The following is a 72,089-nucleotide window of genomic DNA, read 5'->3' on the forward strand; positions in this document are numbered from 1 at the left end:
ATTGAGAATGACTACTACCCACTAGCCATAGATCAGTTTTCTATCACTGCATCGACCTTGATGGACCGACTCAGAGAGTTGTTAGAGAGGTTGGACCAGCTTCTCACATTGAGAGAGGACGAGCAAGCCATAGGTATCAACCATGTGAGACCACTCTTGCATTATCCTTCATATGGAGCAGCTCTGAACAGATTGCCGTAGAGACGAGTGAGGATCCGGAATGACAATATGGAAACCGTTGATTATATAGCCCAGCTCAGCATAGACAATGAGCAGGAACCTAGAGACCACAAAGAGAGCTGCACTTTTGCCCTAAACCAGAGTCCATGTGTGGGCCAAAGGATGGATAGATCTGCCTAAACCGTTGATCTCTATTAAGTACAAGGACACTAATGTACGTTCCATGTGGCAGCCTGTGTGCTGCTCACATGGCAGCCACTTCATCCCTCTTCCTTCCCTCTATTTCTCTCTGAAGACGTTAATAAACTTTCTTTCTTTCTTTCCCTAGGTGTCACTCCCCCACGCTCTCCTTACTTGGCGGCTTACAAGTGGGGAGTTGACCCATCCATTTGCTAGAAAAGAGGGATCTCTATTAAATACAAGGACACTAATGTACGGTGCATGTGGCAGCATGTGTGCTGCCCACATGGCTGCTTCTTCATCCCTCTTCTCCCTCTATTTCTCTCTAGGTGTCACTCCCACACGCTCTCCTTATTTGGCGGCTTACAAGCGCGGAGTAGAAAAGTGGGATGGAGGTTGCTTGCTACAACAAACGCTCCCCACAGCAAAAGATAATCAAGATAGTCCACAGGAATCACAGATTGTACCAGAAAACCTGTACCATGAGCTCCAGATGAGCTCTCAACTAGGTAATCTTCTGATGATAGCGTACTTCTTTCACCTATAAATGTCCCCATCTCCACCACCAAGGCATCAATAGGCCCATCAAGTCCACCTTCCAGCAACCTGCAACTGAGCTTCGAAGAAGCACCAAGTCTTACGTCTCTGCCTTCTAGGAAGGCTTTTACCTTCCAATCTCTCCTTAACTATGCTTCATTTTTGGGAGGCTAGTTGATATCAGAGCATATCATGTTTTCGAACATGGTATTAGATCCTGGGTGCAACATGGTCTTAGAGACAAGGCTGAAAGATTTCCATTTCTACATCAATGCTGAAGGGGTTCCTCGAGTTGAGAAAGCTTAGTGTGCAATTAAGTTTTGAAGTTCCTCAACTAACGAAAGGCTTACCTCAAGGTGGGTAGCTGGATGCCATCCCCAACCTTAGGAAGGCTGGCAAGCTTGATGGATTCAACTATCCACTATGGAAGCCGAAGATGAATGATCACTTGGTTGCTAGCAAATTACTACCAAAGTGGAGTTGTTACTTGAGGACATCGAGAACACATATCAAAGCGGTTGACTATTGCAATAAATTCTATTGCAGTTCAAGATTTGCTAGTGCGAGATGCAGACGCCTTGGCGATCATCACATCGGCACTACTCTCCACATTGTCTTTCCATGCATATAGATGGCCAAAACATCAGCAAAGGCATAGAAGGTGCTCAAGGAGACGTTTGAGGTGAGCCATGAAGCGCTTGAAAGTACAAGGTGTAGCTAGTATTTAGAGGGTTTGGAGATTGTCCTATTGACAGAGGATGAGCCATCCATAGGCATCATCGCAGGCACAACAATGCCAGACCACTCTCATATTCTGGAGCAGCTTCGACATTTCGCTAGGTGACATCTCTATCCAGCTTCACTCATCTCCACACCTCTTCATTCAGCTAAAGAAAGTCCCGTTGCCAGCTTCATATCCTCTAAAAAGGTGCCACCTCTCTTCTACAAGCTGCTGCTCTGGTTATTTCTGCTCCTCAGATGCATTTAGAGCTCCAAAGGTGTCACCCAGGCGGATCATACAACTTATATGCTTTGCTTTCTTCACTGTAGCCAACCATGATGTATTTACGTGACTTTGCATCCAATTTCCTGCGACTTTGCATTTATGTGGCTTGTGTCCAGTGAATGCTTCATAAGGTGTCATACCATGAATCGGTTGAGTTGGAAGCCGATTAAGCAACTAGTTTGCAGTGGCTATTGCTTTTACTCAATACTTATTCAGAAGCTTCTTCTCATTGAGCATTGCTCTAGCACTATCTTGCTAAAGTACCATTCTTCCTTTTAGCTCTTGCATTTTGTCGAGCAGTATCTGCACACGTGATTTGTCTTTGAATGCCATGACTTTTACAAAAGTTCATGAATGTTGAAGACATGTATTCACCTCCTCTGTCTGATCTCATGACTTTGATCTTTTAGCCTGTCTAGTTTTCTACCATGGATTTGAATTCTTTTTATTCGGAAAGACTTCAGATTTCTCTTTCAGAAAGTAGACCGACATGTATTCACCTCCTTTGTCTAATCTCACGACTTTGATCTTTTTGCCTGTCTGATTTTCTACCATGGATTTGAATTCTTGAAATTTGGAAAGACTTCAGATTTCTCTTTCAGAAAGTAGACCCAAAAATATTGTTAACTCTGTTGCAACAAGGTCCAGAAGTGCAGTCTAGGACAATAGCAATGAGAATATTATGTGTATAGAGTAGCGGCGGCAAAGCTCCGCTTGTAATATATTGAGCTTGAAAGATGGTATGATGAATATTAAAGGATGAGGATAGCCAAATTCCTCTCTAGAAGAGATCCAATCATACTTGCAAAATCAAGATCTAAAGAGAGAAATACTAAATCTAGAGAGAGAAAGACTAAAAGCCTACACTTTTTGAGGTTCCCCCACTTTGTGTAGAGACCCAAAAGGTCCCCCCACTTTGTGTAGAGACTCAAAGGTCCCCCCACGTTGTGTAGAGACCCAAAAGGTTTCCCCCAAAAGTGGAGGGACTCCTATCCAAAAGGTCTCGTACAAAAGAGGTCCCACCACCACGGAGGTACCTACGGATTGTGTAGAGACCAACATGTATATATCTCTCTCAATGGAATGAATCTCTCGCTCTTTGGGATTCAGTTTTCAAGCTTACTATTGTGTTCATGTGATTGATCTCCATTGCGTCCATGCTCTCTTACACTATCGTGTTCTAGCATGCTCTTTCCCTTGCACTCTCGACCTTTGTACTCCCTCCTCCTCCATATCCTTCTCCCTCCTGCTCCCTCTTCCTCCACCCTCCTCCTCCTCCCTCCTCCCTCTTCTTTCTCCTCACTCCTCCCAACTCCCTCTTCCTCCACCCTCGTCCTCCACCCTCGTCCTCCCTCCTCCTCCTCCTCCTCCCCCTCCTCCCCCTTCCTCCTCCTCCCTCCTCCACTCTCCTCCATCTTCCTCCTCCCCCTCCTCCTCCTTCCTCCTCCTCCTCCCTCATCTCTCCTCCTCCACTCTCCTCTCTCTTTCTCCTCCTTTCTTGTCCCTCCTCCTTAATCCTCACCCCTCGGATCCATGAAGGAGACTAGCTCTCCACTCCTTAACCTTGGACTCCTCCTAAACCCTGCAACCCCCTCTGAACCGTGCCCCTTTGACCCCTAGAACTCCTAGTTTGCTCTCTCAACAACCCTGTCCCCCCCTTTCAAGCCCTGAAATCACCTTCTAAACACTTAAACTCCCATGGAGGCGAGAACCTCCATCAATCCTTATGATCAAGCCCTCTTTCTCACCCACGCATACATGAGATTTGCTTTCCACGCTTTAGCCTACACCTCTTACTGGAACACGACCCGAGGATCTATGCTATACTTGTGAACACCTATGCTACAACGAGTGACAACACGATTATACGTGACCAACATCCTCGAAACCTACACTTGGGAGAAACAGTGACAACATTTTGGTGCCACTGTCGGTGGTAAAGCAAAAGTGGAGCACGTGTTTGCATGTGTGAGAAAGAACCCCCTTCAAAACACCATTCAAGATACATCCCTCAAGGCAAGGAGTGAAAAAATTCTTCCAAATGGTGCAAAAGGATAATGTTGACTTACATAATCACATTAATACACTAAACACCTAAAATTAATCCTTAATCCCCTCACATCCTATAAAAGCAACACCAATCCCCCTCACTTCTTTCCCCACACTTTTCCAAGCCACTTCCATCTCCAAATTCTGTCAAGCCTCCATATTTTTCGTCTCTCTCTAATTTTCTATCCTCCAACTTCCTTCCACCATTTCCACCACCACTTCTTTCGTCAACCCCCTCCCCCATGCAAAGGTCTTCACCCACTGCAGGTTTCTTGAAAGGCATCGCAAACACATAGAAGAGGTTGCCACTAAAGTTAACGAGGGAAAGAAGAGATTTCTCTTCTTGAGCGCAAGCAGTCAAGGGGTGTTATGAGCAATGCATGGCGAGATAAATGTCTGAGTAGTGAGGAACCACCATGCAGATGAGCTATGCATGATCTTTGTAGAGACTACTATGAAGGAGCCGATCAGAATAGGATAGCCTCTCGAGATAAAAAGAGAGCTTACGAATTACAAGAAAAGGCAATACATAAGCTTAGAACCACACGTGGTATTGAAGACCAGAAGAAAGAGAAGGGTGAAGAAGATGGAAAAGTAATAATCCACAAGAGGAAGTGCAAGATAAGAAGCTACAATCTACCTGGGCTAACTATCGGTGTGAGATGCCTGAGAAGGGCCAAGGAGAATAAAGGTTGTCTACAACCATGACAGCGAGAAAAGGTGCCCGAAAAGAGCATCACGAAGAAAACATATGAAAGAATTACCTCTAAGAGAAGAAGTAGCCAAGCAAGTCTTGCAATCGAAGTAAGCTTGGGAAAAAGTTCTATAAGAGAGAAGGTGCCAGCAGCCTGTGTAAGGAAGAAGCTGACGAGGTTCTAATGAGGGAAGCGATGAGTCAAAGAGGATTGTGAGAAAGGATCCAAAGACCTTGCAAGAGAAGCGTTGGCGACGGAGAAATACCAGAGGAAAGAAGAAGACCTTGAAGATCATGAAGGTTGTAGTGTAGGAGGAAGCTGCGACCTTGAACAAAAAGGCAAAGCAAAGGATAGGCAAAACAAGATGCTAAGGAGACCCACATGGAATGGTAAGAAGGTTGAGAGCAGGGAGGCACAAGAGAGAAAAGTTATAGGGAGCTATAAGGAGTGCATAAGGAAAGCATTAGATAAGAAAAAACTGGGCATTAGACGAGGGAAAAGTGGTCAGGAGGTAGTGTAAGCACATTAGCACGTAGACAAAGGGGGCGATTGGACCATAAATTAGGTAGTTAATTTATGTTAAATATGTGCATGACAGTGGGAGGGCCATGAAGGTGGGAAATTGGGGTTGGGTTAGGCAAGAAAGGATTGGGGTTAGTGGTAAGTTAGAATAAGGGTAAGGTTGTAGGGAGGTTAACCAGGTTAGGGGTGAAAGCTAGTGTGTGTAAGCATGTTGTGTGAGTTTGCATGTGTGTGATTGTGAGTGTACATAATTGTGTGTATGTTATGTGAATGGGTGTGTAGGGGTCATAAGTTTATGTGTGTGTGAACGTATAAGCGTGTATACGAAAGAAAAAAGAAAAATGCTAGGTAAATATTTGTTTATGACTTTCGATGGTTATATCTCTCTCTCTCTCTCTCTCTCTCTATATATATATATATATATATATATATATATATACATATATATATATACATATATATATATGAGAAATTTTTGACCAAGAATATCTTTGAGGATAAGGAGGGGGGAAAGGGTCGAAAGACAAAAAGAAAGGAAGCTCATGAATTGTTTATACATAGTATAAGTATAAATTATATATATATATATATATGCACACATATATACATATCATGCCAATAAATAAATAGAAAGGGGAGGGGTATGGAAGGGGGGGAAATGATAATTAATTTTAAAGAAATTATATATTCTAAATGAAAAGGGAGGGGTAGCGTTAATTAAATTCACATAATTATAAATAGTCTAAGAAACATAATTATAAACTGTTTATAATTTTATAATTATAAACATAATTATGAATAGAAGATAGAGAGGCTCCCCCCAGCACCCAAAATCACAGCCCTGTAGCGAACAACATGCCTTTGGGCTCTTAAATGAGTAGCATCCCTGGTTGCATCCATTTGAGTAGTTGTACGTACTACTAGAGCAGGTTCATGCTCATTACTTACTATTGGTGAAGTATGGGGGTCCATTGTATTTTCAGCAATGCACGCTACATTACTGTGCCCATGCATTTGATTCTGTTGTCTGCATAGGCCAACTTCTACATCCATAGATTCCACTGCCACCCTCATGCTTCTAGCAACTTGTGTTCTCAACCTTGTTCTTTGTATAGCATAAACACGATAGGCCACCCACGTTGAATCCATTTGAGTAGTTGTACCTATTACTGGAGCATGTTCATGCTCATTATCTACAGCTGGTAAAGTATTGATGTCCATTGTATTTTCAGCAATGCACGCTACATTACTGTGCCCATGCATTTGATTCTGTTGTCTGCGAAGGCCGTCTTCTACATCCATAGATTCCACAGCCACCCTCATGCTTCTAACTCCTTGTGTTTTCGACCTTGTTCTTTGTATAGCATAACTATGACGGGTCGCCCGTGTTGAGTCCATTTGAGTAGGTGTACCTATCAGTGAAGCATGTTGATGCACTCTACCTACTGTTACTGAAGTACTGAGGTCCATTATATTTTCAGCTACAATGCACGCTACATTACTGCATCCATGTATCTGATTATGTTGATTGCAAAGTCCTACTTCTACACCCATAGATTCCACAACCACCCTCATGCTTCTAGCACCTTGTGTTTTAGACCTTGTTCTTTGTATAGCATAAGTGCGACGGGCCGCCCGCATTGAATCCAACAATCTTCTCCTATGAGAATGTATTGAATGTAACCTCTCTTCTATTTGTCTTGCCATCTTCTGTATCCACTCAACCAACTACATAAATATCTATTCCTTCTGTATCCACTCAACCAACTACATAAATATCTATTCCTCAAAGGGAAAAATAGCTTAATCAAATAACTTATGCATCATCCCTAACCATGACAAAATTGATGTATCTCAACCAATGTGCCCAAAGGAAGAAAATAATTTAGAAAAGCAAGAAGCAAGGTTAATTAGCAAAGCCATCCTTTTCCCATCTATCTAAAATTGAGAGCAAACCATCCATGCATTGAACTCATAGTGTCCCATGACCAAGTTTCAATGTGTCACTATCTTTGGTATGAGTAATGCTCATATTTTTTCAACATATGAGCAAAATACAATACCATATGTGCAACCATCATTTGAAACATGAAAACCAAAGCTAACATATTTAAAAACTCAAAGTTGACCATCTCAAGAAACGATGTGTGCATGAATGAATATTTTCAAATAAAAAAGTATAAGCATTGCATCAGCATTTATGCGAATACATGATGCAAAAAATTACAAATATTTGAGTATATCTTAAATAAAACGAAAATGGGAAGGAACAATAGGCAATTGAAATATTAAATTAAATTAGCTTCCATTGCCATATATACGTCAAATGAAAGTAAATATAATCATTTGCAAAAAACTTGTCTTGCCAAATAACATAAGGGCAACCCAAGTACAGGAATCCCATAGAAGCATTTGGGGTTCCAATACAAAAAGTGACATAAAAGTCTCAGGAGTTTCTTAATTATCACAGGTTGCGACCTGCTTTAGTCTACGGCTCATCCTGGTCATCAAAGCAGTTAGCCTATTTAAACCAACTTTGAACATTGACACCTCAGTGGACAGTAGCTAAACTTGTTCTTTCAGCTTATCAACTTGTAGTCTACACCCATTCTCACATACAACTGCCCCTTCTCCACCTCTCCCCAAAATCTGCTGCATCCATTGATTAGAGTCCCTAACGCTGTTCTCAATTTGAGAAATCCTTGCAATGAGAGTTCCAGGGAATTCTCCCATGCCGTGTGCTATTATTGCACCACCATCTAAATGGATTTCTCCCCATAAAGAGGCCAAATATCGTGTGTTCATGGCACATGCATCCTTATTATCCTCGCACATGGCTTGAATGGACTTTAAAAGATTGTAATGACTTGAATGCTCAGTTGCATGGGTTGAAGCTCTCCCCCTTCTAAGTCGTTTCATTATATCAACAGTGCGACGTTCATGGCTAGACTTAAAACGCTTTGAAGGCAACTTGGGACCCTGATTTGCTCCATGGGATGAAGTCTCCGCCCTTGCAAAAACTTGATTTGTCACATGAATGCCATGTGGCTTACGAAAAGATGACAACACAATGTCAGAAATTATAGAGCCCTCCACCCTTGCAACTTGCTTCATTGCCCAAAGGCTTTGTCGCCCATGGAGACCCAACTCCCCAAGATTTGCGACAATGGTAGAAGCCATTTCTAGAGCTGCATCCAAAACAAAATACAAAAACCTTTTCAGGTATGTATTGGCTCAATTGTTTAATTGGATCACATAGATTCCATAGAACAAACATGAGCAGAAATCAATTGGCATGATTACCAAATCAAAAGCGAGCATACCAACATATTTAGGAGGTAGATACCCAAAGATTCTAGCCCATCTCCTCTCAGCAAAGAATTTGGAATCAAGTTGGATGGATTGAGATATTTGTGAATGAGCTCTTGCCAAGCACTTGTGCAAATATTTTCCGATTCAAAGGCGGTAAGTTGCTTAGAGTGACCAAGGATATGGTGGTAGGAAGTAGAAATCATACCCAAATCATAGGACATGTTAAAAGGAAAAATCCACATGGAAGGCACATGGCTCTAGCATCTATTTCAAAAATCAAATCCCCCTTTCCTCCCCTTGCCATGCATTAGCTTCCTCTACCCACCCCATGGCATTTGTTACCTATAGGTGTGAGCTTTCTCAACCCTAAATCTGAGACCTTAGTCCTATGATCATCACCAAGCAATATGTTTAATGGCTTTAGATCCTTGTGAATCAAGCTAAGCCAACCTATTAAAACACAATTCTTAGATGCCTTCTGAAGTTCACAGGTGGTAGGTTCCTCATCATCCAATTGGCTTAGAGTACCTAAGGGTGTGGCAGAAGCAGGTAGACATCATGGGGTGTGTCAAAATGGAAAATCCAATTGCAAAGAAAGCCTTTGATTCAAAAGTAGAGGAAACTCTCTCGAGATGTAGCTTCACCTAATATCCAATCTCCTCACCTCTGGAGGTTAGTTCTCATGGCTATAGTGCACATGACATGAAACATACATAATTCTTTACTCTCGTTGAGAGGTTGATTGGATCACTTAGGGCAAGGGTGTAGCCTTGTCTCTAAACTTACTGTCTGCTCATCAAGGTGCTCCTGGCAAAGATACAATTAACTTTGGAGCTTTCATATCCAACCACATCATGGACTCATTTCACTTCTATCCACCATTATATTTTGCTCTCTCTCTCTCTCTCTCTCTCTCTCTCTCTCTTTGTAGCCCCATCTATCATCCAATCGCCTCACCTCTTGAGCTTAGTTCTCATGGCTATAGTGCACATGACATGAAAGACACTTAATCCTTTACTCTGCTTGAGAAGCAAGGCTAACTTCTCAAAGAGGTTAGATTAGATCACTTAGGGTAGAGGATGCTGGCTTATCTGTGGACATATTGCCAGCTCAATGCTCCTAAGAAAAATACAAATACCTTTAATGATTACTAGTCCAAACACATGATGGCCTTGTCTTATTTCACTTCTGGCCTACCATTATATTTTTTCGTCCCCTCTCTCTCTCTCTCTCTCTCTCTCTCTCTCTCTCTCTCTCTCTCTCTCTCTCTCTCTCTCTCTCTCTCTCGGTGTAGCCCCACCTATCATCCAATCGCCTCACGTCTCAAGCTTAGTTCTCATGGCTATATTCCACATGACATGAAACATACTTGATGCTTTACTCTCATTGAGAAGCAAGGCTAGCTTCTCAAAACAAAGGTTAGATTAGATCACTTAGGGTAGAGGGTGTTGGCTTATCTCTAGACATATTGCCAACTCATCAACATGCTCTTAGGAAAGATACAATTACATTTAATGATTACTGGTCCAAGCACATCATGGCCTTGTCTCTAACAAATACACTAACTTATTTCACTTCTGGCTTGCCAGCTCATCAAGATGCTCTTAGGAAAGATACAATTACATTTAATGATTACTGGTCCAAGCACATCATGGCCTTGTCTCTAACTAATACACTAACTTATTTCACTTCTGGCCTACCATTATATTTTTCCGCCCCCCCCCCTCTCTCTCTCTCTCTCTCTCTCTCTCTCTCTATGTGTCTGTGTAGCCCCACCTATCATCCAATCGCCTCACGTCTCGAGCTTAGTTCTCATGGCTATAGTCCACATGACATGAAACATACTTGATGCTTTACTCTCATTGAGAAGCAAGGCTAGCTTCTCAAAACAAAGGTTAGATTAGATCACTTAGGGTAGACGGTGAAAGCTTATCTCTAGACATATTGCCAGGTCATCAAGATGCTCCTAGGAAAGATACAATTACATTTAATGATTACTGGTCCAAGCACATCATGGCCTTGTCTCTAACAAATACACTAACTTATTTCACTTCTGGCTTGCCAGCTCATCAAGATGCTCTTAGGAAAGATACAATTACATTTAATGATTACTGGTCCAAGCACATCATGGCCTTGTCTCTAACTAATACACTAACTTATTTCACTTCTGGCCTACCATTATATTTTTCCGCCCCCCCCTCTCTCTCTCTCTCTCTCTCTATGTGTCTGTGTAGCCCCACCTATCATCCAATCGCCTCACGTCTCGAGCTTAGTTCTCATGGCTATAGTCCACATGACATGAAACATACTTGATGCTTTACTCTCGTTGAGAAGCAAGGCTAGCTTCTCAAATATGAGGTTAGATTAGATCACTTAGGGTAGACGGTGCAAGGTTTGTCTCTAGACATACTGCCAGGTCATCAAGATGCTCCTAGGAAAGATACAATTAACTTCGGTGATTACTGGTCCAACCACATCATCGCCTTGTCTCTAACTAACACACTAACTTAATTCACTTCTGTCCACCATTATATTTTCCCTCTCTCTCTCTCTCTCACCTCCATTATTTTTTAGTTCTTTCATCTCAATAATATAATCATCTACAAACTATAAGATCATAATGGTTTGGATGATTTTAAAAATGTAGCTTGTCTTAAATGATGCAAATATAGCTTTAACATATGGAGAGATAAATCCATCACTACTCTCTCTCTCTCTCTCTCTCTCTCTCTCTCTCTCTCTCTCCCCCCTCCATTACCTTTTTGAAAAAAATTGGTTCTTAGTTCAGTTTTCCCCTCCCAAGAATCTAAGCGTCCATGAATTATAAGATCAGAATGGTTTCAATGAATGTAGCTTGCCTTAAACGATGCAAACTCACACACACACACACAATGTGTCCTAAGGAAGCAAAGAATTCATGAATTATCAGATCGGAATGGTTTCAATGATTTTTGAAAATATAGCTTGTCTTAAATGATGCAAACACACACACACAATGTGTCCTAAGGAAGCAACGAATTCATGAATTATAAAATTGGAATGGTTTCAATGATTTTGAAAATGTAGCTTGTCTTAAACGATGCAAACACACACACACACACACACACAATGTGTCCTAAGGAAGCAAAGAATTCCAAATAGAAAGCAAAGTCAATTGGAAAAAAAGTAATCACCTACCTGGATAAACAAAAGTGTGGAGAGAAGCTAGTGCTAGTCCAACAATAAAATGAAGCACCTGCAAGAAAAACAACCCAAAAAAAAAAGTAAAGCTAAGCGAACTGTACATCTCTCTCTCTCTCTCTCTCTCTCTCTTTCTTGCCTCCATTATCATTTCAAAATATGGTTCCGAAATCAATTTCCCCCTCTCAAAACAGTAGCAGCATCCATGAATTATAAGATCAAAATTATTTCGATGATCATCACAAAGAAATATGTTTAATGGCTTTAGATTCTTGTGAATGAAGCTAAGCCAACCTATTAAAACACAATGCTTAGATGCCTTCTCAAGTTCATAGATGGTAGGTTCATCATCATCCAATTGGCTTAGAGTTCCTAAGGATGTGGCAGAAGGAGGTAGACATCATGGGGTGTGTCAAAATGAAAAATCCAATTGCAAAGCAAATGGCTGTAGCCCTTGATTTAAAAGTAGAGAAAACCCTCTCGAGATGTAGCTTCACCTAATATCCAATCGCCTCACCTCTCGAGGTTAGTTCTCATGGCTATAATGCACATGACATGAAACATACATAATCCTTTACTCTCGTTAAGAGGTTGATTAGATCACTTAGGGCAAGGGTGTAGGCTTGTCTCTAGACATACTGTTTTCTCATCAAGGTGCTCCTAGGAAAGATACAATTAACTTTGGAGCTTACTTATCCAACCACATCATGGACTTGTCTCGAACTAATACACTAACTTATTTCAATTGCTCTCTCTCTCTCTCTCTCTCTCTCGGTCTAGACCCACCTATCACCCAAAAAAACCCATAGCTAGAGGTGTTAACACATACACACACATAATCTCTCTCTCTCTGTCTCTCTCTCTCTCTAAAAATGGCATGTACACTTCTATGGATGCTATAGATAGAGGCTAGAGGCACAAAAATACAAAACTTCAAATGCCACTATCTCCCAAAATGCGCGTAAGACTGGCGCGTAAGACTGTGTGTGTGCGTGTATGTGTGTATGTGTGTTGTGTATGTGTGTGTGTGTGTGTATGTGTGTATGTATGTGTTAACACCTCTAGCTACGGGTTTTTCTATGCGTGTGTATTGAGATGTGCATTTCAACAAATAGTGTCGAAAGTCATTTGCAATAGATAGAGGGTAGAGCTACAAAAGTGCGTGCTTTTCTACCCAAGTAAGAGAAAGATAAGTGGAAGAAGGGGGGGGAGAATCTCTCTCTCTCTCTCTCTCTCTCTCTCTCTCTCTCTCACACACACACACACACACACACACACACACACATAATCTCTCTCTCTCTCTCCAAAAAAAAAAAGAAAAAAGAATACAATGCTTAAAAAACCTCTTGATGTATGATCCAATGCAACTTTGCATAAAACAATGCATTGAAGCTTTACATCCAAGGAAGAGTAGTAGTTGCCAAAAAGTATACACACAAGACGAATCTGCACGAGCCCCTCAGCAAGATCTACGACTACGACAAAAAGTAAAGCAAGGGCCGCATCCACTTCTCAGAGTTCACAATGCCAAAACTTGGCCACCTACACACTATCCCCTCACACAATCCCCCAAACACTTCAGATGCACTTCGACACACTCTGCACACAAAATATCATCTTCCACATTGATCTCACAGTCCCTCTCCCCGTCCAACACCCTCTCGACATCCTTCACCAAAATCTCGACCACTGTCACCCCATTCTATGTCCTACTTCTCCCTAGAGCTTCAGCTCGTGCCAGCCTACTGTCCCTCTGATCTTCAAGCCTTAGCCGCCCACCCCATTCTCTTAAACTTTCAAGCGTGGTGTTGAGTAATCACCAAGTCCACTAATTATCCATTATCCATAGGACAATGATGTGATGCAGCTAGCCAAGCCCAACGAACTGAGCCATGTTAACCTTGAGTCTACGCTCAAATTTCTCTTGGCATTCTCGTACCAAGTTCTAAGCATCTATTAAGTGTTTTTTCTCTAAGAGCTCCCTTATGAGAAGGTGGATGTGAGGCCTTGGGCCCGCACTGGCCTGTTTACATCCGAATATGGGAGCATACTAGGACCATCCAAGGAAGGGGCTCGTCCAAATGTAGAGGAGGTGGCGAGCATGGCTGTCTTCTCATTTGAACCGTCTTGGATAAGCATTTGATTCGTTCCTTCACCCACCCTAGTGACATTCTTGGAATTGGTCTGCGGGGGCTTGGGGGCCTCAAGAAATTGAGACATGGGAATATGATCCATCCTTGCTTGCTTCTTCATTTCTTTTCCTAGAGCCTTTGCCTGCATCCTTGTGATGACCTTCAAGGGCACTACTGCTACTTGGCCTTGTTCAATGCTTAGTAAATTGATGCTAGTGCTCTTGAGCGGCGTGGTCGGAGTTGCTGGCCTCCTCACAGGACAATCCTTGAATAAATTCTCCACTCCGCATCCAGCACACAAGGGCATAGGAATTGTTGTGGGCAAGACCATAGGGGTAAGATCTCTATAAGTATGGACAGTCCTTTAAAAAAAGTGCGGCCCTTGGAATTTAAAGCTTGATACAAGAGGGTTTGCTACACCCTTATATGGGCATTTGCTTGTCTTGTGTGGACCTTGACATGTATAGCATTGGATCGGGGGCCTTCATGCCAAGGAATTCATGTCTCTTGCCTTTGAGGCCACGGGCGCTGTTTGATATACTAGGACATGCTGATCCTCATGTAAAAGGTAGTGACTTATGATACCAGTTCCCTCCTCATAAGGGTGATAGTTGGGATGTCCATGATCATGCTCAGGCTCTTCCCAATCATTAGGTAGTTCTTTCGCCAATACTTGGTTGACTGGAGTTATACGGGGTGGGGGTAGTTGCAGACCTAGTATGGGTGGCAGTAATGGAGCATGTTGTGTCCTAAATTTCCCTTGATTGGCTAGAGGGGCTCCTTGCACATTCATCAGGTTGGGTGGGGTTGTCAAGGCCAAGTGGGGCCTTGGCTGGTAGATTGCTCCTACTCCATCCTTGTCTCCACCCTCTAGCTATGTCCCACCTTCAATTCTTATTCCTAGCTATCTCCAAAGTAGTGGTAGTTCTCTGCCACGATCATAGAGTGGCTGAGATGCTAATGGACCTTAGTTTGATGGGCAAATTGCATGTTTTAGTCCACTTAAGAAACTACATTTGAGTCCTACACCGATCATGTTTATTTGTGGATTCTATGTGGGCCGCATAGCCAAGCCACAAAAATGATCTTGTGGGAGTTTTTGTGATGTCAAGTGCAACCAAAATGAGATGAACATCATTTTTAGAAACATTGGGTAGCTCAACAGTTGAGCAAAGTGTCACGTATGCATTTTTTGGTACCTAGCTCACCATCTGAGCTGAGCTTTCTTCTTACAAACACCTAGCTCAATAGCTCAGCTGAGCTTTTTGTAATAACTTTTTGTATATAATCTGAGCTTTCATTATAATAGGAAATTTGATTTTAAGTTCTCCAGGGGGACATATTAAGCTGAGCTTTCTTGTATTAATAGAATAACAATGGAAATTCAATCAATTACATCCCTCCTCTCCTTCACCAATCAATGAGGTTTTTTGTGGAATTGGAAATGCTTTTTACATATTAGTATAAGAAAAGAAAACAATGAGTCTCATAAGAGACAATTACAATGGAGAGACAATTACAATGAAGAACTGTATCCATCTTACAACTTATCACCTGCATGCTATTTGTTTAAATAGCATTGAGAGCCAGTCTCAAAGAAAATTCCACTTCTCACCCATGAGACTTTTACTTACATTCAAAATTCATCTTGCTACCATTTAAAGAGCATTTGCACTGATCTATTTGCCAACAGTGTTTATGCATCCTCTCAAGTCCCCTTTGTCCAAAAAGACCACATTACTTGGCCACTCATTTATAATTTTTCTTAAGAGATTCTACAAATTTATCATTCTTTGAGAACCTAACAAGCCATACCACCTAGCAATCAAATCCTCTTCCAACCATTAACAACTGCCTGGGTCCCATATGCTCCTAAAGTTAACCAATCCTTTCCACACATGCTCTTTAAGTGATAACAAGCAATTACCATTCGTTTAAATAAGCCTCTATAAGCCCACTCTGAAATGCAAAGTGACCTATTAAGTGAAGCATCCCCTTGTAACTGCCCAACCAAGTGACATCCTTAAAGATGACCTTCCACCTGACAATCATCTTATTACTGATTAGTTCAACTGAGGAATTTTGACTTCATAATTAGAAAGAATTATGTCATGCCAAGGAGCCTTGACCCCTTCAGAACCATTCAGAGCAATTAGTTACCTAGAAATTATTGCCCATGGTTGACTACAATGAAGTTTAAGGAGCCATTTAGCAATCATTTTCCTACACTTCTAGACCATACCTTCTAGCCCATGTCCACCCTCCTTCTTATTGGCCACCATATAATTCCAATCTATGGCATGCCATTGCTCCCTCCATACAAAATTTCTAATATACCTATCCATTTTCTTCAATACATTATCAGAGAAAGGAAAGCAAAAAATCACATACACTGAGATAGACATTAGTACTTCTTTAGCAACAATTACCCTACCTACAAAAGGCGGTTTTGAATTCTCCCATGCAACAAACTTACTCTACATCTTAGACATGCACCACTCAAACTTAACTTTCAAAATAATAGCAAATCCAATAGGGCATCCTAAATATCTGATAACTATGTATTTAATCTCATTCCTTGAGAAAGGTCTTTGAGAGATGGGTGACAAATACCTCCGCAATCTTTTCTTCATGAATCAATAAGATTAAATATTCCCCTAGAGAACTTTTAATGAAAATTCAATTAATCACATCCCTCCCCTCCACAAATCAATGAGGTTAAGCTAAGATAGATTGAATTAACCTAAGTGCATGCAAAATATTAAGGTTGCACTATCGCTTTTGCTAAAAATCTAGCCGGCCTAAAAGTTGAATCCTTCTAGCTCCTTCTAAAACTTGCCTCCATGTGCTTTTTTCTCTCCCTTTTGGGGAAACAAACACTATCCTTTCTGCACTAGTATGAGAAAAGCAAACACAAGAATGTGCAAAAAAATAGTCTAATCAAAAGAGTGGTGCCATGCAAGGCCGTGCTGGGGTGTAAGATGTAACATAAATTTCTACAGGTGTTGTTGCAAGTGTTAAATGAATTTGGGGATACTCTCTCTCAGGCATGAAATAGCTCAGCACTTCAAGCTAGGGCACGCTATATATGATGACCACTCAAAGGACAAAAGCACGATTTCTCTGGGTTGTCTGTTCCACAATGTTGTTGTTGTAGAATTAGGTAATTAACCTGCAAAGGATTGAATTTTGTAATTTAAACTTTGGAGCATGACCTGGTTGTAATTTTGTCAGATATGGGGGGTTCAGGGAAAATATTGGACCCTTCCTCAGACCAAAGAGAACAGAGAGCTAATAGAGAATGACTTCACATGGAACAGAGGTTCTGTCAATGGGATTTCCGATTCTACATGTAGCATTTGAGCCTTTGAATTACAATGAATTTGTATAGTTGTTTCTTATATCTGATCATTTGGAATGAAACGGCATAGGTGTTTGGTCTAACGCAGCTGTTTAATTCTTCCAAATTTGTTGCATTGCTTAGCTGTTTGATTCTCTCTCTCTCTCTCTCTCTCTCTCTCATTTTGCTTGCGATTGAAGAGCTTGCCAGAGACCTTAGTAGTGTTTGTTAGTTGTTTGCGATGCTCATGCATGTCATGGTTTGACCTTTGAATTACAATGCAATAATTCGAATTACAAAGATTTTGTACACTAAACAGGCACTGCCTGGGGGATACAAGTAGTTAGCATAAGGCCCGGTCTAGTGCACGATGTCCAAAAATAAAGATGAAGGGGCAATTTCCCACTTTGACCAATCAAAGTCGTGGGCCCGGATGCTCGAAGGAAAAAAAGTTGTGTGATGTAAGAAGGCCACCCAAGAAATGGATTTCTGAAAATTGGGACCCATGAAAGAACTTTATTGGGTACTAAACCTCCACCATGAGGTCTACACCCATCTCCTTAGCCACAAAGCCAATAAGCTATCCTCGTAGTAATAAAGAGCGCACATGTTTTTTATGAGTTTTCCGTCGAGTGGTGTGAACCACCACACTGGCGGTCGTGTCCTCCTCCTGTAAAACCTTGAGGCCTTCCATCAGCCTAGTATGAACCATGCCAAAGTTAGATTTGCTGTATATGGACTAGCGGGGCCTATACAGGTTGGTCGGGAAAGTAGGCGCGGGCATGGGGACATGTCTCTCCCATAGTGGGAGAGACATATCTCTTTATATATTATGGAGAAGCAACCTTGCAACAACAGCACAGCCTAGGCTGGTGGTGACACATGTCTCTATCATTTGGAAGGTCAAAGGTTCAAATCTGGGCTGGAGCCTGTGGACATTCACAAAACAACATTTTGGATGAGACATTGTGGACATTCCTGAGACATTGAGACATTGTGGACATTCTTGAAATGACATTATGGATTAGACATTGGGACTTAGTGTTTTTTTCTTAGGCCTCGTAGCCTCACATTTCTGGCACCTCAAGAAAAATCTAGTGAGACAAAGGGCCCTATATCCACTAAAGACAAACCTAAGATAACTACTTGTATCCCTAGGCAATAAGGAGGGAGAGTCACAAAAATTATTTACCTCTCATTTGATTTTCAAGCTATATATTTGCACCATTCTTTTCAGATCCTTCCACCTTGAATCCTTTCACATTTGAATCCTTCATATTCATTTATATTGATGCTAAGATGATTCATTCTTGCCAAAAAATTGTGGCAGGTGGTGGATGGATCCAAGTATATTTATAGCAAATGTGGATGGATGCAAGTATATTTGTGGTAGGTGGGTAGATGTATGGGAGCTGGTGGATGGTGGGTAGATGGATGCTATGCAATTGTGAGGGGAGGAGGACACATGGCATCCTATAGTGCTCCAGCTCATGCCTTTGCATTGTTTAAGAGACTCCTAGTAGGCAAGCCTTTGCCATTGGTCTCACCATCACTGCAGTTGTGAAGGCAAGATCTGGACCATTAAAGTAGTTGATCAAAAATCAAACAAATAATCTTGCTCATTCTCTTTCTCTCAAGTCTCTTTTCCCACCCTCCATTTTGAACCTCCATCATGTCAAACTGCGCTTCTAATAAAATACTATGTGCTTTACTATGAGGCATGGAGTGTGGATCTCAAGCTCTTAAGTACATTGTTAGCCTTAGACTACTATGCAACCTTGCTTCCATCTAAATTGCATACAAAATCCACACTACTAATGTGGAGATTGGTCTCATGGGTCTTGAGCTTGTGTATTACATGACTACACATTAGTGCTATAACAACTCGTCTTTTGTGGGGATGTTGACAAAAAAAAATTGCAATGCGTCGTCTTTTGATGGGGATGTTGGGGGATGTTGACCAAAAAAATTGCAATGTGTCGGTAAACTAATAACATGTTGCATAACGTAAAATGGCTTGCATGATGGGGTCTAAGCATGGTTAGGTGACATGCTTTTTGTGCTATATAGTACAAATATCACAATGCTCATAGCACATCTTATCTACCATAATATATGAAATGTTTTCTAAAATTGATGTGGCTTCATGAATTTACATTGCTGTGAATGTTGAAAAAATATTTTGACATTGTAAAATTAACTTTCAAGGTTTGAACTACGTGTGCTATATACTCTACTTAATAGTAGTAATGTCCCAGATAGTGCTTTTCTTATCACCTAACCATGCAAAGACCGGATGACTATTAAAATATTGTAAAACAAAACTATGTTTTTTCCTTGGCCTTTAATCATTTTTATGCCTGGATGCTAGTATCCTAAATAGGCACAAGGGTGGGTGGGTTATTCACATCATCAACATCCTTGGTTAAAGTTCCTTTCATGTAATTCAAATTAGAACATTGGCATACATTCTTAGGTTCAACAAGTTTGTCCAACGTTGATGATACCATATTGAGAGCCACTAGATCAAAGTCAAACCAACCCAATGGAAGGTTTGGAATTAGGTTGTCCAATCTTGATCATAATGATATTTACTCACCAAATTTACTCCTTATGCTTTAGTTTCACTCTTCCACACTCGCTGCTCCCAATCTTGCATCTTGCAAGCCTTTTTTTTTTGCAAGCCATGCACCCCGTTCTTCTTCCTTGCAAGCCTTGTACCTCATTTTTCTTCCTTATACCTCCTTCCCTACAAGCCTTGCATCTCGATTTTCTTTTCACCAATCCTTGCATGTATCCCCCTTAAGCTTACTTCCTACAAAGCCTTGCTATGACTTGCAAGCCCGTGCAGTTGATCTTCTTTCCTATAAGCCTTGCATAGATTCCTCTTGAGCTTAGTTCTTGAAACTTTCATTCTTGGTATCATGGATCTCTTTACACTTTTCAAGCTCCAAACCTTGACATCCGCGTCCTCCACTACGTCTTTAAGATCATGTCATCGAATGTCTCTACTCTCTCTAAATTTACCAAAGCTCTGAACATGAAGGAAGGATACATTGTCTATCAGGATAAGAAATTTTGCATCGATGAAAGCATGATCAGTAGATGGTCAGCATCCTTAGAGGTACTTGTTAGGCTAGTCATATAGAGTGTAACAAAATATGAAGAGGGGAGAGGAGAAGAGTGGAGATGAGGAGAGAGGGCACAGCTAGAGAGCACACCATAAATGACTAACTATACACTAGATTTAGTTGAAAAAATAGAATATATACAAACCCATTTAGGGTTAGGGTTAGGGGTTCTAACCCTTTCCTTTATAGCACTCTATAAGGTTAGTGCTATGCACATATGATCACATGATGGTGCTATGCACATGTGATCACATGATGTTGAGCGTGCACTCTCAACACCTTCCCTCAAGATCAACATCATGAAGTAGGCCTTCCCTCAAGATGATGATTCTGGGGAATCGAAGAAGGACTAAGCATTACATTCCATCACACCCCTTTAATGGGAATGTCCTTCCTTTACGTCAAACCAAGAGCTAGTCAGTGTTTCTTGAATAGCTCTTTATCAAGTGGTTTGGTAAAGATGTCTGCAACATTCTCTTTGCTATCACAATGCTGCAGTGTGATGTCACCAAGTAACACTCTTTCTCTGATGAAGTGCTCTCTGATATCAATGTGCTTTGTCTTGGAGTGATATACTGGATTCTTGGCCAATGCTTGAGCGGATTGATTATCACAATATAGCTGGCTTTGACTCATCAAAGTAATTTGTTTTTGACAATAGTCTTCTGAGCCATATAGTCTCACATGCACGTGTAGTGAGTGCCTTGTATTCTGCTTCAGTCAAAGACAAAGAAACAGTTGGATGTTTGCTTGACAACCATGATATAGCACCTTGACCAAGGAAAAATGCATATCCCTGTGTCGATCTCCTAGTCTCATGATCTCCGACATAGTCACTGTCACAGTATCCATGCAACCGTGGATGACTTCCTCTGCCATAAACTATGCTAGTGAGCTTACTGCATAACAAATATCTGGTCGTGTGATTGTCATATATATAAGAGATCCGATGAGCTGCATGTAGTACCTATCATTAACTGTAGGCTTTTCTAAATCTTTAGTAAGTTTCAAACTCTGATCCATGGGAGTGGCTGCAATCTTGCAATCTGCCATATGAAACTTCTTCAAGAGGCTGTCAACATACTTGAGCTGACTTATGAATGTGCTATCTCTCCAGAACTCAATTCCAAGACAATAGTGCATAAGTCCAAGATCTTTCATGTCGAAATTTTATGATGAAGCTATCCTTGCTTCCTGTCACAAACAATCAGATCATCTATGTATAAAAGTGCAATAGTAATGTCTTCCCCTTGAACTTTGTAGTAGAGAGTATGATATGCATTGGATTTCATGTATCCCAGATCAGCAAAATACTTGTCGATTCTATTGTACCAATTTCTGGGTGCTTGCTTTAAGCCGTAGAGACTTTTCTAGAGATGGCAAACCTTATTCTCCTTTCCTAGTTCAACATAACCTGCTGGTTGTTGTGTGTAGACTTCCTCATCTAGATAACCATTGAGGAATGCATTCTTGAAATCGAGCTGATACACATTCCATTTGCTGAGTGTCGCTAGTGATATCAAGAATTGTATGGAATCCATCTTTGCTACTGGAGCATAAGTCTCATCATAATCTTGACCATATTGTTGTGCAAATCCTTTTACAACAACTAATCTAGCTTTGTATCTTTGAATACTACCATTTGGATTGTACTTCACTTTGTATACCCATTTGTTTGCTGTGGCCTTCTTTCCTGGTATAAGGTCGCATAATTCCCAAGTATTATTCTTGTACAAAGCATCCATTTCTTCATTCATAGCAGTTTGCCATTCTGGCTTGTCTACTACGTCTTCGAAGTACACTGGCTCTCCTGTAGCCATGATGGTAGTCATAAGAGCATAGTTAGTGGTTTCCACATGAATTGCTTTGCCTTTCTGAGCGTATGTTAGTTTGGTTGGAGGTCTGCTTTCCCTAGTAGACCGTCTGAGCTATTGTGGCTCTACTTGGGGTGTTGTTGGCAATTCTTGCTCTTCTTCATCAACATGTTCTGTACATGACTGTGAAGTTGATGCTTCTATCTCCTGTGTAGGTGAGGTTTTCCATTCTGATTCCTCATCAAAGATTACATCTCTAGAGATAATGACCTTGCGGTTGATGGGATCATATAATTTGTATGCTTTGCTTTCTTCATTGTAGCCAACCATAATGCATTTGCATGACTTCGCATCCAATTTCCTGCGAGATCATCATGTATGTGGGCATATGCTATGCAACCAAATATGTGGAGATGCCCAATGTGTGGCTTTTGTCTAGTGAATGCTTCATAAGGAGTCATACCCTGTATCGGTTCGGTAGGAAGCCGATTAAGCAAGTAGTTTGCTATAGCTATTGCTTCTGCCCAATACTAATTCAGAAGATGCTTTTCACCAAGCATTGCTCTAGCACTGTTTGCTAAAGTCCCATTCTTCCTTTCAGCTCTTGCATTCTGCTGAGGAGTATCTACACATGTAAATTGTCTTCAAATGCTGTGACTTTTGCAAAAGTTCATGAGTGCTGAAGACATGTATTCACCTCCTCTATCTAATCTCATGACCTTGATCTTTCGGCCTGTCTAGTTTTCTACCATGGCTTTGAATTCTTGAAATCTAGAAAACACTTCAGATTTCTCTTTCAAAAAGTAGACCCAACAATATCTGCTGTAGTTGTCGATGAAAGTCAAGTAGTAAAGTGAACCATTGATGCTGCGGGTCTAGGCATAACCCCATACATCTGTATGTATCAAATCAAGAATACCTCATGCATGAGAGGTACTTCTGCCAAAGTTGGTTCACTTTTGTTTGCCGAAGCAGCATGCTTCGCAAACTTTTCCAAGAAACTGTAGCTTTGGAATCCCAATTGCCATATTTTGATTCCTGAGATCTAACAAGTACTTGAAGTTGACATGACCATATCTCTTGTGCCATTTTTTAGATAGTGGCATCTGTTGCGGTTGAGCTGAGATGGCATGCTTATCTGGTACTGTAGCTAGCATTCTGTATAAGCGTCTTTCCTTCACACCTTTTGGATTTATCTCTGATAGTGCATTCATCACCGTTGAAGATGACTCTGTTATTGTGTTTTGTCATTTGATCTACTGAGCTTCGGAACATAGAGCACATCTTTCACTAATCCTTTCGTACCAGTGAAATTGTTCATAGGGATAATGCCTGTCCCTTGAACTGGATTTGGTGTACTGTCTACTGTGTAGATGACATTTTTATGACCTTCTAATGGCTTCATTTCTGTGAACCATTCCTGATGATTTGTCATGTAAGATGATGCATCGCTGTCGATATACCAAGGATCCTTTGGTCGACTTGATTAGCTGAAATCCTCTTTGGGATTGAAATCAGTGTCTAGGTACACTGTATCAGTCTGATGCATTTCCTCGCTTGCAAGAAACATATTCCGATGTTCATTTGCAAAATGACTATGACTAGAATGTCCACCACGATGATTTCCTCTGCCTCAAAAATTCCCTCGATTACTGCTGGATTGACTGCCTTAGTTGTACTCTCGTCATACTGCTTCTTGCGGCAATCCTTTCATAGTGTCCAAACTTGTGATAATAGTTGCATTGGATGTTTGACACGTTGGTGGATGCATTCCCTCGTCCTTGAAATCTTCCTCGATTGGAATGATTTCCTCTTTGTTGATTCTGATGCTGCTGAGAATGATGTTGATGCTGATGCTAACTTTGATTTTGTTGCTGATGATGACCACTTTTTTTGTATGATCTACCTCTGCCTCTGCTTCTATCTGAAGCTGTGAATGCTTGATCATTAGAATGACCTTTTCGTGCTTGAATAGCTTGAGTCCTGAGTTCTTCACCAAGTAGAACTAACTAAAATTCTTCAAGTGTCGGAATTCGCCGTTGAATGGAAATACTTTGGACTAGATTCTTGTATCCCTCTCCTAGTCCATTCAGAATCTGCGGGGTTCATAGTCTCTCGTGCTCTGCTGCAAGTTGATTGTTGTAGTCTTTTATGCGGAGTACATAAGCATGACCGGTTTCATTGCTGTTGAGGAAACTCTGGTTGATTTGGTTTCTCTGGGTGATAATCCTAGATGTGTTCTTGGACTTGTAGAGAGCTACGAACATATCCCATGCTTCTTTTGTCTTGACTGTGTTGAGATGTCCTAGCATGCTTGATCAGATGATGATAGGTGTACTTGTCGTTCTTATCCCATTCTTCCTGAGCTCGGGCAATGGAAGGATCTGCTATACTAGTGCAAGAACTATTTGTGTAGCTGTAGATCCCATTGCTGGTGCTGTGACAATAGATGGAGTAGAGCTACTTATGGCTGGATCGTCCAATGGTCTAGGTGTAGACCCATCGACATACTCCCATTTGTCCTGAAGTACAAGAATGGTCTCCATTCGATATTTCCATATACCGTAATTGGAGTTGTCTAACTTAGCAGATGCCTCTAGATTGAGGTTGCTAGTCGTAGTCATGGTGCAAGGAATGTACTCAAAAGTGTTATGAAAATCTTTGTATGAATCAACTGCAAATACATTGACTATGCCAAGTGAAATCTCTGAACCGTCGGTGAAGATAGAACTGCAATATATAAAATCTGATCTATATTATAAGTCTTGTGGCAATGATGATGGGAATAGCCAAGAGGCTTTACAAGGCTGAAATGATGTGCACAATGCCGTGAGATAGCCGAATAGGCTTTACAATGGTGGCATGTGTGTGTGAAATCAAGTGCTATCTGCCCACTGAAACAATTTGCAATGCTTCTGTACTCTCTGAAGTCTACTCACTGAACTGATGACTTAAGGTTTCAGGTAATGTAATGATGTGAAACCGTATGTGAGTGTATGGACTGACTTAAAGTAGGTACTAGTCAGGAATTTCGGGCATGGCTTAGATTGGCAACTTGGGGAAATAGGTTTGGAACCTTGTAGATCAGAGATTTTGATGACGAAAGCCATTCGTGAAGTGCCGCGATGAAGCGTCATTCTAGTCGTTGGGTTACCTATGAGCATCGCGACAATGAAGGCTGGGCTACCTCTGCAAAGAGCAAGGAGGAGCCCTATAAGAGCTAGGAGCTGAGGCAGCGAGGCATGCATTAATGGAGAGGCTTGGAAAATGGCTGGGCTATGGTCTGCTGACGTTCATGGGGGAGCGGTGTGCGTTGATAGTGAAGGCTTGAGTAGCCATCGTGAGTAGTCTGGTCGTGAGATCAAGGGCCGTGTCTGCTTCCGATTGCTTTAGGAGACCGTCTTGGAGGCGTGCTGTAGGGAGGTCGTCTAGGAGGCTGGCTGTCTCAGAGCCAAGGCATTGGGAGCTGTCTTGTTGAAGCCATAGGAGCTGCTGTTGACGTTGCTTCATAGAGAAGGGTGGCACTCGATTGAGTCGTGGGAGCCGTCATTGTTGGAGGCTAGGAAGCCCTCGAAGTAGATGGCAGAGGAGCCTCAAGATGCTGCGTAGTGAAGCTTTGCATGGCCGTTGGTTCAACTGCAACTCAATGACCAGCACACTGGATGCACTAGCTTGCGAATGAACAATGAATAGAAACGTACTCTCTTCCGTTCTCACAGAGACTAGAGACTCTCTTTCATATAAAAACTAAGCTGTCTCACAAGGCCCTCTTTCTTAATGAAATCCTAAATAGACAAGGAGTTCTCTCTCTCAATGCAAACCTTTCTCTCTCACTCAAATGAACTGAATTCTCTCAAGGAAAAGGGACGGAAATTTTCTCTCAATAAAGCGGAAATCTTTCATCAAAGGAATGAAAGCATGAAGCTCAATCACTCTCAATCAATCTCAAACTATCACACTCTCTCATACTCTTGCATACAGATCGCAATGTCTCAGCGCAAGGCAAGGGAGCTCTGATACCATGACAAAATATGAAGAGGGAAGAGGATAAGAGTGGAGATGAGTTGAGAGGGCACAGCTAGAGAGCACACCACAAATGACTAACTGTACACTAGATTTAGTTGAAAAAATAGAATATATACAAACCCATTTAGGGTTAGGGTTAGGGGATCTAACCCTTTCCTTTATAGCACTCTATAAGGTTAGTGCTATGCACATATGATCACATGATGGTGCTATGCACACGTGATCACATGATGTTGAGCGTGAACTCTCAACAGAGTGTCTATGGAAGAAACATGACTTAGGATAGAGCTCAATATCATGCTCGAAAGAAAGCGGTAGTAGATGATAGCATGCATCATTCCCTTCACATAGCTCCTATGCAAATAATGCATTGTGAGGAACTTTGCTATGTGCAGGTTAGCAGCAAATTGTGTGCACTTAGTAAAGACATGCACACAGCCACCACCTTTGAATGGATCTTTGCTCTGATATTAAATTGTTTGTTCCTATCAAACATGTGAATTCCTGTAAAATATGTGCATTGGTTATCCTCCAACTGCTCCTTGCAACAAAACCCACGTCAACACGTTTTTTCGATTTCATTTTAAAAAAAAGCTGCAAAGCCCTAGATCTTTAAATGGATCAAGATGGCACATGTCACATTATTAAAGCCTTTGATGTACCTTTTTACCCCTTCTTGGAATCCCCTTAATTCTATTGTCCCTGAGCACATTTTCACAATTATATGCTCTAAGGCCTTTGATCTATCTAGTTTGTGCCATTCAACCACACCGACGACCTTGGCATTAAAGTATTTTGACCATATACATAAAGCACAACAAAAACAAATGTCAGTCCTCTAAAGGATAATGCTGACTGTCCCTTATGAAGAGGTCATGCGATCTTGACTAGAGCCTAATATTAAAATTTTGATCTTGGCATTAGAAGTTCAAGTTTTTAAATAGGAAACAAGGCATTTCTTACATGATACTTAGGGAACTATGAAGTATAAGGTTCAATACTAATAGAGCAATTGTGTGGAGGCTAGGTTCTCTTACTCCAAGGCAAGTCCAAGACTATGCTAAACAACTTGAAGAGTGTGATGGGGGGCACTAACGGCATCCCGGTGGAATTCTTCCAATGATACTGGGAACTCTGCAAAAGAGAGATGGTAAGCTTAATCCATTGGGTCTGTGAAAAGAAAGAGATGTTGGCGGACCTGAACACTAGGATTATCAAACTCATCCCGAAGAGCCATAATAGAAGTAGACTCAACCAATGGAGACCATTGACAATGCTCAACACGATCTCCAAGATAATAGCTAAAGTGTGTGCGAACATGATAAAATTTCTACTAAGCAGATTACTACACCCCCGACACTATGGGTTCATCACGGGGAGAAACATAAAGGATGTAGTGCTAAATGTGCTATTGGCCATTGACTATGCCGTGACACAAAAAGGGAAATTTATCATGCTAAATATGGATCTAAAGAAAGCTAACAATAGGATAAGCTGGATTTCATCCTCCGAACTATGGAGAGCCTGGGGTTTGGTAGTACATTCTGTGACATGACTAGAATGCTCATGGCAAATGTAAGAGCAACAATATCCATCAATGGATACCACTATCAGAGCTTCACGTTGCAACGGTTAGTGAGGCAAATTTGACTGGGCAAGCCAAAAGATCACTACCAAAGTTGACAAGTGGATCGGAAAGCCTCTACCTCTAATGAGGAAGATCACGATAGCAAAACACGTACTTGAGTCCCTACTAGTGTACGTGCTATCCCGACTTCCTTTCTCGAACGCTTGCCTTAAGAAAGTGGACAAATTGATTATGGATTTTGTGTGGGAAGGGAAATGGCACGCCTTCAAAGCAAATCTGCTGTTCACTCCTAAAAACGATGGAGGAGTAGGACTGACTACTATGAAAGCCAAGAATGAGACACTATGCTTCAAAAGCTTGCTTCAACTTGGAATCAACCAGCCTTGGGCTATCATAGCCCGTGAGCTCATAAGCAGGAACGCCCCGAAAGATATCGTAGACTTGTGGCAAGACGTACTAATGATGGAGGACCAGATCAGAATCCCCCAATCAAAAATACTCCAGCAGATTAGTACGCAGTTGGAAGGAGAGGATACAAGGAAGAAAATGGGATGGACTTAGAAACTTATATGGTGACGCTTCCCTCGAAAGATCACTATGGCTAACAAAGTGGGCCTTAGAGCAGGGACCTAAGATAATAAGGACTCATTCGAGAATGGCAGCTCGACTGCACTCAAAAGGAATGAGAACCTTCACGCACGTCTGGGACCCGGGAGGAGCTAAATGGATGACACCACAACAGGTGGCTGAGCCATTCGATCTCAACAGATCAGAGACACAAATGATAAGCGAAATGCTAGGCAGAGTAAAGGAAAACTAGCCAACAAGCCACATGTACAGAGAAGCAATCGATTTTAAGGGATTTGTGTGGAGAAATGGGAAGGCGTTCACCAAGCTGTAGCCCAAAGATCTCAGGGACGAAGGAAACTCAACAGGGACTCTGGTTGTGAAGAGGCATTGGAAGTTTTTTGCCCCCATGGATGGACTTGTGGTGTGGCGACACAGACTCACTAACGTATGGAAAGCAACCCGCTCTTTGAGACTCAATTTTCTGATGAATGATGGGCAAGATGCCAGTGAAAACAAAAATCGCAAAGTGGAACCACAGAGTTTCCCCTTACTGCGCACTATGCAAAGATTTCAGAGAAACCCACATGTATCTTTTTTGGGAATGCCGAGTGACTAAAGAACTGTGGAGAGGATTGGAAAGAAAACTGACAGACCTCAACATTGGAATCAAGCTAAAGTGGAAGATGGCCCTTCTTGGGGACAAGAATGGGCAAAATGACCTCACCCACAGAATGATTCAAGTCCAACAAACACTAGCATTGTAGACCATGTGGCAGTTTAGAAATGATGTCACCTTTCAAAGAATCCCAGCAGGGAAGATGCTAGTAGCAAGTAAGCTTGAGGAAATTAGGAAAACAGTAAAATTTTTCAAAAAAAAGGACAAAGCTTGTGAAGCACGTAGTCGCCTATGGTGCTAGGAAGGCCTTATGAAGGCGCACCTTTCATTATGTAATCTTTCTTTTTAAAGCTACTCTAATAAATATCCTTTCATGCAAAAAAAAAACTAATTAATTAATTAATTGAAATAAGTTGAGAAGCGAAGGTTCTCCATCACTAATTGCTGCAATTAGTGATGGAGAACATTCAAGATAGGGCTCATTTTTATGCAAATCAAAAGCACTAGCTTGAGTGTTTGTAGGCAATCATTGTGAGATCGTGTCGAACGAGCATTGTGCTTTCAGATGCTCTATGTACTATGAGATCACAGGTCACGGATCACTATCTCTTCAGGGATGGTTTTGGGCCCCTAGCTAGTTTCTTGTCCTAGCCACATCAAAGATGCCTAGCGGCTTTCATCCATGAGGTCATTCGCTGCTTGCTCAAGGCATATAGGTGAGATAAGGGTACACAGCCAAACTCCAAAGAGCATGATCAGTGAGTTTTTTCAGCCAGACAATGTCGACCAATAGGGCTCAGGGAGAGAGTCCGTGAAACATTAAGAGGTCATAAGCTATATGTTCACCTAATGTCAAACCTTATGTTGATGTATGAACTTGATGTTCGACATCAAGTTGAACCTTCAACTTGATGTTGTGCATCGAGTGTAGGCTTCTTGATATTCGCCATCTAGTTCAAGCTTCAACTTGATGTTCGACACTTCAACTCGATGTCGAACATTAAGTTCTTACTTGTACACACTTTTAAACATTACGAATAGATAAATGAAGTGGCCTTGATAAAGCTTTACCTTCAATTTAGAAGGCTCAGTGTCTTGAAAAGCTATATGCATGTATTTTATATGGACTAGAGCATGGAGGATATAGGGTTAAGATATGTCCTTAAGGTGGATAAGGGGATGTCCTTACATAAAATTCAAGTGTGGAAGCACTTTATTTTATCGAGTTAATCCAACTCAAAAGTTTTCATCAAGTTGGAGGTTAATTCAATGCATAAGTGAAAAATAACGTACAGTCACAACCTCTCCTATTATTTATTCACATCTCCTTCCAAATTCAATTAATTAATTAGTTTTGGTGCATGGAGGCTTAATTAACCTATGTTTATCTATGGCTTAATTTATTGATACTTGTGTATGGCCCAATTAACCTTGGCTTAATTATAGGCTAAATGTTCAAGATCTATCAAGGGTTAGAACAGACCTGTGTCGTGGGCAGTTGATTTTCTGAGTTTTTCCATTGCTGCCAGAGAATTGAATTAGTCCTTTTGGGTAGGTAAAGGTAAATATTCTGGTTTCATTTGTGCTTTTGTTTCACAGATCTGCTACTTTAGTCCCTTGGAATATTGCTTCTCCTCAGCATCGGCAAAGAAACCTTTCTCTTGTTGATATGTTCGTCAGTGGTTCTCTCGATACGTTTCTCTTGAATATGGTCCTACGTCAGGGAATGATATAGAGTAGGGAATGCGAACTCAGCTATCTGATGGCCTGACGGGAATTGGGGCATGGCACAAAATTTGTAGTTTGCTCTGGGAAAAGCACTGGTGGGACCTGAGTAGAAATAGACCAAAAATAAGAGTGAAAATTCTGCCGTTTTAACGCGAAACGGATAGACGAACAGTTTCCGCTCCATTTGATGTGAGCGATAGAATTGCATAGAGATGGTTTTGTGATGACTTGATGTCAGTCACTTTGAACGGTTTCACGTCGTTCGTTTGATCATGTATCTTTTATTATTAAAAATTCATTTGCTGTTTTCTTGTTTAAAAGAAGTCTTTCATTTCATATGTGCTATTACTGGCCCTGCTAAGGGACTATGATGAAATGGTTGGTATTTTGGGTCCAAAGATGGGCCTTATGGGTAATCAGATGGTGAAGCACACCTTCTTAATTATTATTGTAAATGACTTTTGCTACTCTTCCTTTCATTAAATGCTTCATTAAAAGTAGGGCCATAGTGGTTTTGCCACCTTGTTCACTATGGCTAGTTATGGTGAAAGGCTCTTTGTCAAGACTAAGAGTCAACTTGAGTCTAAGCTGCATTTGGCCTGATGAAGAGGCATTCGATCTTCTCAATGAACCCGAATGACGAAGATGTATTTGGGCTTCATATGGAAGCCAAATTACGTAGATATCCTGGTTTGGGTTCCAAAAGGCAGAAGTCCTGGGTTGGACCTAGATGATAGGTAAATCACAGGCATCTTGACTGGTTTCAGAAGGCAGAAGTCCTGGGTTGGGGACCGAGATGATAGGTAAATCTGTTTGACAACTGGAACAATGAATCATAGCATTGATTTGAGGATTGGCTTACAGGTTGGAAATCAGGGGCCAATGATATGTCAGTCATGGACAGACACTACGGCCATTTGTAGGATGGCGTGCAAGAAGGGAGCTCGACATAAAGGAGGGACAACTGGATGGTAGAGGGGTGCTGAGCAACAAAGCTGTTCTTGGGGTTTCCTAGTGGGAGACGGGACTTAGTGGTGTGCAAGAAGTCACAAGTCCTCGTTCGGCAAAGAACAAAGTTTAGCAGCATAACGTAGTTGCGAGCCGAGATCCATGAAGCTTAGTGGCATAACATAGTTGAAGGTGCTAAGTTTGGGCTTAGTACACACTAAGTTGAAGCAACATGCTTGCGTGCTAGAAGTTGCACAGTGAGAGGCCTTGTGAAGATGAGTTGGAGCAGCTCAAGGAGCTATGAAGCACACAAGGTCCTAATGAAGCCCTTTGAGACAGCGAAGGTGCAGCCGAACTGCTGCTGTATTGAAACTCTTGATAGCTGTGTGTAATCAAAGAAGGAATTGGGGTGATCTTTGGTTAATGAATTTGGCATTGTTAGTGTGCATTGATCTCTTTTATTCAATACTAGAGTGTAGGACCGGATAGAACCCTCCTATTTCCATCAAACCCATGATGTTGTATGTTGTTGCCATGCATGGATGTTGCTCTCATTGCCAATGAAGGAGATGTTGCTATCCTTGTAAGAGGGATGCCCTCATGACCAAAGGAGTTGATGGATGCTACCTCACCGTTTAGAGGAGATGTGCAAAGAAGAATGGGGAGAAGAGATGAAAAAAGCATGTTGACATCTGCTCATGGAGATCCATACGTGATCTACTCAAGCATGGGTGACAGCCATGTGTTGACCATGGTGTGAGAGTGGCCAAGGTAGCAAGCATATGGCAAATGGCATGTATCGTTGAAGCATGTCAAGCAAAGGACAAGCAAGGTCGAATATATTTTCATTCTTGGAAAGTGGGTGGAATCATCTTCATCCAATCATCTCCTATAATGAAGGGAGAGAAGCATGGATGACCATGCATAATACTTGAAGACATACAACACTATAACTCCATCATACAATCATGATTGTAAAATCCCTACCTTCTACATGCCTAAGATTTAAAGGCATTACCCTTTGTAATCTAGGTAGCCAACGTAACCCTCTCCAAGTGTCATATTGATTGGGGGTGTTAAGAATCATGGTTATATGGTATGGTTGGTGAGTGAAGGCACATGATTCACATGTAAAGAGGCACATGAAGGCACATGGGTCTCATGGAAGGACTGACATGGATCATGGCGATTGTACTTTGTGGTGATGGCTGTAAACAGTTTGTGGAGGAGGATCAAGTGCATGGCACAAAACCCACAAGGGTGGAACTCTTGGCTTCTATTAAAGAGGGCCTAAGAGAGTATTATCTCATGGACTTAAATACAAGGACTGAAACTTTGTGTAGATCAAAGTCTATCATGTGGTCTTATCTACCTCCTTCCTCTTCCATGCACGTCAACTTCCTCTTGCTCTAGAAGATTCTCTCTTTCTCACTCTCTAGTCTACAAGTTTTCGTCGTGCTTCTCTCTTGATGCTAGAAAATTGACATTAGCAAATCCACTTTCAAGGTACTGATCAGTGTGTCCCAACACTGAGCTCTATGCCAATATATAGCTACAATCCATTGCCATAATTAACATACAGCCTCTATCCAATTATAGCACTTAGGACTACCCTTCCTAACCCCAACTCCACCCACTAGGGTGTCATGTGCACGGATTGGTATCCGACGTGTACTGGGTACACAAGACTAGCTCAGGTAGCCTCGGGAGGCTTAGAGCTAGGCAAGCTTGATTCTTGGGTTGAGTGGCAAGGGGTACGAACCAGTTAGAGTTCTTCGCTATTTTTGGCGCTTGGGACCCGAGTCTATATAAGGGTCCCAGAGGTTCAGTTCTCAAGGAGCCGATGGGAGCAAGTCTCGTTCCCAGGTGCTAGGTCTGATCTTGGATTGAGTCACGGACGCGCGCTTGCATCATAGCGTAGCCCAAGGCCCAGCAGCAGATCCCAGGCTTCACAGCGCCACCTGGTGGTATGGGACACCAGGCTGGTTAGGATCTGGTTGGGAGTTCGTGCCAGTAGCTCAACTCGTGGCTCGGAGGGGACATCTCTTGATTCGGGATCACATCTCGTAGATGTCATGGTTGGGTGGTGAGCAGCCTGCTCAGTTTCCTCACGTTGGTGTGTTCTTGTGTTTGCTTGCAGATCAGAGGTTTCAGGAGTGCTGGGATTGTGTCAGTTGGTATCAGAGCCAACTCCTGAGGTAGGAACTTCTGGTGTGAGAATTTTGGACGATTTTTTCTCCAGGTATGCCCTAATTTCGAAATTCATGTTCATTACCCTGCAAGTGCTTGTTTGGTTCATCGCTTAAGGGAAGTGGTATTAGATTGGGATAGAAGGAAGGAGAGAGAGAGAGTGTAGGGTGATTTCGTTGCAAGAAGTGACAGGTTGAGAGAGAGGGAGAGAGGTGTAGTTAGAAGGAAGTAGTGAGGTCCGGGTAGAGGCGTTAGAAGGGAGTCAGGAGAGAGCGTAGAGTTGGGGCGAACCAAAGGGGATCCCACATGTCGGCTGGCTGCTCATGGGTTGTGATGGCAGGTAGAAGGGGAGCGTAGGAAGGTCAATCTAGGCCAGTTGCTTTTCGGGGGGGCCTGGGGGGCTTAAAAAAGTGCTACCCCTCCGTTTTTGGAGGGTGAGCTTTTGGAAAAGCAGGGCTTTACTAAAAGCCTGTTCTCCCGCTATTAGTACGGCCAAATTGCCTTCTCCCATAGCCTGTAGATTGCGCAGAATTCCAGCCCCTCTACACCTTCACGCCCGGGAGCCTGAACACTTGTACAGCCTGCTACAGTACTTCGTACGAACAGCCAGGAGCGGAGTCCCAGGTTCAAGAATCTGAGCTGAATTGTCAGCTCAGCTCAGCCAGCTTACCTTCTTCATCGACCAGCTTTCCCTTCTTCCATCGCCTCCTTCTTGGCCAGCTTTCACTTCGTTTCTACCTCCTAGCTCCAAGGCCACCTGCTTGTGTCTCTTCTCTAGCCTATCTTCTTTTCAGATCAGATTTCAGTCATGGCTGATTCTGTAGACCCTGAGCTTGCGATGGGAGACCAGGATATGAACTACCATGCGGAGGATGACCAGGGTCTCTACGATGATCTGATTATGAAAAAAGCCTTCAATGAATTCACCACTGCTCTTGATGGAAAGTTTGAGTAGGTTAACACGAATCAAACGGGGTTGACACAACAACTCCAAGGGATTCAGACTACACTCACACTTTTGACTAGCACTGTTCAGGCGCTCACGCATGTGGATGCCATGGCTTCAGTGTTAGGTCCGAACATCACTCCAGATCCTTTTCCCGGAGACCAGAAGTCTCGTACCAAGGAGGTTGTTGACACTTGGTTGCACAAGTGGCAAGTACACGTCCAGTTTCACCCTTATCCAGATGACAAGAAAATACAGCTTGCAGCCGGGTTTATGTCAGGAAAGGCTTTATTGTGGTGGAAGGAACTCCAACCCAAGCCTGAAACATGGATAGAATTCGAAGGGGTCTTTAGGAAAGAGTTTCCGAAGGAGGAAGATCATGATATCGTAGGCAAGCTCAAAGCCCTCGATATGTCCAAGCTGAATTTGACTTTTGCAGTTTATCTTTAGAGGTTTCGAGATTTGCAGACCAGAGCTACAAAGATAGATCCAGTGACCTTGTTAGGTTTCTTTGTGGATGGTTTGCTTGACTCGTACAAGTTCCAGATCAAGAACAACTAGTGTACCACATTGCAAGAGGCCATGAATTACGCGCGCATTTATGATGATACCATGGCCAGCGCAAAGGGAACCACAGTTGCCGACACGGGTGGGAAGAACAAGAGGAAGTTCTTCCAGTCTACCACTTAGTACCGGGGAGTCGAAGTCTCTAGACAACGCCTCCAAGAAACATTTGACTCAGGCGAAGAATGGTCGTGCCCGTTTCCTTCGTACAAGAAGGAAGAACGTTGCTTCTTCTGTGAGGAGCGGGGCCACACTAAGAATGATTGTCCTAAGCGCAAGAACCAGAGGCAAGCGCCGGGACCAAAGCTCCAGGTGGGTCCGGGTACCAAAGCTAAGGGAGCTAATCAAGTTTCAATGACATGTATTTCTGTAAATGTCATTACTTGCCCACTTTCTTGCAATTGCACTTTTAATACTTCGTGATTTGGTTCCCATGATCTTTTCCAAGTTTATGGAAAAGTTAGGGACCAAAGAGTTCACATTCTCTTTGACCTGGACAGCTCTCACAACTTTGTTAATTACAAACTTGTGCAGAAGATGGGGCTGTCCACGATACCTAGCGATCACCTATGAGGTGCAGCTTCCAGCTGGGAAGCAATTTTGGGATCGCAAGATTGAAACGCTTTCTATCCGGATTTAAGATTACACAGCGGCTCTTACATGCTATGTCCTGCACTTGGAGCATGTGGACTTGTTAATCGGAATAGAGTGGTTTAAAACCCACGATATTCGGATTGGATGGAAGGACCATACTCTTTCTTTTTTGGATAAGGACACCCAATTTTGTATTCAGTATGATAACATTCCCTCTTCTCAGGGACCTATTGTATCTGCGATGCAGCTTCGGAATATATTAAACACTTCTCATTATGATGTCTATTAGTGTGTTTTGATTCCACTTTCTTCATTTGTTGTCTCTGTTAATAACAAGAATGATTTTAAGTGTGTTTGAACACCGTGAATTGAGAACGTTGTTAGATGATTTCATGGATGTATTCCCTGCTGAACTACCGGAAGGTTTACCTCCAGAACGGGCAATAGATCATCGCATAGACTTAGTACCTGGGGCTCAACCTATTAGTGTTCCACCTTATAGGATGAGCCAGCTTGAGGAGGATGAGTTAGCTTCATAGCTACATGATTATTTGAATATGGGCTATATTCGCTCAAGTAAAATCACCTTGGGAAGCACCTGTCCTCTTAAGAAAGAAGAAAGATGCTACATGGAGAATGTGTATAGATTATAAACGATTGAATAAAGTGACAATTAAGAATCGATACCCTCTACCTCGTTCCGATGATCTAATAGACCGTTTGGCTGGAGCGAAGTATTTCACTAAGATTGATTTGTGTACGAGATATCACCAAATCCGTATCTATGCTAAACACACAGATAGAACCGCATTCCGAACTAGGTATGGCCACTACGAGTTTCTTGTATTAACTTTTGGTTTGACCAATGCTCCTGCCACCTTCCAACAAATGATGAACGATTTGTTCCGAGATTTTCTGGGCAAATTCGTTGTAGTGTTCTTAGATGACATCTTGGTATATAGCCAAACGCTAGAGGATCACATAGGACACCTCCAGATTGTCTTAGTTATTCTAAGACAGCATAAGCTCGATGCCAAGATGAGTAAATGTGACTTCTTTATGAAGGAGATCATTACTTAGGACACAAGATTTCTTCTGAAGATATTAGCATTGATCTGGATCGTATCCAGAAGGTTTTAGAATGGCCTATCCCTCAGACTGTGAAACAACTTCTTTCTTTCCTAGGATTTACGGTATTTTTACGGAAGTATGTGCGTGATTATTCACACATCACGGCACCTCTGACAAACATATTGAAAGGTCGTGGACGCAGGTCTACCCAACCGATCTCTTGGAATGATGCATTGAACAAGGCTTTTGAAACCTTGAAGTTTTCTATCAAGGAAGCACCCGTTCTTGCATTACCCGATCCTACCCGGCCTTATGTTTTAGAGGCCGATGTGAGTGATTTTGCGATTGGGGCTGCTTTATTCCAAGAGGGCAGACCTGTAGCTTGTGAGAGTAAGAAGCTGGACGATACCCAATATCGTTGGCCCACACTAGAAAAAGAACTCTATGCAGTAGTGTATGTCTTGAAGGTTTGGAGACACTGCTTGTATGGTTCGAAGTTTCTTGTATTGACCGATCATCAGTCAATCAAGTATGTGTGTGATGGGTCTGAATTGAGGGGACGGAAAGCTAGATGGGCAGAATTGATGCAAGATTTTGATTTTGAAATACGTTATCGCAAGGGTTCGCTCAATAGTGTGGCGGATGCCTTAAGTCGAGTTAAGTTTGTAAATGCTATGTCATTTACGGAAATATCCTCAGACCTATTTCAATCCTTGAGAGGGCTTTGCGCAACTGATAGTCATTTCAGTTCTTATTGGCAGAAAGTCCAAGATGGGAGCTCCATGGTTGACCAAGACTCAGGGATTGTGCCTTCTACGGTACAGGCGGCGGGAGGTCAGTGGATGATTAGGAACGGCTTGCTGTTCCGGAATGGAAAGATTTGTGTGCCAGATGTTCTGGAACTTCGATCCAAGATTCTCTGGGAGTGTCATGATGCTCCTAGTGTTGGACATCCGGGTATACATCGGACTCTGTCTCTTGTGAAGCATACCTTTTATTGGCCTAAGATGTGTGCATTTATTGAAAACTATGTGGTCGGTTGCCGGGTTTGTCAGGTTACTAAGGCAGAACGCCTTAGAAGCGCGGGTTTATTACAGCCATTGCAAATTCCAGGTAATAAATGGAAAAGTATTTCCATGGATTTTATTACTGGTTTGCCTCGAACGCGCAAGGGTCATGACTCCATGTGGGTCATAGTCGACCGTCTGACAAAAATGGCTAGATTCTTACCTACTACTATTTCAGCTGTTCAGCTGGCTCACGAGTTTGTGGACCACTTGTTTAAGCTGTATGGTTTGCCCTCTGACATAGTCAGTGACAGGGGCTCGAAGTTTACAAGTAACTTTTGGACACTTGTTTTTATGTTTCTAAGAGACAGTCTTCATGGGATGATTATCTACCTATGATAGAATTTGCTTATAACAGGCATTTGAGTACTGGTTACAGTCCTTTTATGCTTATGTGCGGGGTTATCCCCCAGATACTGTGGTCCGTTCAAGGTCATTAAAAGAATTGGACCAGTTGCATATCGACTAGAATTGCCTCTGGATGTTAAAGTACATCCAGTATTTCATGTCAATAGATTGAAAGAAGTATTGGGTGCGGAGAACTTGTTTCTCCTCAAGAAATAATAGAAGTTACAGATTTGACTTTTATTCCACACGAACCTGAGTGTATTCTTGAATTTCGTGAAAGACAGATTCGTAATAGAACTATCACGGAATACAAGATCAAGTGGAAGGATCATGTTGAGGAGGATGCAACATGGGAGACATTACATAACCTCCAGAGGACGTTCCCGGGTTTTTCAGCGAAATCAGGAGTGAGTTCTTAGAGGAGGGGAAGTATGTCATGTGCACGGATTGGTATCCGACGTGTATTGGGTACACAAGACTAGCTCAGGTAGCCTGGGGAGGCTTAGAGCTAGGTAGGCTTGATTCTCGGGTTGAGTGGCAAGGGGTACGAACCAGTTAGAGGTCTTCGCTATTTTTGGCGCTTGGGGCCCGAGTCTATATAAGGGGCCCAGAGGTTTAGTTATCAAGGAGCCGATGGGAGCAAGTCTCGTTCCCAGGTGCTAGGTTTGGAGTCGTGGACGCGTGCCTGCATCATAGCGTAGCCCAAGGCCCAGCAGCAGATCCCAGGCTTCACAGCGCCACGTGGTGGTATGGGACACCAGGCTGGTTAGGATCTGGTTGGGAGTTCGTGCCAGTAGCTCAACTCGTGGCTTGGAGGGGACATGTCTTGATTCGGGATCACATCTCGTAGATAGGGATGTGACAGTAATATGCTTTTGACATCAATCACAAATTGAGCGAAGAGAATATTGTTGCTGATTCTAAACAGTTATGGGTGGCAAGTATGTTATCATCAATATTAGATATTGATCAATATTAGAGATTGATAAGGATTGGATACAAAGGCATCCGATTTTTTTTCCTGGATCTTGAAGCTGCTACAAGCTCCAAGCTAAAATATTCATCCCAACTATATATAGACTCCGCAATCGGTGTCATGGCACATGGAGGGCAATATTTCCTTCAAAGCATCAGTATTTGAAGAGCTCATTGTTCTTGGTTCTTCAATGGTTAAGCAAAGCTTTTCGTGGAAAGGACTAAGTAAGGATGTTTACAATTGTTTGGCAGGCTATAAGCCATGTCAACAAGTTAAGGAGCTATATATCAGACCTGCTGGGATGCTTCAGCCTTTGCCAATCATGGATTTGATTAAGGTCTTCCTTCTGCTGAACGGTTGGAAGATTGTCACATGCATCCTCTACCGTATTGATGTAGTGACATGACTAGACTTACACAGCTGGCTTGGCGGCACACTAACTGGTTTTGAGTCCTGTTTACTGGAGAAGGCTGAGACTAGAATAAAAGAACACACTTTGCAATAGCCCAATGATGATAATTGCAGGTCCCCAGTCGGCTTGATCCAAGTCAACTCAGAAAGGGGAGGAATCCATGATATGGGGAGGCCTTCATTCAGCATCACAGCATCCCACTTTCAGCAACCAAGGACCTGCAGCATTGAACATCCAGGGTGGCCAGCGTAACAGTTAACTAGCCAGAATATCATGATTGGAGCAGCCTATGGAGATGACTTTAGGACAGCAGATCCTAGAAACATGATGGCACTGTTGGAGCATGAGCATGAACTCATGACCCTATAGAGACGAGGACAGTAAGGAGTACATTGTAGGGGTACCCTATGCATAATAGGTAGGAGCAACCTGGTGCATCCTCTCTAGAATGGAGAATGAAGAAGACTTGTACTTCAGTCCATTGGCGAGATGGGTGGGGTGGAGGGTTTAGTTGCAACTCAAAATGTGCTCTTGTGTGCTGCATCCCAAGCATGTCAACAAGTCATGATCCCACATATACAAGCAGCAGTCCCATATATTGGAATGCATGTGTGTAGTAGCACATATCATTGTTGAGGCCTCATCACAAATGATGCTAACAACAAGAAGGCGTAGCATTTTTGCCCAATAGCATTTGTCCGCTCTTATGAAACATGTTGTATCTCTTTAGTAGGGCAAATCGATGGTAAGCTGTGGTGGTAAATGGGCTTATACATGTGTTCCCAGGTCAGATCATTGCTGTGAGAACAACTGATTTGTACATCTTGTAATTTATCATGAATGTTTCTTAAGAGCCCAACAGTGTGCAATCTTTACACCAATGGAATTATATTGTCATAGTGGCCTGCTATTTTGCAAATACGTGGGTGGTTTCCATGTCCTGAACCTGTCTAGCATTTGTAGGTCTAAAGCACGGCTCTGGTCTATGTGCTATATACGGCATCTTTGCAGATGATGAGTGATGCATTGTCAGTGGTCTCTTCTACAGGACTTGCTGAAGAGACAATGTGAACATCTTGTAAATAATTTATGCTCATTTGTGTAACAATGTGCAAGGGTAGAGTGGCATAGACCAGGGTATAAAGGAAAATGTAGGGCACATTGGGAGTATTTCTAATCATGATCTCAAATTGTATACAAGTGTGTTTTCAGTTCATTTTTAATAGAGTTATTTCTTTATTACAATGATGCTCAGCTTTAATTACAATAGTGATGCAGATCCTCGGACGGAAGCCAAGGCAACGTAGAAGTCCTAGAACATGAATATGTAGTCCAATGTATACAATGATCTCGCCAATGAAAGAAAATGGGAGAAGAGAACCCAAAGTAGATGAAAACTGCTGAAAATAATAGAAAGTAACCACTGGCAGCCCATGGAGATAATTAGGTGAAGAAAGGCGGGAAATCTCTCCGAGCAGGTCCTGTTGTCAGCAAAATATCAGGGCTGAGTGCTGTAGAATTGTCAACTATCTCTCAAGCTCTGAAACACATAGAATTCAGATTAGAAATAGTTAGGAATCAAAATTTTCAACCGAAACAGGGTAGGTTAGAAATAACTGAATTTACTTTCGAAAGTGACCATAGGTGAAAAACGGAATCTGAAAGAGAGAAAGATACCCTGTCAATGTATTGCAATTTCAGATAGAAGCTGAATATGCAATGTGCTTTTGTGGCTTGTCCGGGGTATGGAAATTGGAGAAATAGTAGGCTGAAGTAGAACTATGCTAGTAAATTGTCATTTTAGGAGAAGAAAGTGTAGATTAGGAAGAGATATGGATGTGGAAGTGACCTTAAAATGTCAAAACTGAGTCACTGGAGCAGGAAAATCCATTGCAATTTATATGGAAGCCTGTTGTGCTGCTGCGAACTGATTTACAGCTCTTTCCTTGGCTGTAGAATGCTGTTTTGGCCAGGTCCCGAATAGTCCCGAATTGCTCCTATATAGAGTGAGGAACAAGGGTTAGGAAACAGGGTGCAGCAAGGGGACAGCAAAGGGAGCAAGAGAGAGCAAGAGAAATAAAGAGAGTGGAGCGAAATTGCAAGAAGCACCACCAACCCTACTAGAAACTGATCGTACTAGGTCAAGGAAAAAAGCTTACAAAAGCTGAGAAATTCAGAAAAAGTAGGTTTTGAAAGCTGTAGAAAGCTAAAAAAGCGATTCCTAATATCTTAGTTTCTAACTGTAATATTTAAGTACTTGTTCTAAGTTAGAATAGTCTCTAGTAGTTAGTTATATCTATTAATTATGTCTCTTAAAAGTTTTACCCCATGACCCCTCCACCGGTGCACACAATTAATTAAATTAGTAGGCGTAGAGCAAATACAATCCTGGGTCTGCTAGGCTCACAACTTGACCTAGACAACTCTGAATTCACCCAAACTGAAGCCATTCTTAATGTGCATGTGAGTGATCGAGGTGCTAATCCTAACACTCAAAGATTATGGGTTCTAAACTTCACATCCGCCTCATGGTTAAACACTATGTGATCTTGATCTGCCCTCATTAAGCCAAGCATCATTGCCCAACATAACAAGGCTCACCCCCAAAGCTAGTCTGAAGGTGTCAGGAATAAATCATGGGTGCTGGAGACCCAACAGGTATTAGGAAACCCTTGTTTATGTTAGAAGCATCATCAGTCTAGTAAGACATGTTGATAATTTAATATCACATGGAGGGACGTGGAGGGTGATCCGGTAGAGAATAGTCAAATGACTCGTAACTTCACTGTTATGAAGTCCACCTCGTGCACGAGCTTCCAACATCCTGTCCCTGTATGTGAGTATCATGGATGCTGAAGATCCCTCCCCATCTGTAAGCCCCCATATGTAGCGAGCGGGGGGGGAGGTGGACCAGCATAGATTGGGCTGCCACATGGACAATACGCTGGCTGTCATGTGAGCAGCACACTCACAAGAAACAAACATGAAAAGGGGCTGCCACACGGGCAGCACATAGGCTGCCATGTGGGTGGCACACATATACATACCTAGTAGGACGGAGACTCCCTGGAGGCCTGGAGGGATTGCCACGTGTCAGGCAGGCACTGTAGGGAGCAGATCTGTGCAGGATTCAGAGTGTGGGAGGTGATGTCAGCAGTACGGATCTGTATGGGTGCTCTTAGAGCCTGATACGGAGCAGGTACAAGGGACTGCAACCCGAGATCAAGCAGGAGCCGAGCAGGACTAAAGATGTCGTTGTACGGGAGTGTCCGGTTGGCTGGAGCAGTGTATGGAACTAGGGCAGAGGATCCAGGGCCTGAATTGGGCCAGAACAGAGGCGCGTTGAAAGGACTTGTAGGCTGCTGTTTGGCAAAGGACCAGGACAGGTTGGGGCAGGAATAGACCTCAACTGGGGCTGCATAGGGCCTAGGCCAGTGGCTGTGTGCCACGTGGCCAGGCGGGTACTGCAGGCCAGCAAAAGGCTAGTTAGGTGCAGCCAACCAGGTCGGACCAGCAAAGGTCGGCTAGAATTGGAGGGCATCCTGCCGTATAAAAGGGAGCCCTTGATGGGCACCCGTACCCAAGGCTGATGTTTGTGACGATAAAAGTAATGCATCGTGCTGTCGCTGCGGGAGAAACCCAAAAGGGAAAAACCAAGGGGGAGGCTCCTGGCCGCCCACCAATCGGTCAGAGTGTGCAATAATTTCTTGTTCCTTATCTCACAATAATGTGGACATCTCATCTTTCAAATGAAAGTCTGTTTGACAAAATTTCTGCGCATGATTCCCCAAAGTTTATGGGAAGGACTCTAGATTGTACTTGGTTGTTGATATTTGCAAGATGTTTCTACTTTATCAGCAGACATACACATTTTGATAAGATTTTTTTAATCTTCCGTCCTCAACCTATACACAATGGTGTTCTTTGTTTTTGATGCAGCACTGTGTTGGTTCTACCACTTGATATTATGGCTTGGGCCAAGGAGATTTTACCAGCATCATCCAAAAATAGTAAGGAAACTGAACAGAAGGTTGATCAGGATCTGAAACCCAAGAAGAAGATTTGTTGTGCTTGCCCTGAAACAAAACGACTGCGGGATGACTGTGTGGCTGAGCATGGTCCTGAAAATTGCGCCAAATGGATTGATGCACACATTAGGTGCCTCCGTGCTGAGGGATTTCAGGTGATGATATCTGAAACACGTGCTTTTTTTTTGTGTGAAAGGTGTCCTTAAATGAATGCTACTTGATGTGAACTTGTTCAATCTATACAGGTATGAGTCTGTGGCAGAGGAGCTCTAGTTTTGCTCAGCATCCTGGTCTAAGGCATGGTAGAAAAATCATTCTATTTTGACACTTTCACCTCACTGGGTTTTTCATTTTTGAAAAATTTCACAGAGATTTTGTGGGCAACAAAACTTCATATCTTCTTTAGTCATCGAGATGCAAGTCTGCTTGGCAACATTTCTTTTGACTATTTTTTGGTGAATTGAGAATAAGAGCAGTAATGTAGAGGCACAAGGTATCAGGTTACAGTATATTCCTATGGAAGCCTTAATATGTGTGTGTGTGTGTGTGAGAGAGAGAGAGAGAGTCATCACACTGACTTCAAGGAAGACGGAGAGAACAAAGAAAGAAAGAACGGTTTATTAACGTCAGCAAGAATAAGAAAGGCCTATGAGACCAAGTCCAAATACAATCTGAGAAAAAAGCCCATGTGGGGGAATCTCACCCTTATGAATGCAAATGTCAATAGACTGTACCTGAAAAGAAAGATGGGTCTCTGGGACCTGAGTCCTCAGCCACCTATCTAGGGGCCATCATGAGTGATGTAAGCTCTACATGAGCTGGACTGTGGACTCAAAGTGAGTCATTGATGTCTTTTACTTTGCTTTATGGAACAGATCTGTGGGTGTTGTGTGTGGCTTGCCCGCTGCTGTAGTGATGCTGTTAAGACCATATTCTGGCTGGGGCGGGTACTTGCCAGGCTGTTGTCAGCCTATTGAACTACTGTTGCTGCGTGGTGGGCTCTGATTCCGTGCTCTACGATGCCTGGGCCTCCCTGTGAAGAAGTCAGTGATTCTTTGTGGTGTGTTTCCCTATCACCTAGATGTCTAAGAATTTTTTTGCTTAAAATGAAATCGTATAGTCCTCACAAGTAGTTGTAGCTTGAATGAAGAGAAGGTGGACTACTCCTTTAGTGCTAGCCTTTGTCACGGCAGCTGAGGTTGCCCTTCACCTCCGGAGTGCTGACATAAACTCAGTACGAAGACCTTTGTAAAAATGAATGCTCAAGTATGCGGCTTTGTATGTGTGAGAGCATATGTTTATACTATGGTCTACACCCACTATTGGGCGCTGATGATGTCAGTGGGGATGTCATAGTAGCTAGTCCTTGCTATGCATGATGGAGTTCATGGTTTTCAACCTTATGAGTGATTGTCATGACTCATGAGATTGAATCTGCACTAGGTATGTTTTAAAAGGATGAGTTGGGATTCATCTAGATGAGTTGGGATTCATCTAGATATATCCTTTGTGGGTCACATGAGGGCTTGTTGATGTTTGGTGATCTCCGACACTGAGAGTGCTGCACATCTGTGGTCCTAGTAGTCATCTACTTGTTGGATGTCCTGCCTCTAATCTCAATGTCTTGGGATAGCCCTTGGCTACTTGTATGCTATGGAAGAGGTGGATCTAGAGCTACCTTGGTGTTTGGATAAACACGTCATTGGTTAAGCCAAGAACTGCTCTTGAGGGATACCCATGTCTACTAAATGTGCAACTACCATAACTAATCTCTGATAATCTTGTTGATCTTTTGCTATGTCAGATGTAAGGAGGTATATAAGCATTTGGTGGGAGGTGAACCATCTAGGTGTGCTTGAACACCAACATTTCTCATCTTCCTTAGAGGCGAGCCACATAGAAGATGAGAGTACTAGCCATGGTATTCTACTGGCCATACTTCTTCATGTGATCCAGGTATGTGAGGATCTAGAATGATACATTTGTGTGTGTATTGGTCGTGTGGCAAACTCAACCAAGATGATATCGTAGGGAGTGCATCTCTTCCCATGGATCATACACGAGCATCGTGACATGTAGTCTTCGATTCCAACCCATTTCAAGCTAGCCTAATCGAACGAGGTTCTAATTGGATCCTAATTCGGTTACAACATTGTTAGGTTAGCTACTCTGGAACCTAGAAGCATATTCACACATATACTTTATTTAAGTAAGTCTTAAATGCCACTAGACTTTATTTGCATTTCTATGCGAGCTCATCTCATGAGAATAAATAACACTATCAGTAATGTAGACTTACAAGCTTATGTTATAATAATCATCTTCAAAATTATGGCGATACAATAAAGTATTTTTAATTGATCAGTACATACATATAGTTAGATTATGTTTTTCTCAAGTGATGCACTTCAACTATATAGTACCTATTGTTGATAGCCAAAGTATTTCTATTTAAGCTCATCTCATAGAATATAGAACACTATTACTAATGTATTATGTTATAATCATGTTCAATGTTGAGGAAGCACTATAAATCTTTATTAATGATGAGTACATACAAACAATGAGATTATGTGTTGGTAGCCCAACCATTTATGCTTTGCTATCTTTTTCTCACTCGCTTATTTGGTCTTGCTCACTCGACATCGCTCGCTTGATTGACTGCCTTGATCCCTAAGTGTTATCAACATACCAACCCACCTTCTTTTGCAGCTTCATCCACCTGTAGCCACAACAATGAGAGTGGAGACCCTAAGAGTTTGAGCTGACATCACTAACATCATAGAATTCATTGGCGGTAGTTACATAAGAACCTACTCCTAACAATGGAGTAGATGTGGGGTTAAAGGTCACTGTGGTCGAAATGATGAGCCAAATGTAGCTGATGTGTGCAGGTGGGACAGGAAGCTGAAATGCCATTGAGAAGATCATCTAGAGTGTCTAGATCGCCTGATAGGTTTATTCCAGGGGTCGACTATGTGATGCTTACTGATTGCGGGGAGCCTTCTTACTACAGAGAGGCTATGATGCGTGAGGATCAACGCAAGTGGGAGTATGCTATGCAATCAGAGATGAGTTCACTTATGAAGAATAAGACTTGGGACTTGGTTTCTTTGCCACATGGAAAGAAAGCATTGCCATGTAAATGGGTCTACAAAATGAAGGTCACAGGTGATGATGTGCCTAGGTACAAGGCCCGTTTGGTTGCTAAAGGGTTCAAGCAAGAGAAGGGTGTGGACTTTGATGAGATATTCTCTCCAGTTGTGAAGATGACCACACTTAGATGCATGCTTGGACTAGTGGCAGCAGAGGATATGGAGCTTATGCAGATGGATGTCAAGACAGCGTTCTTGCATGGGGATTTGCATGAGGAAATTTACATGGTGCAGCCGGAAGGCTTTGAAGAAAAGGGCAAAGAGCATTTAGTTTGCAAGCTGAAGAAGAGTCTCTATGGTCTTAAGCAAGCGCCTAGAGAATGGTATCAGAAGTTTGATGCTTTCATTCGGTCCCAGGGTTTTAGAAGGAGTGAAATTGATCACTGCCTCTACACTAAAAGGGCTAAGGATAATAGCCTGATAATCTTGGCACTATATGTGGATGATATGCTATTGGCTAACAAGAATACTTATGAGCTAGATGCATTAAAGGCCAAGTTGCATGAGGCCTTTGATATGAAGGATTTGGGATTTGCAGGTCATATTCTTGGTATGTGCATCACGCGTGATCGGAGTAGGAAACTCCTTTGGCTTTCACAAAAAGAGTATGTTACAAAAGTATTGCAGCGTTTCAATATGGAGGGGGGGAAGGCAGTGAGTACTCCATTGCCTCCATATGTGAAACTGAGTCATACAGATAGTCCCAAATCAGATGAGGAAAGGGCCATGATGGCCAAGGTTCCTTATGCATCAGCAGTTGGGAGTCTTATGTATGCTATGATAGCTACTAGACCAGACATTGCATTTGCAGTGAGAGTTGTTAGCCGGTATATGGCTAATCCAGGAAAGAGGCATTGGGAGGCAGTTAAGTGCATCATGAGGTACATGAAGGGTACCAAGGAGATGTGCATTTGCTTTGGTAGAGGAGACATGCGTGTACTTGGGTACACAGATTCAGACTATGCAGGGCATGTGGATAGTAGGAGATCCACTTTTGGTTATGTGTTCACCTTTGCAGGTGGTGCAGTGTCGTGGATGTCTCGCGCACAAAAGTGCGTTGCTTTGTCTACCACAGAGGCTGAGTATGTTGCAGCCACAGAGGGTTGCAAGGAGGCTATATGGCTTGATCGGCTAGTGGGAGATTTGGGGATTCATACAGGTGTACCGACATTGCATAGTGATTCCATGAGTGCTATTCAGCTAGCACGGAATCCGGTCTTTCATGCAAAGACCAAACACATTGAGGTCAGGTACCATTTCATCAAGGAGGTACTTGAGGACAAGCGCATAGAGCTTGTCAAGGTTCATACAGATGATAACCCTGCAGATATGCTGACGAAGAGTCTACCTAGTCAGCGGTTTGAGTATTGTCGTGTATTGATGGGCATTGGATAGTATGCTCACTAGTTGTTCTCCCTTAAAGGCACATTGTCCTTTAAGTGGGAGGTTGTGGGGTTAAAGGTCACTGTGCCTTAACCCCAGTTATGTACAATAGTCAAACACATATATAAATGAATGAAAAAGAAGATTAGGGTGGTTCTGCACCCACCAAAACTTGTGTGGCTCTCTGTCTCTCTCTCTTCTTCTTCCGTTCTTGCTTCCGTTGAAGAGCACTCTCAGTAGATCCACAAGAACCTACTATAATGGAAGATACTAGAAACCTAACAAAACGTTGCTACCATGGAAAGAGACTCCTCATCAACAAAGGGTATGCAACCCTAATTATTTCAAGATCTAGGGTTACTAGTTAAATACATATCGATCCCCGATGTCCCAAGGCACTTCTCTACAAATGGAACATCAAGTGATCCTACACAAATAGCTCTAAGGGATAAGTTTGACTGCAAGGTGAATCTGATGATACCAAAATGGGTATGAATGCGTTACTTGTAATCCTCAAAGCTTTTTTCACTTTCATTTGCTAACCTTTCATTAGCTACCTCCAAATCTCCCTCCTCTTATATTTTTGTCTTACACTTTTTCCTTTTTTCTTTTTGTGGCTTAACACTAGTACCGACCTAACCATTTGAGACTTCCAATGTAATATTAATTTTAACTTAGAGGATTTTTCGAGAATCCATGATATCATACTTCAGCCATAGTCCTCATTTTAGGAGTTTGTATGGTGTATTATCAGACTCCTCTAGATTTGATGACTTAGACAAATAATGCTCCAGATCATGCCACGACCCTATTGGGATCAAAGGAATTTCCAAGAAAAGCCCTCGATTGAATGTAATCCATGAAATAGATTTAGAAGAAGCATTATGTAGAGAAGCAAGACAAAATGTCACACACAACTCCGAACGTACAAATATGGCATGTCAAAGACATAGTCTAATGAGAATCCAATATATTTCCCACACAAATCAAATATGAGACTTAAGGAGGAGCATGATAATACATTGGTACTTACTCCACTAGCACTAACACCACTAGAATCTTACATCAAACCCTACTAACACCTTTGTCCTACTAACTGACGCCTTAGATTTTCCTTTTCCTTCTTGTTTCTTTGAAAGGTCACAAGTACTTAGCTCCAATCCATCCACCCAAGGTCTAGCCATTGCAGTCTTTCATGCCATCCAATGCCAATTACAATAGAATCCAATGCAAAAAGCAACACGTCACCAAAAAAATTATCCATCCTACCAGCAACAACAATTTCACAATAATGAATCCACTAAAGCCCGATGAAGTAATATAGCCAAAAAGGTTCAAAAGGGCACAAAATGAATGATCTTAAGTATAACCCTCCAACAACCATGACCTTGCATGATCCATGGGACTGGATCAAGAACAGGAAGCGGGGTATGTTAACCGGATTAGCTGGCAAGGTCATTTGATGGATGATTGCAACTCCATAGAGCTAGGATTGTGCCTTGGCCCAAGACGATTGTAAAAGAATGAGGAAAGAGAGTGTTAGAAAAAATAGGGTTGGCCCTCCCTTCAAAATGTGACACGTATAAAAGGCTAAGTAGTTGACTTTGGTCTCCAATTGTTGGATGCAAGTTTTGAGGAATAGAAGTTCTTTCTTTTTTCAAGAGTTGTGTCTTGTGTTCTTCTTTATCCTTGCCATTAGTGAATGCCACTCATCCCCCTTTCCCTTCTCTTATCTCTTGCTTCCCTTCCCCTCTCCCTCTTCCTCTTTCTTCTCCCATCCCTTCTCCCCCTTCTTCTCATGTGGTGCAACATTTTCAGGAGCCATTTGGGTGACATATTTGGGCGGTTCATGATTGCATACTCCCACAAGGAGTAGCTTGGAGTAGGAGGCTGCACCTGCACACTTCCAAGATACCCAAGACACGTGAGTCATTATCAGAGACTCATGCATGGCCTATATCCACTATGGCATCCTCAAGTTTCTTGGGCTCCTTATTTTGTAACATAGTTGTTATATAGGCATGGTGCACTACCACAAACCAATCGTAACATAAGTCTTTGCACTAGGTATCTAACCCAAGTGGACGTGTGAGATAAAGTGCTTTCAAATGTAACTTTAACATGATATTTTAGGCCAATTTGTGCTAAAAAATAGCAGCCCTCGATGTCACATTTGGGCTGGAACAGCATCATGTGGCTAAGAATTAGTACCTCCTTGAGCATGGGAATGTGAACTATTCAGCATTGACCTGGAGCCTGTAAAATCATGGGTTTGGGTCTAATTTATTGCTATAATGTCAGCCATACTTCTGAATTTTGAAGCATGCTTTCGCTTCTTGCATTTGCCCTTAGCCAACTTGACCACGGATTCACCATCTCTACGGTAGTGACCCCGCAACCTAGCCCGAATAACCTAGCCCGAATGCAACGTCTACATTTGGCTATCCTTGCACTTGATTTCCAACCATATTTGTGAATGTATTAGACATGGCAACCATTGGCTTATACCAGCTACAAAGCTCATAAAAAACATCTTTGCTTATTTGTAGCTCCCGTGCGACCAGATTTGCGACCAGATTATAGCATCTGTAACCCTTAGACTTTCATCCATAGCCAACAAAGATGCATTTTTGCGCATTTGGGTTTAGCTTCTCCCCCTTTTCATTTGGTACTTTTCGTCCAGCAATGCACACTCTACTTTGGCAATGCTATGATTTATTCTTTTTGCAACCTATCGTTGAATGCTATGCTATTGTAAATATGTAGTAAACTCTTTAAACAAATATTCTTCCCCTCCATCTGAGTGGATGGTTGTGATTTGCATTCCGATTTCACGGTCAACCATGGCTCTAAATTGTTGAAACTTTTCAAATACCTCAGACTTCTTACACACGAAGTAAACCACCCAGGTCTTACACGAGTAACCATCAATGAATGAGACATGATATTTCAGCCCACTCATATTGGGCTGGGAGGTTGTCCATACATCAAATGCATAAGTTCAAGCACCTTCTATGCTCTCTTTTCCTCAGTAAAAAATGGCTTCCTTGCTTGCTTAACAAACTGGCAAGCACTACATACACATGAAGGCCCAACCGCCTTGAACTATGGTAACCTATAACAACTCCTAAACCTAGCTTATTATACATAGTACCTTGGGTATCCAGATATAAGTCTTTCCAACGTAACATCCTGGGGACGAGCATTTTCCGAGCGAAAACTTTTGAGCATCCATGCGATTGTAAATTACTTTATGATAATTCAATTATCAAAATCATATAGTTTCTCAAAAAAACACTTCTGATGCATCAATTCTCACTACAAAAGCACTTATATTTTTGCTTTTCTTGAATTGTTCCATTTCTTGAAATTTCTCTAATCAAGATAATATTATTTATCATGATGTTTTTTTTATAATTCCTCTAGTATAACAGCCTTATAAAGCTTAAAAATATGTTGAAGATAGCTCCTAAGGTAGTTTCTACCTTGGGGATAGCTTCCAAGGGTAATTCTTTCTCCATAGAAACTACCTTCGAGACATGCTTTATAACCTAGTTTCACTGGCGAAACTACCTTAGAGACAGGCTTTACAACCTAGCTTTGCTGGCGAAACTACCTTAGAGACAGGCTTTACAACCTAGTTTCAATGGCAAAACTACCTAGGCAACATTTTTAAAAACTTGTAACTTTCAACTCCAAGATCCAAAAGTAGTCATGTAACCACTCAAATCAAAGAGAAAGTAATATTTGAGCACTTTGGAAGTGTTAAATGTTGAAAATTAGGTTATATTGAAGAGCTTTTTGTGATTGTAAGTAGAATAGAATAAGAATGAGTATAGATTTAGATTTTTTTCTCTATATATTGGTTGGATTTTTAAAAGAAATTTTATTAACTTTATTACATAAGAGTTTTCTGTAATTGAGAATCCACTTACCCTCTTGTATAGTTTTCCAATAAAACCACCTAGAGGTTTTCTATATGGTTACTCTATTTGTTTATTGATTTGTTTGCTAAATAGTCTCTTTAACAAGTGGGCCTTAAAAAGTGTGTTTTATTTTTTGCATCTAAAGTCTAATTTTGGACTTGATTAGTTATTTCTTGAAGAAACTATTATTCTGGATACTTGATAAAAACACCACTCGAAAATCATGCTCAAAAGTTTTTGCTCAGACTATGTACGTACTCATACATCCCTAGGCCTCTAGTATGTTCTGGGAACACAACGGTAGTGTAGCTTCCTTGTTGGATGGTGTCATTTTATTCTTCGATGTAGAGGTTTGTTGTTTCCATGATGGGATGGCTTTTGGTGTCAAGGTTTCTTTGAAATCCAAATATATGATTCACCTTCAAAGTGCCCTTGGGCCTATAGTAGATCCTTTCAGACCCACACTTGCTTGGTTGCATTTCTTCTTTGTCTTCTTTGTTGGTGAGGTGCTTGCACAGATCAAAAGGTGGAAGTAGATGTTGATGTCTATGCTTGAATGTTAGTGATTGGGATGTCTTGATGGGTTGATTCATCACCAAACAACCCTTTGTGTCTTGGATCCAGCTTTTCTAAGAATTATGGCTTCTATTACGGTACCCACAGGAGTTTAAAAAACTTGCAAGGCACAACGTGGTTATCCCTGGAAAGATTCATCATTAAAGAACCAACAACCTTATTGAGGTACCTCCTATGGTTGCATTTTAGAATAACAAACTTCAAGGAGTACCTGGCTGAGATGTTGTAACGTTTAACAAGACATGAGGTTGTTGCTTGCTTGAGCATCTACCATGGCCTATATTCAGCATGTTACACCTGCTAATGTCTGCTCTCCCCAAAGTTACGATCTATTTATACATGTCACCCTAGTATTAATGGACTTATCAATGGGCAGGTTCAACTTCATTAGGTAGTACCGCTCTTATGGTGTAAAAAGGTGTAATGGTGGTAGGTTAATCATTGTCAAGGTGCATAATTTGAGTACCTTCAGTAGTTAGCAGATTTTTATTGTGACCAATGTATGCATTCAATTTAGTGAGTGTTCTAACTCAAGTAAAGGAGCACACCAAGAGTCTTCATGACTCTTCTCATTTTCCTCTTCCTTATAAGCTTTGAACACATTTACTGATGTTGATTTATTGGTGGTGTTAGATTTAGCTGCTGCAAATAGATTTTTGAACATAGGGTGAGCCTTCCAAGATTAGAGATCCACCCTCATGAATCAGCCTTAGAGCGCCAAACCTAGACCAATATTGTAGTACGAATGAAAGGTCTTCCCAATATGATGTCATAGCCATCCGGTTGGTTGGGGAAGTCCATTATGCAAGCCACACTTGGTAGATCAGACCAAAGTTATGTCCCTAAATAGTCCTACTCGTTGGGTTGTTGCTCCATCAGCCACTTTGGCTATGAGGTTTGTGCTAACAATCTTAGGTCATCCCCACTTGGTCCAACACTACTTAGTGACTATGCTTACAACCGCTCTTCCATCTACGATTGTAGTCACACTCTTACCTTGGTAGGAGATGGAAAGTGTTGCATTGGTGTTGTAAATTTTGAAATACTGGCCCAATTTGTTAATGGGTACCTTCAGAAAGTTTTGGGGTTTGTTTGGGGGTTCGGCCATCTTAGGATTAGTGGCTCAAGAGCTACTATTTGCCCATTTATCCACTTCAATAAGTCTCTCCATAGAGTAGGATTACCTCATAATAGTGTTGCGATCGGCATCTTTACCTCAACGGATAGAAATGGGGCCAATCCAGCAATGTCTTGGTGCCTGGTGTGACTGGTTTCAAGCCAATTGATTCTGGTGCTTGAAATCCACAAAAGGGCATGTTGTCATCCTCCTTTAGTTGTTGCAAGTGAGATCCTCTTCAAACATTCACTGCACTAGCATGGACTCTTCCATTGAAGAGCATGAGGTTATTTCCTCTTTCACTCTTTCATGCACTTGCAAGGATTTAGAGGCTTGGTTGAGTACCTAGTGCCTTGGATACTTTTTCTTGGCACACTCGCGCACCAAGTTTTGCACCTTGATAAGACATTGTTTCTCTACCAAGGGGTTTGGGTATTTGTTGTGACCTTTAGGCAATGTGGCTCTACCCTAGATAGGGGTTCTTAGCGATTCCTTGACTTTTTTGGGGAGTAGGATTGATTAGGTAGCCATTGGAGGGAGTACCACTAGAAGAAGAAGATGTGGCTAGTGTGGCAGTGTATTCATGAGAGCCACCCTTGATCATTACCTTATCATGGTCTTAGTGGCACACCTTGAAAATTATCACACCAAACATTATCACACCTTGAAAATAGATGAGGATTATTGGGGTCTTCTATTCTTGCTCCCCCTTTTAATAGTTGGCCTAGCTAATTTAAAATGTTGGTAGCCAAGTCCTTATTCATCCCTTTGGCAGTCATGGCTATCTCCTTGGCTTCACCCAGATTCATAGCCTTCAAAGTTTGTGATGCCTCAGATGAGGTGGATGAAGGCTTTTCCCTTTGAGCCTTGGCCTTCATATTATTGCCTAGATGTATTGCAATCCTAATGCACAACTCAAATGATGCTGGATTCATAATAGCAAATAGATGATCATGAAGCTTAGAGTCTATTAGCTTTTTGATGAATTAGTAAACCTCTAAGGGGTAGAGGTCTTTGCCAAGGTCATGAAAGGGATGGAGGTAGTGTGCCATGTGGCACAATCTAAAAGGAGCTTCTACGTGGTTCTATAAGAAGGTGACATTGATCTTCTCTGAGGCATATGCAAGCATGGAAGGGTCATGAGCCTTTTAGATCTCATGGGATTCAACCTTCACGAGTCTCTAAGGGCAGACAAGGTGTCGCACCTCTTCATGCTACTAGCAGGCAACACTGGCATGAGTCTCTGGCTCTTCATGACTGCATGCAGATCTCCATGCTTCTATATAGCAACCTTGGAGTAGTCGTCTCGTGTGTGTAGAAGAGCTTGTAGTGCTAGAAGCTCTTGTGATAGGAGAACTGGTTGTACACAGATGCAACAAGCCCCGTAGGAATGTGCATCTGTTAGTGTGAGTGGAGTGATTTTGTATCAGGAAGATTGGAATAAAGAATTGCCACCTTTCGTGTTTTATCTTCTCATATTATTGCATGCATGCATCAGTTCTAATAGAGTCCCATAGACCTATGAGGAAGCAAATGTTTACAATACGAGTTCAAATGTTTAATCCTGGCAATGTAGACTCTAAGAGACTCTGTTTCCTTTTTCTTGATCTCGTGCAACATTGTATTATCGGAATTGATATATCCAAGATAGTGGATACAAAAATTCAAATATGGAAGGCTACATGTCAAATAAAGATTCGCAAGGTGATCAAATTTACAATAAAAGACTTCAAGCATGGCTTAGACTAGAGCACCTTTGGTAGCAAAGAAGTTTTGATCAATCAGTAGATGTCAGACTCCTTCACCTCCCCTTTCCCTAGCATTCCCTCCTATGTTGCATATGATTCTCCTTCCTTACAAAGCACACCATCCTGTAACCATCTGAAAAAGTTTGTTTGCCTCACAAATTAGTGAATAAAAAGCCTCAAAACATCACGGTGGACCAAGACCCACATGAATCACCATAATTTGGGCATAACATTGAGGTCTTATTGAGGATTAGTAGAGGACAAAGTGGAGCTATGGCACTCAAATGCTCCTCCTTGCTCAAGACAATGGCCTCCTTGTTTGGTGGTAATACACATCTTGATCTCATTTATACTAGCTTGAGAAACTTTTTCTTTTATGTCCAATCTTTCATTTTGTACTCAAAATATGTTCTTTTGTACAGGAAGTGTGACCATTTGTACTCATTGTACCAAATCTTGTGATCATGTGTACCCAAGCTTGTGATCACTTGTACTAGAGCTTGTGATCATTTGTAGCCAAGCTTAGTAGGAAAAGTAGTCAAGGGAGGACACTTGTGCAGAATGCTAGCCACAGTACCAGATTTGCATGCCATGTCAGCTCGACTGTAAAAAATGCCACTTTTTGCAAACTAGCACGAGATATGGACATGTCAATTTCAAAAGCTTGATAGAGCTCAGGAATCAAAATATGGCAATTAGGATTCCTAAGCTACAGTTTCTTGGAAAATTTTGCAAAGCATGCTGCTTTGGCAAACAAAAGCAAACCAACTTGGGTAGAAGTACCTCTTGAGCACAAGGTATTCTTGATTTGATACATACAGATGTATGGGGTTATGCCCAGACTCGCAGCATCAATGGTTCACTTTACTACTTTACTTTCATTGACGACTACAACAGATATTGTTGGGTCTACTTTCTAAAAGAGAAATCTAAAGTGTTTTCTAGATTTCAAGAATTCAAAGCCATGGTAGAAAACCAGACAAGCAGAAAGATCAAAGTCATGAGATCAGACAGAGGAGGTGAATACATGTCTTCAGCATTCATGAACTTTTGCAGAAGTCACGACATTCGAAGATAATTTACTTGTGCAAATACTCCTTCGCAGAATGCAAGAGATGAAAGGAAGAATGGTACTTTAGTAGACAGTGCTAGAGCAATGCTTAGTGAGAAGCATCTTCCAAATCAGTCATGGGTAGAAGCAATAGCCACTGCAAACTATTTGCTTAATCGGCTTCCTACCAAACTGATTCAGGGTATGACACCTTATGAAGCATTCACTAGACATAAGCCATGCATTGGGCATCTTTGCATATTTGGTTGCATAGCATATGCCCACATACATGACGACCATCGCAAAAAATTGGATGCGGAGTCACATAAATGCATCATGGTTGGCTGTAGTGAAGACAATAAAGCATACAAGTTGTATGATCCCATCAACCACAAGGTGATTATCTCCAAAGATGCAATCTTTGATGAGGAATCAGAATGGAAAACCTCAAATACACAGGAGATAGATGCACCAATTACTCAATCATCTACAGAAAAGGTTGATGGAAGAAGAGCAAGAATTGTCAGAAACACCCCGTGTAGATGATTTGATTGTGACTGGAAGTAAGGTTAGCTTCATCAAAAAGTTGAAACAAGACTATGCAGAGTTTGACATGAAAGATTTTGGACTTATGCACTATTGTTTTGGAATTGAGTTCTATAGAGATTCAGACAACACCTTTATGAGTAAGCTTAAATATATTGACAGTCTCTTGAAGAAGTTTCATATGGCAGATTGTAAGATTGCAGCCACTCCCATGGAACATAGTTTGAAACTTACTAAAGATTCATAAAAGCCTACAGTCAATGACAAGTACTACAGGAAACTCATCGGATCTCTTATATATTTGACTATCACATGGCCAAAAATCTGTTATGTAGTAAGCTCACTAGCACAGTTTATGGCAAATCCAAAACAGTCTCATTGGAATGAAGCCAAAAGAGTCTTGAGATACATCAGAGGTACAAGACAGTTTGGGATAGAATACAGAGGAAGTCATCCAAGGTTGCATGGATACTGTGATAGTGTGACTATGTTAGAGATCATGAGACCAGGAGATTGACATAGGGATATGCATTTTTCCTTGGTGAAGGTGCTATATCATGGTTCTTAAACAAACAACCAAGTGTTTCTTTGTCTTCGACTGAAGCAAAATATCGAGCACTCACGACAGGTGCATCTGAGGCTATATGGCTCAGAAGACTATTGTCAAAAATAGATTACTTGATGAATCAAAGCCAACAACAATATACTGTGATAATCAATCGACTCAAGCATTGGCCAAGAATCTAGTATATCACTCCAGGACAACAAAGCACATTGATATTAGAGAGCACTTCATCAGAGAAAGAGTGTTACTTGGTGACATCACACTGCAACATTGTGATAGCAAAGAGAATTTTGCTAACATTTGTACCAAACCACTCGGTAAAGAGCTCTTTGAGAAGCACCGACAAGCTCTTGGTTTGACGCAGAGGAAGAACATTCCTATTAAAGTGGTGTGATCTCATCCACCTAATGCACTATAAGATGTAGTTGGCTTGTGAGAATAGATCATGTAAAGGTCTCCTCCACTAAACGAACCACCTCCATTGACATAACTCGAGCATCCTCAAGCGTGGTGGGATCTATTTTCTTTGAGCTCACATACGTATAAAGAAAAACGTGCACCATATTAGCAAATATGAAAACCTTGCATCATGCATTGATATGCTTCACATTTTGTATAGTGTGAAGTACCTCACAAGCTCGCCCATCTTGTAAATATAATCCTTCACATCCTTTGATGCACTATGAGAAATGCTAGTAGGTAGTATGAACTAAACACATGAGCAATGGTTGATTAGTTGCTTTTACACTCAAATTTGGAAGGAAATTGAGATTATGCCAAGTCATACTTACTTGGAGCATCTTGTGCCAATCATGAGATTTCAAGCCGTATAATTGCTCACCTCTTTTATTGCTCTATGTAGTGAGACCTAAACAATGGATGCAATTGCCTAAGCAAGGTGGGTTCCCAATGCCAAATTGATTCCCTACTCATAATTAAAAGTTCAATGCTTACTTGAACACTCTCCATAATCTGGGAAGTCATGCGTCACTTGTACCAGAGCTTGTGATCACTTGTTTTCAAGATCAAGATCACTCGTACTCAACCTTATGATCAATTTTTACTCAATTTATACTTCTTTGTACTCAAAGTTGAAAGCTTTCCTATATGAACATTGGATTCTTTTTTCAATACACTCATTTGTAAACATACCATCACCAAGAGAACCCACTCTCTCACTTAGGACCTACAAAGTAGTTTGTAAATATTGGTAATCATGGTGGGATGCTCACTTATGAGCAAAAGCTTCCAAAGAAGTACACGTTCCTCCTCACCAAGGAATTCATCATGTTATTGTTTGAAAGTTGATCCCTTCTTTGAATGCTCTCTTTGCAATTCATCAATCTTGGACAATTTGAGCTTCCTCCTAGCCATTCGTAGGTTTGATGGCCACCCTTAGACTTAGCACAAGGAATTGCAATTGTACCAATACTTCTAGATCAAATGACAGGTGGAAGGTAGGGTGCTTAGTAGTCATCTTAGATGCCATTTGATAGACCCATATGGCAATTTGGAGCTTGTGGTCCTCATTTATCTTGTGAAGAATTGTATTAGTTGCTTTGGCTTGACCATTTGCTCATGGGTAGTATGTCATCAAATCAATGATGAGAATTCCTTAGTTTGACATGATTTCAATGGGCCATTTGAATTGGCAAATAATATTCACATAAAAGGACCTTGTTATATTTCAAGCTGTGTTGTCCCTTAAGGCTTTTTCTTCAACCCATTGCTGACATAATTGGTCGCCACCATTATGTACTTGTTTTTGCCTAGGCATGTGGCAGCTTTGAATAAATTGATGAAATCCATACCCCCTTCTAGAAAGGTTCATAGGGATAGGTTCGTCTAATGACATCTAATCTTGGAAGGTGAGCCTCCTTGCCATTGGCATGTATCACAAAACTTGTAGTTTTTTGCAACATCTACATAGATGGTACACCATGGCCCTACACTTAGGATTTTTTAGACTGTGACTTTAGTGGAAAATGTTCTTTGTTAATGACGATTTCTCTTTCATGTAGAAAGATGCAAATGCTTTGGCTCATTCTTTATTCCACTCGAGCCTTGTATCTTCCCCTTGAGGATAAGGGAGTTTGGCTACACCAGCAAAGTTTTTGATGAGCCACCTTGACAAGCTAAGGAATCCCACGAATGAGCACAACTGCTTAACGTTAGAGTCTAAAATATTTTCTATGGCATAAATTTTGGACATACGCCTTTTCCTGAGATTGTGTGTCCTAGAAAAGCTCTTGAGAACCTATGAAAGATGTATTTGTAGGGGTTGAGGGAGATCCATATCTCCCGGCAATTCTAGATTACCTTCCAAGTGCATGCGCTTCAAACTATAGATGGAGGAATCATCCAAGAGTATTGCTAGGAATTCATCAATTCACTCCTAGAAGGTTTCCACCATGAAGCTTTTGAATGTGGCTGGTGCATTCTTCAACCCAATGGCATGACTTTGCTTAAGTATGCTTCCCATTTGGTGATGAAGGTTGTCTTCTCTTGAGATTCTTTGGCCAGCATGATTTGATTATACCTACTATATCTATCCATGAATGAATACATCTCATTCCTACTACTTGTTGAGGATGCTATTTGTGAATCGGAATGGGAATGGGTCTTTGATCATCTGTTCATTAAGCTTTTGGTCATCTATGCAAATGATCAACTTGAATTTTTTCTTTGGAACAATGACAATTGCAAATAAGCAATCATGTTGGACATGTATGCAAGGCCTATCTTTAGTAGTTGGTCAATTTCATCCTACCTAGTACATGAGGATTTAGCAGTTGGTTGATTTTGGCCTTTACCAACTTGGCATAGTTGGGATTCATTTGGCACCATTGCTATGCCAAATTGGCTTAGCATATGGATTAGGAGACTTTATTGTTGAATCAAATTAAAAGGTACCCCACTCAAGTCTGTGTATTCCCATACAAAAACTTCTTTGTACTCCAAAAAGAGTTCTTGGGCTCTCTTGAGGAATTCATTGAGTAGTTCTTGGTTGATTTGGATCATCTTCGATTCTTCTAGCAAACTCACATCGATTTCTTTAATGGCTTGCCCTCTTGTAATCCAACCACTACCATTGATTCAATTGATTTGGCAGGGCAATTCTTCCTGAACCACTATTTGTCCCTCTTTTTCCTCAAGGAAGTGGGCATCTAAATGGCTACCCACCTTGTGTAATGGGCACAATGTTTAGGGCGAGTATCTTACCTTCAATAGGCCTTCAATGTATGAGGCATATGCCTCTTCCACCTCCAAGAATTTGGGATTGTGTTGCTTTTGGATTGTGATATTGCCCACTGGTATTTGTATGTCTTGCTCATCATGTGAAATGTGAAGATGCTACCTCCCTAATTGTGTACTACCTTAGCACTTTTTAGCCATGGTCATCACAACATCATGGTCCTTGCTCATTCTCCATCTTGACCACAATGGACATGGTTGTGAAGTATGCTCCACTAGTTTTGATGCGTGCGGCGTCCTTGCACATACCTGTCAGCATCAACAAACTCTCATTTTCCATTTGAACTATGAATTGATAAGGTTTTAAGTTTTCCAGCTTGAGCCTATTTTATACTTCCTCATAGATGATGTTTACTCTAGATATTGCATAAATGAGCATTCTCTTCCTTGTATGGTTCCAAATTTTGATGTCAATCATGGGCACTTCTTTGTTTGAAATTGCCATTTTGGTCACCTCCACCTTTGTGGTCAATGGCTTTATGACAATTTGTTCATTAAATGTGGGGCTTTGGAAAAACTTCGCACAGTGGGGACTAAGTTCTAGTAGTTGGCTGATAGAAATCGTCATTTTCAATTTCTAAAACTTTCTCCAGCCTACTTTATTTGATTTTGCACTACTAGGCCCTATATTTTCCCTATGCTCCATGATTGGTTTCCATTATCTCTTTTCTTGCTCTCTGGGTATGCCACTTGTTGCTTGATGACCCAATGGCTCCATTGTCTAGATGAGGGGTACTTTTAGTTTTAGGGCATGGCTGATCTCCTTTGCTATTTTCTTCTCTTCCTTCCAACAAATCCTTGGCTTTTTGGGATTCTTTTCACTCATTTAGGATGGGCCCTATGATACTTGTGATCACTTGTGCATCCACAGCTCTCCATAGGAATCCTTGGTGAGATTTTCCTTTTGATAAGAGTCCAAAGACTATAAATTCAAAAAATAGACTTGCTAAATTACTACTTTCATTTAGCTAATAATTCAACCAAATGGATCATCTCATAGAAGGTCATCACTTATTTTATATTAAGTTAGGGTAGTGCAACAATAAGTCTTTTGCATGGTTGAAGAGAGCGATGACTATCATTCTTTTTCAAGAAGCTTCTTTTGGTATTGCTTGTGCTTCTCTTTGACCAAAGAATGTGTCATAGCCTCTTGTGGACAAGCAATGAGGAGCAATGACACGGGATCAATTCCCAAATTGTTGTTTAGAATAGACGAGTGCTACTTAGACTACCCCACCTTAACGCATTCCACTGACTCCCACCCACATATGCAACCATTTATGTCTATTTTGCACGACCCAATACTCACTTTTGGCCCTTTGTGTATCTTCAACTTGTCAAATTTGTCCTATCAATTTGGTCCATTTGACCAATTTGGTTAATTTGGTCAATTCAGTCTTCAAGCTATAATTTTGATGTTAATATACTTCTTCCAAGTGAGTAAAAAATGTACATTTCCTTTCAAATAACTAGGATATTATCTGAGATTCCTTATTGGTTCTCTATTCCAATTTCAAAGCATGAGTTTAAACTTCCTATTTTTGAGTTTCTAGTTGCTAAACTATTACTCTTTCTCCTCTGTCTTGAAATCTAGTTCTAATTTTGAAGACCGATTCTTTGTCATCAACTACAAATATTATTATTAAAGGACCATCCATTTCTAATATATCTTTCTCATGCCCAATTGTTTGGCTTCCTTCTAATACTTAAATCTTTTTAGTATCTGACTTTAGATGGGGACTCTATTTTAATCTCTGAGATAGGTTGGACTTGTTGCACCTCTAGTACATGCTTGATTTCTAATAATCCTTTTGTAATTCCAACATGGCATCCCTTCACTCACTACCACCACTTCTGCATCCTCTTCAACAAGCATTAGAAATTTTATTTTCTTAGCATCCATTGTATCCATTCTCCTTGCAGCATTTTACTTGGTTTGAGCTTCCCTTTTTGTTCTAAGCTTGATACTACATTTGGAAGGAAGTTTAGCCCGCTCTACTTCTAAAGATTCTAGTATCACGAGCTAAGAGAGTCCTAATTGTTTCTACCCTACCAAACTAGCCACCTACTCTTCCTATTCCTCAGGGGCTGTCAATCCCTTTATATGTGCACTTACTAGCTACACAAAAGAATAGAAAGGTGCTCAAATTACATCGATCTTGGAATTATGCACACTCCTTCCTTGGATTTCTCCCATGATCCTTGCATGGAGAATTCGAGCCCAGATTACCTTTTCACCCTATTTTACTATGTAAAGAAATAATTATCCTTAGACATATAGTCATACTTTTCTAACAACATAACTCTTTCTAAAAACCATAATAATTGCATTCTACAATTAGACCTTCTCCAATTTATGATTGTGAAATAGTTTTTCAAGCTCACAGGGCAATCTATCAGGGTATCTAGTTGCACTTTCACTGGTGCACCTGGAATCAACGGCAACATAAACACTTGTGCAATGATTTCTACAGTGACATGCATTTTAGAAGTCAAAAACACATTTGCGTAAATTTTAAAATTTCACTGCTATATTTGGTTCATGGCCCAACTCCAATTCATCAAAAGGTTGTAATGAATAGCCCAACTCTCTGTGAGCAGAGGAGATTTTATGATACTAAATCATCAAGATCATATTTAAAATCTTGAAACTAGAGTGACATGTCGAGAGCTAACCTTTTTTAGGTCCACAACACTCTATTTGTCACTTTGAACTTGACCAACTAAATTTTTGGGACCCTTGGAGAGAAAATGAGACTGTGATTTCTTTCAGATCAAATCCATTGATTTCTTTCTAAAATACATTGCCATGTAATCCGCAATTTTGAAAGATCCTTGTCCTAGATCTTGAACTATTTGGAACGGACCATCGTATCGAAGTTTGATTTTTCTTTTAAAAAATTTGAGCTTGGAATTATACAAGAGAACTAAAACCCCTACTTGAGATGTTTTGAATTTGATGTTCCTATTCACCCATGCTTTTCTCCTTTCTTGGATGACTTGTGTTATATATCTGTTCAAAACGCAATCCTCATCCAGTTGCTACAAGTAGCTTTTCCAAAATTCTATGGACTCTTTTAGACTTAGTTTCTTTGTGACAATCCTCAAATCAATGATATAAACTCCATCGGAGCCACTATTTCCAAAATAACACCAATCAGAATGGAGTCATACTAGTAGTTACCTTGAAGGCTGTTTGACATGCCCACAAAGTAAAGTCCGATTTTGTACCCCAATCTCAAATAATGTCTTCTTTGAATTTGTCCTAGTACCTTATTACTTCTTGTTCCCATGCCATTAGATTGGGGGTAATATGTTGTGGATTTTTTATGCATTATCATATGTGCTTCCACGAATTTCTTGATTACTTTGTTGAGGAAGTGACCACCTTGATCTAAAATTGGCTCAATTGGGCATCCAAACCTCATCGTGATGTTTTGATATAGGAACTTTGCCACACTTTCTATAGAATTATCTTTGAGGGCTACTCCCTTGACCTACTTGGTGCAATTATTAGTTCTATCAAAATTTATTTGCTCCTAGTATAATTTACTACTAGCTTAAATGGGCTAATAAAGTCAATTCAACACTTGTGAAATGGTTTAGTGGGATTCTATCTCCATTCATTGGATGTCCAATCCTTTGACAACACTAACATTGCTTTGCAAAATTGAATGCATCTTTAATACAATAGGCCACCACAATGTCGCCTAAAGTATTTTCCTATAGGTTATTTCTTTGAAATAGTATGCGCATAAAGCACCCCGTTGTGTCACTTGCAATATGGCTTGCTAATCATTTTCTCTGAAACTCATATTCGTATGGCCTAACCAATAGCATGTTTATACAAAGCACCCATGATAACCAACCCTAGCGGATAACCAAATTGACGAACAAGCTGATTGGGCAACACAATTTCTCTAGGCCACAGAGAGCAATGCCAATCTTTGGCATGCAAAGGCAGTAGCTTTGATTTTTAAAAGTTTACTTGCAAGCCAACAGCCAATCCATAAGCATTTTCTCTTCACAGCTAAGCATCTTCTTTGATCTTTTGTCATTGACTCTGACAAAACTCCAACACCCAGAAGTACAGCATTTGATTATACTTATCTATGCTGCAAAAAGCTTCTATGTATAATATGCATGTAATCGGTAAATCATCCAAAGTATTTTCTTCAGGGACCTTGCCGAATTCCAACCTATTGAGGTAATCTGCAATGGAATGCAATTATTGTATAATCACACTCTTGTAATAACAAAATCTAGTGTGCAAGCCTCCCTGTTGGCTATAGTTTATTCACCAAATATAGTAGAGCCTGATGGTCTACATGAAAAATAATTCAAATCATAGGAGATTCCCAGTCTATTATGGAATAATTTCTACACACACACACACATCGGTGTGATCCTACCCTATGAGCTTATCTATGATGGACATGATACTTTCAAAATGTCTTCGTCTTACTCAATTTGAGGTCTTGCAAAGTATTATACCCATCGGATATCATTTGCATGGTCCAGAATGCATATTTCCCTTATTTTAACCATGCTTCACACGAGTGTTAAAAAAATATGCATCTGTGTGCTACCACCATATGTGCTTATATGATACTTTACACACGCCTTCATCTTACATGTGCAAAGTATCATACCTATCGAATATCATCTGCATGTGTGTGTGTGTGTGTGTGTGTTTCCCACAAAAAAAAAAGTGTGTGTGTGTGTGTCTGTGTTTGTGTGTACACCACACACACACACACACACACATATATATAGATTGCATAATAGACTGGCCAAATACTATCCCTTCTCTTTTCCTTACATCAACACAGCTCCAATTGCAATGTCTAACACAAACATGACATAAAAAATTTGCATCCGATTTGATAGTATCTTCTTTGACAGTCGGAGTTCTCATTCCTATTCTTCCATCCAGAGGTCCCCAAGAGGTATGGTATATCTTTCTTTGTGAGTTTTATAATTGGCTGGCACACATAAGACAAATGTCTTAGGGACCTATTTTCACCACTTCACCTTGCCAACAAAACACATGAGCTCTTTAATGTTCCTCAGTCGCCTTTCCCTGAATTGCTTCCACCTTTCGAGGGTCAGTGGCCATTCCATCTTCAGAAATGATGTGGCCTAACAAAACTCCTTGTCAGTAATGCCGTGAATCAACTATCCTTCCACATGAACATTGATCTTTGCGTTTTGGGTTGATCTTCTATATCCAAATTTAGCTCCTCCAGATCAGATTCTTTGGTTTGTGAGAGCTACATATTCTCCTTTTGCCTTTTTGAATACATCTTCATTCCATTGAGTGTGGTTATTCTCTTGTTCCGTATTGCATTGCAATTTCGAAATAGGTATCTGTTTTTTTATTTCCTTCTGTACTTTTTCGTAAACCATCAGTTCCTCTGTGGAAATAGCCAATGCTTGAACTTCATTCCGTCCCTCCCATACGCATCTTTGAACAATCATGACATCGAAGATCGACATGGACAGCTTTGGATCAAGGAATCACTGGACCCTCGAGAGAGGCAGAGTCTTCTGGACTCAATTTTACCTTCTACAAGAGCCAGCATGACAGCATGCTAGAGCAACTTGGCAGGTTCTACATTGGAAATCGGGTGATGCACAAAGGAGGAGCCATAGATATGTTGGCAAAGCAACGATGTCAGGTTATTCCTTTCTTGTACACAATGTATAGAAGTAAAGTGTGAGTATCAGAGGGTTTTGTCACTCCTCCCAATGTGAAATACAAGCCCCGTTGTCCGGTCAAGAAGAAAAAGGGCTGCAACCAAGCAAAAAAACAAGATAGACAAACTTTATGAGACATTGAACTAGCCTTACCAAGAAACAAAAAATGCAGAAACCCAGGGCAATAGCAAATAAGTCGAAATGTCTTCATTCTCCAATCTGGCATTAATATACCACTGATTGAGAGCATCCCAAAGCGATCAGATTCGCCATACTTAAAACTTTGCAAACAAGTAATCACCAAAACATCTCTCACACATGCAAGTCGAGGAATATAACATCTTATTTCTTCCATTAACATTTTACCACCCAGTTCACTTGTCAACCCTCTCTCTCAAGGAGGAGTGGTATCATAAGCCAAGATTAGGAACACCACTCCCTTGAGGCAAGATATTTGCACCAGCATTACAATACTTGCACCAAACTAACCAATAGCATAAAACTCAGGTGTCACAAGCAACAATGGTGATTCCACCTTTCCTTTCATATACGCCCCACCCCCCCCCCCCCCCCCAAAACTTAGGTGTCAGAAGCAACAATGGTGATTCCATCTTTCCTTTTATTAACACCCCATCCCCTCTTCCCAATATTTACACTCAAATGACAAGCATTGCAAGGGCATAAGATTTGCCAAACATAATCTTACCATACATTTTCTTCCAGTTGAGGAGATGAAAGTCCATTCATTGTGGCGAATAGTATACATGCCCATTGGCATCTGCATGTGCCACGAGGGGAACACCTCCTTTCCTTAAGATTTGTTGTACCTTGCTTTCAGAAGAAATCATGAAAAGATACTGACTTAACCTACTACACAATCCTCTGACCAGTTGTATACAGTGTGTGCAAGAGGCAAATTCACTGCATATTTACATCTAGATGAATCCGGAAACATGCCCAAACTCATCCTCTAAAAATACAACACAGTGCAGTTAAAAACCATTAACTCCATCAAACAGCAGGGACTAGCTAATATGACATCTCCACCAACGACATCATCCCCACATCAGAGGGTGCAGACCATAATATAAACATATGCTCATTCATACAAACCCACAGACCCACACATACTTGAGCATCAGTTTGGACAAAGGTCTCCGTACTGAATTCTGTCAGCACTCCGGATGCTTTCAGCATCACCTTCGGACCTCGCCAATCAATAAGTAGTCCACATTCTCTTCATAGTCTGATGGCACTATGAGATGAAGATAAAAACTTGAACCTACAACACAATCCTGAGTCACAACCAAGCAGTCGACTAGAGATGTGTGCAAGGGGAGAATCACATGTGTACCATCATCTTTGAATATGGAAAAAAGCAGAAAGAGAGCTGGATCAAGGCAAGTATTGATTAACGAGAACGAAGTTAAAACATATGCCTTTAAAGGAATCAAGGGACAAGGAAAAGGATTGCTGGTGCAGAATGTAATAAAGGCAGCAACAAAAAAGGTAAACCTGTTTAGCAGCATTCAGAAAGGATGACAAAGCAGCCCATGAATACAACAAGCACGTAAAAACTTTCTGCACCAATACAAGGCCAGAGGAGAGCAGAGCATCACAGGTGAAGCCCATAAATGGAAGTATTACCAGAAACGTTAGTAATAACATCAAGTTGCAGGACATGTTTTTACCCTCATCATTACACCAACTTATTAGACATCAATAATAATAAAATGTTACACCTCAAAGGACATTTCCAAGTTCCACCCATCGTTCATAGCATTTTGAGTCACTTCCATATATCACAAACAAGCAAGTATGATAAGGGCTAGCAGTCTCCACTAACAGAACAGCCAAAACTCATTTGGCAAAGACAATGTAAAATCCTTAATGCGCTTGAACAATAAAAGACTAGTATACAAGGTCACCACAGTCAAAATCTAGGTTTCTAAAACCATTCTACTTTTAGAATTTCAGCTGAATTTTATTTCATTTTCCATTGAAACCTGAAGTACAGTAATTGATTGCCCCTTCCCAACACTTTACATTGGAAAGCCTTTAGACAGGAATGGGGAATCAGCTTTCACCACTACAATGAAAAACTCTAGCTTTTAACTCTTGCTTATAAAAATTCAAGTAGCTAAGAGGAATTACATGATGGCTCCTATTTACAAAACCGAGGTGCACTATGACCTTCCATTTCATAAAAACAAATGTGGCTACAGCATTGGACAACACTTGATGTTCAAGCACTAACTGCAACCGCAGCTTCATCAAGGGCAGCTACACCAGGAAGAACCTTCCCTTCCAAAAGCTCTAAACTTGCACCACCTCCTGTAGAGATGTGGCTCATCTTATCTGCTACACCCACTTTCTCAACAGCAGCAACGGAGTCACCACCACCAATGATTGTCGTCACACCTTTTCCACTCAACTCTGCCAACTTCTTTGCAACAGCCTGGAACGACAGAAAAAATGGTCATAATGAGTATTTATTTCCATAGATGATACCCACAACAACTAGAGAGTTCACGAAGAAGATGTAACATCCAAACACACCTCCGTTCCTGCAGCAAACTTTTCAAATTCAAAAACACCCATGGGACCATTCCAAATCACAGTCTTGGTGGTCTCCAAAGCCTCATTGAAGATCTTGATTGAGTCGGGACCGATGTCTAATCCCATCCAACCGTCAGGAATGGCTGATGCAGGAACAACCTGAAGTCACATCAACTAGATTAAGGACAGATCGATAGAATAGACAGAAGGCAAGACAAAACCTGTTCCAAAAAGATTTGTACCTTGCTGTTGGCATCCGGAGCAAATTTATCAGCCACGACCACATCAGTTGGAAGAAGAAGAGAAACACCCTTTGCTTTGGCTTTCTCCATAAGGCTAGTGGCAAGCTCTAGCTTATCTTGTTCCACCAGAGAAGAACCTACCGAAAGACCTTGAGCCTTGTAGAAAGTAAAGATCATTCCACCACCCAGTAATAGAATGTCGCATTTTTCCAACAGCGATTCAATTACACCAATCTTTGATGACACTTTGGATCCTCCTACAATGGCCGCGAAAGGACGAGTTGGATTAGATACAGCACCATCCAGGTAGTCCAACTCCTGTGCTCAGAGATCCACAGCAAGGCAAAGATAAACGACACTAAGTCAGTGATCTTCATGATCAAAGTGACAAGTCCGACTCAGGATCAAATACTAGAGGGGTTAAAACGGGTAACCTTCTGCAGAAGAAAACCAGCCACTGAAGGGTGCAAATACTTCGTCACGCCTTCAGTTGAGGCATGTGCTCTGTGAGCAGTTCCGAAAGCATCGTTGACGTAAAGATCAGCAACGGATGCCAACTTCTTCGCATGCTCAGGATCGTTCTTTTCCTCCTCGGGATAGAACCGCACGTTTTCGAGGAGTAATACTCCTCCATCGGGAAGAGCAGCCACCTTTTTCTCTACCTCTTCCCCAATCGAGTCGTTCGCTTTCTCGACCTGTCCACAAAACATGAGGAAAAAATATGAACTTGTTGTTCAGCTCGTGGAATATCAAAATTCGACAAACTTTATTAAGCAATGATAAGGCTACCTTGATACCCAGAAGCTCGGAGAGTCTAGGAACCAGGGGAGTCAATCGATACTTCTCAGTGACACCTTTAGGTCGGCCCTATAGAAAAGAGGAAGGCAACACGAAGTGAGACACAGACCCAAAATAGAGAATTTGAAACCCTCGTCAGTATATTGGGAGCCAAAGGCGTCAATCAAATAAATCCATGCAATCTCCGCCAAATTCGGAATTGCCACAAAAACTTTGCCATCAAATCTGCTGCAGCTGGTTATTGCAAAACAACTCATCATGCTTTTGGCCAGGGCAGAAATGCTGATTCAAGGCTCACCAAGTGACTCGTCAGGATGACCTTGGCCCCGTTGTCGACGAGATACTTGATGGAAGGAATCGCAGCCCTGATCCTGGTGTCGTCCGTGATGTTGAAGCTGCCGTCCAGGGGAACGTTGAGATCCGCCCTCACGAACACCTTCTTACCCTTCAGATCCGCCCCCTTGAGATCGCCCACGCTGCGCTTGGCCATGCAAACGACGCCGCGGGAGCCCTTGCCCTGCGCGCGGCCAACGAAGCCAGCGACAGTGGCGAGGAGATCCTGTTCAAGGCCAAAGACATTGGAGAAGCGCTGTTTGTGGGAGGAGGAAGAGAGGAGGCCATTGAAGGAGGGCAAGCGGGGGGAAGGCAAGGAGAGGCGGGAGGGGGAAGGGGAAGGGGAGGATTGGGGGAGTTTGGAAGCTGCAGCAGCGACATGGCCGAGGGAGGGGGAAGCAGAAGCAGAAGCAGCAGCAGCAGCCATGGCTATGGCGATGAAGGTGGCTATGGCGATGAAGAGCTGATGAGAGTAAGACGATGAAAGAAAATGAAACAAAGGATGGGGCAAATAAGAGGACCAGAAATGAGTGAAAAGCTCCACCAAAGCTAGCGGATTGACGGATAAGCCAAGGTGGACAACAAACATTTTAGTTGCCTCTTTCACTCCCACCTGGCATCTTCCCATTGGTTTTCCATGTCCCTCTGAGACCTGGGTTCACATATTCACTAATCTCCACCAGACCACTCACACCCTGCCCTTCCCAAGTTGTGGGGATGGGTACGCTTCGTCGCCTCTGGACACAAGATTGTCATTGGTAGGCTTAAGTGCTAGACATAATCATTTTGCATCAGATTGCCGCTCTGCCATAGCCTGTGCTGACTACCCCACCACCGGCTACTATGGAAATGGGTGCCCATCGTTGGGTAGCCACCACGAGCCCCTGCCCAAGCAAAGCCGAAACATGGACAAGAGGTGGCTCTGCTAACTCAGCTTTTGGAGTCTCATGTAAGTCAGCTTCATGTAAAGGGCGTGCACCCGTCCACCCCGATTAAGCATCCCCATTGGCTTCTCGTACTAACGATGGGCAGGCGCTCCTTGGTGTGTACAAGCCCTCACACATTCCTGACCAGTCAAACATGAGTTGAGGCTCTCCCAAGTGAAAACACACACTAAGACCCTATATGCTTTCTCATGCACTAGGTTGAGACTTGTCAACAAACGTCATATCAATTTCACATCCCCGACGATTAAAGGTTTTATATGAACAATGCTCCAATCTACTTGGTGCCCTAGCTACCCTAGCTCAAACATGGTGGCAACTAACTTGAGCTTCCAACTAAAGAGAGTAAGGCATTCAAATGTTGGCATGTGTGCATGCTTCAATCTTTCCCACCCTCACAATGCCAACAATGGCAATAGGGTCCCCAACCTTAGCTCAGCA

At 41.6% G+C, this 72,089-nt stretch overlaps 2 protein-coding genes across 4 annotated transcripts; one reads left to right on the plus strand and one right to left on the minus strand.

The window, feature by feature from the left end:
- The first annotated feature begins 30,324 nt into the window (after positions 1 to 30,324).
- On the plus strand, positions 30,325 to 44,268 carry LOC147881441 (cytochrome c oxidase copper chaperone 2-like). Of its 3 annotated transcripts, none has more exons than XM_087370015.1 (3): positions 30,325 to 30,439; positions 43,662 to 43,905; positions 43,996 to 44,268. In XM_087370015.1, the coding sequence occupies exons 2-3, from the start codon at positions 43,690 to 43,692 to the stop codon at positions 43,999 to 44,001; spliced, it is 222 nt and encodes a 73-aa protein (XP_087226141.1). In that variant the 5' UTR covers positions 30,325 to 30,439; positions 43,662 to 43,689; the 3' UTR covers positions 44,002 to 44,268. The 3 variants fall into 3 exon arrangements, with proteins under 3 accessions (XP_087226141.1, XP_087226143.1, XP_087226142.1); XM_087370017.1 differs by lacking the exon at positions 30,325 to 30,439 and adding an exon at positions 30,545 to 30,614; XM_087370016.1 differs by lacking the exon at positions 30,325 to 30,439 and adding an exon at positions 30,651 to 30,795.
- A 24,475-nt stretch (positions 44,269 to 68,743) lies between these two features.
- LOC147881442 (phosphoglycerate kinase 3, cytosolic-like) lies at positions 68,744 to 71,231 on the minus strand. The gene is made up of 6 exons (XM_087402251.1): positions 70,670 to 71,231; positions 70,363 to 70,440; positions 70,008 to 70,268; positions 69,574 to 69,891; positions 69,332 to 69,490; positions 68,744 to 69,230 (listed from the first exon to the last, which is right to left on the minus strand). Exons 1-6 carry the CDS (start codon positions 71,129 to 71,131, stop codon positions 69,018 to 69,020), a joined length of 1,491 nt encoding a protein of 496 aa, XP_087258377.1. The 5' UTR covers positions 71,132 to 71,231; the 3' UTR covers positions 68,744 to 69,017.
- Between the last annotated feature and the right edge of the window lie 858 nt (positions 71,232 to 72,089).

This window comes from Dipteris shenzhenensis, chromosome 31, assembly GCF_047967505.1.
Source record: "Dipteris shenzhenensis isolate YYH24624 ecotype China chromosome 31, Dip_SZ_1.0, whole genome shotgun sequence".
Lineage (NCBI taxonomy): Eukaryota > Viridiplantae > Streptophyta > Polypodiopsida > Gleicheniales > Dipteridaceae > Dipteris > Dipteris shenzhenensis.

What these genes read in the sequence shown, in the direction of transcription:
- LOC147881441 (XM_087370015.1), top strand. Translation starts at nt 43,690, where the DNA reads ATGGCTTGGGCCAAGGAGATTTTACCAGCATCATCCAAAAATAGTAAG.
- LOC147881442 (XM_087402251.1), bottom strand. Translation starts at nt 71,131, where the DNA reads ATGGCTGCTGCTGCTGCTTCTGCTTCTGCTTCCCCCTCCCTCGGCCAT. An exon ending in TCATCCTGACGAGTCACTTG is followed by an intron (nt 70,441 to 70,669) that starts GTGAGCCTTGAA and finishes TCTTTTCTATAG; the next exon opens with GGCCGACCTAAAGGTGTCAC. An exon ending in CTCCGGATGCCAACAGCAAG is followed by an intron (nt 69,491 to 69,573) that starts GTACAAATCTTT and finishes ATGTGACTTCAG; the next exon opens with GTTGTTCCTGCATCAGCCAT.